Genomic DNA, 60,948 nt, shown 5'->3' on the forward strand with positions numbered 1-60,948 from the left:
TCGAATTGAACTCTTAATAAAAACAAATATAAACAAAAGGACAGTGAGTGAGTAGACATAAAATAAAATTAAAAGAGTACGACAACTTTATTTGACCGGTCTCTCACATGAACACCTTTAAAAAACAGAAACACCACATGCTCCACAAACCTAGCTTGGGAACAGCAAACTTTTCACGTTACATTAAAGTGGTGTACAGTCCTTCAAAAACACATATATACAAATACTGACGCTAAAACAAAAATAACACCGTTTGTTACCGTCGACATACACGTTTAAACCCATAATTTTAATATTAACGCATTTTTTTTTTTAACGTAATAACGGGAACACACGCATAAACTCACCTGTCCTCAGCGAGGCCCCTAGCCGACGCTACAGGAAGTGACATCACTGACAGGTCAGAGGTCATGTGAAGAAAACAAATTTAGAAAACAAATTCAGAAAAAAAAAAATTCCTCAAAATATGTGAAGAAACAAACAACATAGTTCAAACACAATGGATGGATACTTGGTGAAATATAAAATGCTGACATCAAATGGATTTTTGATTCTTTACACTACTGAGTACCTTCTGCATCAGTTTGATTTTATTTTTTTGTTTTTATCATGATTTATGTAAATATGATTTAAACAGTTTTTAACTGTAACAGAATTTATTTGGCTGCATCAAAACAAAGTTCATAGTAAACTATCAATAAGAAGAGCTGTCATTAAATGTGAAGGTATATGGGCAAACAAAATCAGTGCCAGCATTGTTCTTTCTGTTTGCACCAATGAGAGATGAAAAAACAAGAGAGGGATAGAAAGACACAGTGAACAGATTTGCTGGTGAAAGAGAATAGCAAATATCTCGCCACCCATTTGCTGATATATTTGTCGACTCAGTTCCCCTCCTTCAACCCCTCTTTCTCCTCCCCTCTGTTTATATCCCGCTCTACTCAACACAGAGCCCCACAGTCAAAGTTAGGTCCCCTGAGTGTAATCCACAGCCACACAAACAAACCCACAAGTTGAAAACCAGATCAACACACTGAACTGAGGTTCTTCTGTAGATTCACAGAGTTTAATGAAGCACAGTCAGACGACTAAATCAGTTACACGGAGACTAACACACATTCACATAAACTTTATTTTAACTTTATATTCTTTGTGTTTAACAGTGTTAAATCACATCCAATTTAGGAGCCATTCAAATTAGCATTCTGTACCAACTGTGATATGGCTGAGGGGGTGCAACAGACAGGGTGTAATGTTGACTAATATTTCTAACATGCAGACTTTCCATCAGTGAGTAAGCATGTTCGGTTCAGTGCTGCTTATGCCCAAGGACACTTCAACAGGAGTTTCACTGAAATGACTGGCACTGAACCTGGGACATTGGAGTTATGCAAACACAAAGTCACTGAATCATCTCTACATTCTGTTTATAATGGCATTATGTTTCTGTTACTTCAACCAGAGTAAAAGAACACAAAGTCCGCTCTTTTCTTTGTGAAGTGACATGTGAAAATGAACGATTATGAAGTCCTAAGTAAACTTGTTATTAACTAATCAATGCAACATGTAATTTCAGTAATTGTGTTCTGCTCATCAGCCGCCTACTTGTTACTGTGTGAAAGAGGCCATCAGCCGCACGCTATTGTGTTTCACAGGGCAATTCAAAAACATTCAATAACCATCGCTAAAGGTTTTCTTTGTAGGTCTGACAGACTGAATTGAACGTGACTGAATTTTTGAACATCTCTGAAAGAGAGGAATCTGATTACTTTTCCAGACGCAAAATAAATTCTCTTGCTATTCGTGCGGGAGGTGGGAAGGCAGTTATTGCTTGAGTCGGCCTGAACACAATGAAGAGCCATTTTCACAATAGATGCTGCGAACCTCTTTGGCGCTGGAGCGAATAGAGATGATAGAAGCTGATAAATACCCAATGGAAAAATCAGCTAACCTTGAAGGCACCGCGAGGTGACGGCTTCCCTCCACCCCTTCAGTCCTCATCTCACACTTTTTAATGTCCTGTTAATGTCCTGACGTCTGAGTTTAATATTGATGCAGCTCACTCAGAGCTACAGAAAGCTATAGTAATAGTCATAATTAATGCAAGGATCCATTAGGGTCAGCATAAAGTACATTATGACAGCCCGCAGATACCTTATATTTGGTCCCACTAAAGGTGAGGCAGATTGAAATGGGACACTCTCTGTCCTTCCAACCGATTATAAATCCTAAACCCAGATAAAACCGACGTCAGACTCTCTAACAACTGCTCAGTTCAGTTCCAGCCCACGTCTGTCAGTCATTCATTCCACTGACCACTGTTTCCCCCTCTTAACACATCAGACCACTCACAACCAATTATATCTCCAGTAGAAAATGTGACATTCTGCCAACCGAGGCCCTTTACTGTTGTTTAAAAGGCGTTTTTGGCACAAACCACCCCCTTGTCTTCTACACCGTGTCTCAAATAAGTTCTCTTTTTCAAAGTGACAACGCCTGCGGGGAGCTGTGTTCAGACATATTTGCGTTTGTAGCATTTGAATTAGCCCCTTTGAAGAGAGTGCATGAATGCAAAGTGATGCAAAGTTTTCTGCCGCACACGTTCTCTGTGTGTCCTCACATCCAGTTTGGAGGGTTAGAGGGCTTCAGGGGTCTTTTTCCATTAGGGATCCCATTCGTTTCAGTCTTTTGTAACGTCTTTCCTTGGAGCTACCGACCGACTTCAAAGGTGTTGGTGGAAACATTCTTAACAGGGTTTTTTTCTTGGGCCTCCATCCTTTAAAGTGCTGTCTCAGCATGTTGTCTCTTACCCTTTTTCTAAATTATGAAATTGGCTTAAAGTCTTTATGTGACAAGGAGAACTTTCACTAGCGCATGTTCACAGTGACAATGGTAAAATGCTGATGTTAAGCAGCAGCAGTCGTTTTTACCCTTTCATTTTAGGGGTTACCATGGTAATGTTTGTTAATTAGCATAAAACACAAAGGATATGTGTGCCATCCTTCATTCATTCATTCATTCATTTATTCTAATGAACGTGTCAGTTGAATTACCTCTCCTGTTGTTTCAGACCCTGCCACTCCCATCTGATCAGAGATCTCTAAAGCTATTACACGAACATAAACGTAGACATGTTCAGTAATAATGGCAATGCACCAAACAAATATTCAAACGTTTTGCTCTGAACCATAAATGAAATAAAATGAAACAATGAATGTCTGCGTCTTAAAATTGTACTAGTTTTGTCAAATGTCTTTTGTTTTGTCCCTGTAAATATGCTCTTTAATCAGAGGCACGTTTAAGAGCTGTATATCGGAGAAATACTAAAGAAGGATTATGAGATGAGAATAACATCATTAGTCTTTGTACTTGTTTTCGCTCTCTCTCTCTCTCTCTCTCTCTTTAATGTTTGTTCTTGTCTAATATACTTTACTAACTTATGAATATGACATGTATTGGTTTCATGTGCTGTCTGAGGGTGTGTAGACTGGGATTGGAAATGCTTTAGTGGGAGAAGGGAGTAAATGAAAACCTGAATTCACTGAGGAAATACTCTTTATGTGTCTTATTTTATATCCATGTATAAAAAAAGCTGAAAACAAAGCAACAAAGATTAGCCATATATCACTTGCATCTGCCAGTAAGCACTTTCTGTTTCAGCTATTCAGCATCACTTTACTGTCTGAAAAAGACCTAAATCATCACAGCCACTGAACCTCTGCTGAGCTGGTGTTGCACTCACAAGAGTTCATGTTTATGTGTTCGTGAAACATTGTCACTTTAATTCTAGGTCTGTATGCAAATGTCTGCATATGTGCAAGTGCGTTTGTGTATTTAACGTTGCTAGTTTCTCCATCCCTGGATGTTCTGTAGCTGTGACAGTGCGTTTTAAAAATGTCACTGAACAAACTGCTGCACTCCTGCGTTGTTCTGTCACACGTCGAACAGATTTCACGTTCCTTTTCAGGAAAAAAGCAAAGCTCGGGGAGCATCAACTCCCTTACATGGCATAGAGGAGTTAGCTGCATGATTTTAAGTCCGTGCACCCATGCATGCTACTGTATGCATGCAAGCAAGAGCATCAAGTCTGCATGATACGTGAGTGAGTGTGCATGCCGATTTCTTCATTAACTCAGGGTTACTCTGTGTATACAGTGTCAGTGGCTCTGAGGTTTGTTTGGAACTGAATTATTCAGATGTGCTTTCCCTCTTAGTTCCAACCCAGTGGTACATGTTAATGTGAAATTAGTCCCACTTTACCCTGCTCATCTTTATGTGCACATGCTGTTATTGCACATCACAATAAACCAGCCCCTGCGACCAGATCTCTGAGTAAAGCAGCGTTGAATCAAGTCAAATTGTGCAAGTCTTCGAGAGCTGACTTTTTCTCTGGGAGTTTGTTTGGAACAATTTGCACTGATTGTGCTGGCGATGCTGCATTGGCAATGTTTACACACACACACACACACACACACACACACACACACACAAACACACACACACACACACACACAGTGAAGTATGGCAACAAATGCTCTACTTCATGATTGAAATTACCTTTAAAAAAAACACCAAGAAATGTTGAGTTCATTAAAGTAAAGTGCACTGCATTCTGTATGTTTCTTTTTTATTTGACTATGATGAAACTCTTCTGTGTGCTGAAGTACAGTACGCTCACAGTCACACTGACAGAGAGCTTTTTAATATAAATCTGGTTTGAACTCAGGGTGGTAAGGCTCAGTGTGAGCACTATCCAAACCATTAAACACACTGAACATATGCTATGTATATATCTATAGTCCACTGCTGGTAATTTATTCTTTCATTTACTTAGACCAGTAAGACCATTACTAATAATGCTAGCATGACACTAATTGGTTTATAGGTGCTTAATACATTTTGGATTTGAATTGCTAATTCATTAGATATTAAAAAAACACTACAACCAGCACTGACAGTGCTGTTTGCCAATGCCCAGGCATGGGTTGACACAGTGGCACCAAAAAATAATATATCTAGAATAGATCTCTCTCTATCTCTAATGTGGGTTCAAATAAAGGACAAAGATCAAAGTGGTGACACAACCATTGGACCATGACGTTACCTATTAAGGAACAAGGACGTTGCTTTTAAAATCCCTTCCTCCCCTGCGTCTCTGAGCAGTTCAGGCTCTTGGCGTGGGCAATGCAATCATACATACAACCTGCTGCATGTTTCTCCACAGTTCAGAACAACCCCGAAGGCAGCAAAGCATGAAGGCAGATAGAAAGGTCTCAGATGTGAAACACAGTTTGACCTTGTGCATATGGACCGAAAGCAAAGAAGTTGGAGTCCAAGTTCAGCTTTCAATTTGTGACCTGAGCTACCATCTCAGCTTCCACATCAAGTCTTCTTTTTATAGAAGAGAAAATGATCTTTCTTCCACATGAATAAAGCCGTTGAATAAAGGTTGAGTAGGGAGTTTTTGTACTTGAGTCCCTCTGTGTTGAGTAAACTGAAAATGTGCTGGCCCCCGCCTTAGCAGGACACTCTTGTTGAATCATGTTTGATGTTCTGCGTTCATCTCAAAGCGGGGCAGAGAGGCGGTGCCGTGCCCGTGTTTAGAGACCGCAGACGCGAGCAGGAGCCTGGGCTGTACAGTACTGAGAATAAGAACAAAGCCGCACAATGACACAGAGGAAGGAATAACAATGAGTGCTGTGCCGCAGTGTTGTGTGTTTCTTCTGTGAACAAAGACGCTGAGTGCGGCACAGGGGGTTGGGTGTGTGCAAACGTGTGTGCGCACGCCCAACACACATGGTGGGGATTATTATCAGACTACGAGGAGCATGTACTGTATATATCATTTCACTAATTACCATTCCATGCTCTAATTACAATGCAGCAGGGACACATTCAACTCTCAGATCATTGCTCACGTAAAATCTCTATACCGCTTCCGTTGTCAATCACACGCATACACAGACACAGAAAAAAGGCTTGTTTCTTCTTCTTCCTGTCTTCCTTTTGAAAATCCGATCGGCTCCCTGTGCTCTCCATACAGCTGTCACTCCTTCTTTCTTCATCCTTTGTCAGCCTTGCCTCCCCTCATCCTCACTAAAATGTCTGGAAAGCTACATTGGAAAATGAGACAAGCGCACTGTGTTGAAACAGCATCAAAATGGTAATTATTTGGCTGAGTTAGGATACAGGTGGAAACGCAAACTCGTTTATGATCACCACAAAAGAGGATTTAGTCAAGATGCAAAGGAGATGGTCTACTACAGTTGTTAGAGGATAAATGGGAAACCATGCAGCAAGCATGGACAGGACAGTGACGGCCAGACAGACATGCTACTTACAAACGTCCCAAAACACGGGGAAGCTTTTCTCTTTCTCTTTTTTATTAGCTACTAAATTGGACTAATAATTTTGGAAGCATAAAAATGTTAGTTTATATGCACATAACTTAAAATGTGCATGGTGTCTAAAAGGCAGCAATGTACTACAAGAAAATGTTTGCCTATAATAACCGCAAGTACAGAAGTCAGCGTAATTCAGTTTTTATTACTGCAGCTCAGATTTATATGCTACTTTATCAAGCTATTAAAGAGTTTCATTGTATCCTACAACTGGCCAATAGTGTGATTGTTACAGAGCATCAACCAGTCTAAAGATGGCAACTCTCCAAGGTATTTGTCCACTATGTCCACTCACCCGAAATCTAGGTACATACCCATCAGCTGGGGTCAAGAACTGCGCCGTGGTTCCCTTTAGTCCAGTGGTTTCCAAGCTCTGTGGTGAAATATCACATCATTTCATACGGCTTGGCTCCTTTCTACTGTATGTGTCGGATGGTGTGCTGATGTTTTCGTCTTTTATGTGTTTGTGTTCATAGTGTAAAGGTAAAGTCTTGTTCTTCAAATACGTCGTCACTATTAGGTAATATATTTCCTTTTGTGAACCAAAGTCTACTATTGCACACTTGTTGGTTCCTCTGATGTTTCTTCCATATTATTATGAGAAAAAAAGAAATCTGATCAAATTTCATTATCTATACATTAGTAGTAATAGTTGCCACATTAATGTATAATACAAAAAACTAATTTTCCCCACTGAAATGTAATGAAGTAGAAGTATATAGTACTACGATATTGAATTCCACCACTGACCTTAATACCCAAGAATAACCACAAAGCAAACCACTAAATCTATCTGAAGCTATGTTATTGCTGGATCATCAATCCACATCTCACCTAAAATCGTACGATTTATGGAGTGAAAGAAAAATTTTGATACTTTTACACAATGAGGTGAGAGGCTCAGCAAATTGAGGATTACTACAGAGTCGGTCGCAGCATCAAAGGGGTCAGCTGAAGTTTCAGCATATTGAAGCTGTCCTAAACATGCCTCATTCTGCTGTCACATCAGCCAAGCACTACTGAGGATATCCAGGAGGACTGAAATGACTTTTCCTACCTTGGCATGAGTCAGGACGAGCTGCAGCAAACTGATGGGAAGAGGACATCTGGTGGATGCAGGGCATGCTTACTCTAAATATCCAACTTCTATCCAATCAACTTATGATGTGTCCTGAGCTATTCAGTATTTGATCTGCCATTAAGCCATGAAGTGATTGTGATGCGGGTCCCACTGAGGGGTTTGGACTTTTGCATCAGAGGAGAAAACACTGCAGCTCACTGCTCATCACCACACATTCAGGTTTGTCTGTCTTGTGGCAAAGTCTGTGTCAATTGTGACTTCTATTCTGAATCAATGGTCTGAAAACAAAACTCTTGTGGCATCTAGTGGCTGAAGGCTGACTTACACAATGACCTAATCCACAGACATGATCACTGGAGGGCAGCATTTGTTTCCTAAACAGCTCTACTGTCAGTTTAGCTTGGTTTCAGCTCTTTTAACATGTTTTTACACATTTATTAAATACCAAAACCTTCAGACCCTCCATTTAGCTCTTTTGGCAACATCTACAGCTTTGATCAAGTCCCAACTAGATTTTCACCTTCACATGGAAAGTTTATTCATTTAAAATTAAATTACCAACAAAGTGTAGATAAGGAGAAGGAGTCCAAATACTTTCCAAATTATATGTGATGTGGGGCAATAGTGAAAACTTTCTAAATGAAGGTGGAAAATGTCCTTACATAAATATGAGCTTTGCACATTCTAAGTCATTTCAGGACATCTTTGCTAAAGCATCGTTACCACAAAATAAGTAAATAAATAAATACAAAATAAGTTTTAAATAAATAAATTTTAAATATCCTGTGCATTAAAAAATGATACCAAACACAAACAATAAAATGACTGAATATTCTTTATCGTGATAAAGAAGAGAAAGTGACACAGCAGTATCAACAAAACGTTTACAGTCATCTGATGAGGTTGAGTCTTTCATACCCAACATTTTAATTTCAAGTCCGTCTTTCGCTGATCTGTGAGGATCTTTGGCAGAACTGCCCACTCAACGAAACTCAGCAACACGCAGAAGTTCCCGGGACAGCACAAATCAGTGTCTCAAGATGTGCTATGATACATTTGGCTATGACACCTAAAAAGGGTTCCATTGATTCTTGACCAGTTATAGTGTTATATACTAGACACACACACACACACACACACAATTTAATTTCAGTTCAATTTTATTTGTGTAGTGCTAAATCACAACAGAAGTAATCTCAAGGCACTTTACAGTGTTTACGATTTAAGACCTTATAAAATATAACTGTATACTGAATTATATAGAAAACCCAACAACCCCCCACAAACACGACCAGAAACTTAGAGGACACATGTTAAAATAATCTCAGATTTATCGTATTGTAGTGTCATTAATTATATCAATTAATATTTCAAGCTACACTAGATCTAAATAATGTATATTCACATACCGTACTGTACATGGCTTTATGTATGGTACAACAGTTACCTTCTTTATTTACACCACAGAACAAAAGAAAATACTTAAATCTTCAGTGTGCAATGTTAGTGTGAGTGGTGGGATGAATTTAGCCGAATGCATAAGGCAGTTCTCCAGAGCAGCAACCACAATATAAAATCAGACCATGCTTCCTACACTACTGAGGGTAAAACGTGTCTCCAGCAAATAACATCTGGCATTATGTGAGTCTATTCTCTCAACCTCCAACAACAGTTTCACTGCCTATATGTGCTCATGTTGCTCTGTACAGGTGTACTCAGGTGTAAAAACCGGTTCACTCAGATGTGCATTTGGAGTAGCAGAGTCAGTGGAGTATTCGGTGGAGGTATCTCTCTGGATTGTTCTCTCCTCCTCTCCTCAGTCCTGATCCACCTCTAAATGGTCTATCTGCGGTCCCTGCAGGGCTCTGGCTTTCACTTAGTACCACCGTGGCCCCTTTACTTCTTCCTGTTGTTCCTGCAGAGGTGTGCTGGTGTGGCTCCGGACCGCTGTGTGCTGCAGCCTCAGTAGCATTCTCCTCTCCTGCATCCTTCCCCTGGTGGCTTGGTGAGCTCTCTCCAATTCTGAATAGAAAATATTGTCTTACTGAAACAATGTGAAGTGACAACAAAGTGTCATCGCAACCAGAGATATTTGATTGTAACTTTAGGACGATGTTATTGCTACCTCAGGTGATTGAAGGCTCGGAGCCAGTGTGATCCCAGAGCATCTCTCCCTTTAATCCTCAGTCCTCTCTGGTGACTTCGGGCCCTCAGTCCAATTAGGGCCTGAGCCAGTTCGGCCTCATCTCTGTGGCCCCAAACCAGCTGCGCCCTCTGCTCTGCGTCCTGGTCCCCTGCTGCCCTGAACAGTCTCTGGAGCTGCCACAGATCCACATTGCTGAAAATGTTGCCTGAGCCAGCCTTCCTACTCCTCCTCTCAGCAAGCCGCCACAGCGACGAAGGGCCAGCCACCATGGCGGAAGGAGGGGAGGTGGGTCCGGTGTCCATCCAGAGGAAGACAGGAAATGGCAGCATACACTGCTTCTACCTTAGAGAAGGAAGTAACACTTTCATCTCATTATGATGCATTTGTAAAATGAAAGATGCTTAAGATTTGTGATTGATATTCACCAACATAAGAAGTGCATCACAGTAAACACCTACAGTCTGTAGGAGCCAGTCAGCTGTGAGACTCCTGCTCTGATTCTTTAATCCTACTGGTGAGTGAGTGACAAGCTGCGCTTTTAAGCCCATTAAACTGCAGATGGTAACTGCATCTCTCTTTACTCACATATGCTTTTAATTAGGACACTAACAGATGTTAATCGAGTGACCGAGATCAGCAGCATTCATACTGAAACAACCTCCTTTTGTTTTGACCACATAACCTGAAGTTCACGCAGAATTCAGTTTAACTGCAGCTCCTCATTTCATATGTGAGTCCTACATGCTCCTAGTTCATTGTGGAGACATTTCTGACGTACATAATAAACATGAACTCTTAAAAGTGTATTTAAAGGACTCCTTTGTGAATCTTTCTTATGGGATTAGAAGGAGGTCACCATCCACCAGACGTCACTGGTTTCTCATCCTGACAGCCTGTTTCTGACACTGTTAACGCTCACGGCTGCAGAGACACTGAGCACCTTGTAAAACTAAGTACAAGGAAGTGTAAGTCATCTTTGCAATTATCTTCTGCCATAAATAGTGCGATGCAGTGACTGAACAGCTTACTGCACCGCCTTAACCACGCCGGGTCCTTCTTATTCTGTGGATTTAAAAAGTGGTAAACAGACATCCCATGAGAGTCATGTGAAAAATGAACGGACGCCTGCTTACCCGGGGATCAGCTGCTGTATCCGGAGCCCTTCACTCCTGGCGCATGTCCCTCCGCAGCTCCTTCTCGACCAACTCAACGAGGACAGGCCCTGTGGCTGACACGCAGGAAGCCAGTCCGCCGTCCGAGCTCATCTGCAATCAATTTCGCTCTTTGGAACCGGCTGTCGATCATAAATCCATGTCACACAACGACCAATGAGAAATGGAGCTATGCGCTGTTACCTTCAGGTCGACCAATCAGCGGGATGGGGGAGGGGACAAAGGTGTTCCGCCCCACCTCCTCACCGCTCAGGGTGTGCGCTCTGAAATCCATTGACGTCAATGAGCCAGGCTGGCACAGAAAAGCATCTGTCACTTCATGCGTGTGTGTGTGTGTGTGTGTGTGTGTGTGTGACAGAGATAGAGGACGTGTAACCATCGTGCGCAGAAAGACGCACACAGGATGACGTGTTCGGCTGTGTTGTGATCACAGACTGACGGCGCGTCTGTTCTGTTGTATTAGGAGTTGTTTGTGTGGTTTGTTAATGCGACTTAATGTGTTTTGCCCACATGTTTGTGTTGTTGCCTCTGCACCGTTTTATATTTTGTGAAACTTCCTTTTCCTTCCAAAACCACTTCCTTCAGAGAAGGCAGGAGGTGTCTCACACACACACACACACACACACACACACACACACACCAGGGGAAATGACACCATCAGGGAACACAGCAGATGAGTGGACATGGACGCAGCTCTCCAACAGAGGAGGAGCAGGCTTTGAATTACAGGCCGCCCCCTCTCCATCTCCCAGACACCCCCCCAACACAGACGCTACATTCAACAGAGGAAACGGAAAAGACGAAACATAAAAAAAGGGCTTTTCATTTCAAAACCCCGGGGCTGTGGAAAGAACAGAGAGTTCCCTTTTTATACACAAATCCAAGCGCGCTTGGGTTCATTGTTGGAGCAGCAGCCCGGCGGCCTCCAGCCCGTGTCTTTTCCACTTTTTTGTCCATCTCTTCTCCAGCTGTTTGCAGCTGGCAGACAGCACCCGCCCTGTTTGGGAAAGAGGGACCGAGAGTGACCGGAGGAGGAGAGAGATGCCACCCCAACCTTCCCAGTCGCAGGTGAGGAAGAACATCCTGAAGTTCCTCAAGAGTGTTTTGGGAATCACCCGGATCCTGCAGATAGTGTTTGGAGCCGGGCTGTGGGTCACCATCGCCGCAAACAAGTACGAAGGATCCATCCACTTCGTCCTGTTCGTCGCTGTCCTCTTCTGGCTCCTCACCCTCGCACTTTTCTTCCTCACCCTCCTGGACAAGCAAGACCTCGTCCCGCTGCTGGGAGGGGAGCGCTGGTTGGCCACCAACCTGGCGCACGACGTGGCCGCCGCCGTGCTCTACCTGCCGGCCATAGGTGTCATGATCTACAAGACGGATCGGAACTCTTACTGCAACCTGGAGCTGTACAAGCACTCCTGTCTGTACAAGGCCTACATGACAGCCGCCGCGTTTGCCTGCCTGTGCTGCCTGGCTTATATCCTGTCGGTTATTTATGGAGGGTGCAGAAAGTGTCGAGGGGAGCAAACTGTCATCTGATGAGACTAGTAGAGGGGGTGATGGCAAAAAGGAGGATGGTATGGGTCTTGGAGGGGGGGGGGGGGGTTATACACAGCAAGATGATGAATAGTTAACTTCACTGTAATTGAACTCAACAGCTACACTAATCAGGGGTTTCTATATTTTATTTGTCCAAACCAAAAGTTTTGCCCTAGTGGTGATGGCAGTGTATTTGATGCTTGCTGACCTGAAAACTTCCCAGCAGCTCCTGGTACAGAGGAGCTGCTGGGAAGAGGCCAATCAGGATGTGGAGTCAGGTTAGGAGAGTAAAATATTCTATCTCTTTATTAAGGAAGTGCCAAATATTTGCATCCTACTTGTAGTTAAGGCCCTGTCATCAGCTGGTAATTGTTTTTCCTCCAATCATTTATTCTAATTTTCCCTACAAAGAATAATAATCCTGCTGGGACTTAGTGGATATACAGTAAGTTTACACTCAAATGGCCTTAACATGGGTTTTGTAGATTTGTGTTACTGCCCATTGACATGTTTTTTTTTTTTTTTAATTTGCCAATATGTTCTTATATTATATATTTTTATGTGATTACATGTTTTTGTACTACAGCAAGCTATACTGACGTGTGACTTAAACACTTACAGATATCCTTTTGGTTTTCATTTTTCTGACTCAGATGTTGCATACGGTCTTATCAGTGCCTTTTGTCAGAATGCTGTATACTCAACAAGGTTGTGACAACAAAAGCAACCTAAAAAACATGGATGTGATCGGTGCTATAGTGTGTATGCTGAGCAAAAATACTTTCTAAGTGTTCATTATGTAAAATCCAACGAGCAAATAGAGCAAGAATAAAGAATAGTAAGTGAGAGTCAGTGAGTTGTTTCTTTTGGTTATGAGCGTGTATTTGTGCGGAGAAGTGTTTAGACAAGCTGCCTGAGAAAAAAAAAAAATGTTTGTAAAATGCTTTGTACATTTTGTTTGACTACTTTGAGTTAAAATTAGAGATGAAGGCCGCGTGCAGAAACTGTGCTTATGGTGGCTTTTTGGAAATGAAACACATATTTAGAGACACTAGTGCCGGAAGCCCCCAGAATCTTCCTGTTGGAGGATGAAAGCCTCGGCCAATCAGCAGGGATCATTTACAGGCAATGCCACTTAACCCCACGAAAGATCCTTAAACAGTTAGAGAGTGACTCACACATCCACATATGCGTACGCATGTACTTCCATATAGAGACACAGTGTACGCCGCAGGAGTTATCCTACAGTTAGGAACGTAACGAGTACATGTGTGCGTGTGCTGCATGTGTAATAATCTGGGAAGAGGCTTGTTCTTACCAGAAAAGTCTGTTGGGGTTCTGGAGGTGGGCTAACGTTTAGCCAATGAAAATGGAGCCAAGCAGAGGAAGATGATTCAACTTCTCATTTCTTCCAGCCAATATGTACTTCTTAGGAATAGGTTGCAGACAAGTATCTACTGTAAAACCACAATGTGGCAACTCTGTACAAGAAAGTACCTTCGCTATATGTGAATTGCTGAGTTACTCTCTGACAAATTTAAATTTAAACTTATTTATACTTTGCACACTTGTTGCTGGACAAGGCATCGCTGTGTCCTCTCGTTCGCTCACAGTTGAATGTGAGTGAGTTATTCTTGGAAAGGAGAATTGCGCATAAGACTTTGAGTTGTCACCTCTCCACATTCACATTCAAGAATCAAAACGAAGGCAACAAAAATGCAGAGATAAGAGTATTAGACAGTATAAAAGTAACGGCAATGAGAAGAGCGCTGCGTGTTTGTGTGTGTCGAGCACAAGGTGACATCTGTTGAGTGGAAGGGTTAACGTTAACCAGCTGTGGCCCAGGGATACAATATAAATCTGGCACTTCTAAAGGAGATACGAAGCCCTTTCATGCTCCCATCTACGCTCTCCTTCTCTGAGACTTCCCCAGAAGTGTTCCACGTGTCGGCGCCTGTGGACACACACTGCTGTATACAGCCAAATAGAGACAGTAGAAACAAGCCTGTGTGCTGTATAAACAAAGCACCAAATCCAGGGTTCAGTTTGATATCGAATGTAACCATGGTGAATCATTTAGGTTTTGGATGACTCGCAACTGACAATTAGGACCAGAAAAGGATTCTCCAGACCCTGAAAGCCCTTCTGAGCTTGTCAAATGAACAGGCTCCTTCTTATTACACTGACTGCAGTTTATTGGTGCCAGGTCTGTTCACATGTGGCAGTTTGGGGATTTAATCCTTAAACATCACATCTATATCCAAACAAGAACCTCTCCTAGAAGGGTGTGGGCACCACAAGAGTGAGGTAGTTGTATTTTTTTTTTTTTTTTTTTTTTTTTTGCAGCCACACAAACATAGAAGTCAACCCAGACAACAGGGTATAAAGAAATATAGAGCCAGGCGCTTCTCTGTTGTGCCTACTGCATGATATTTACTTTAACTATTCATCCAAAGAGACATTTCCTGTACGTGCTCTCCCAGTCGTGTACAAGATACCAATCCTCCAGCAGTCATTATAACCCCTCCAAATGGTTTTTCTGGCCCTCCTCGCAAGCACAGCATCACACACGCTATTGCCATGGACTGATGTCAATTTTCTGGAAATACAGATACACAGTTTTCTGCCAGAACATCTAAAAGTGCGCTCTGGAGTCTGAAATGCATAACAATGACATGACTCATGGCTATGATTAAATCACTGGCAAGATGATCACAGAGATATGGCAAGAATGTCTTCAGTCCTTCTTTAGAAAAAAATCCTGAAGTCCAGTGAAAAAAACAACGTGAGCTGCAGATCAGTGTCAATGGAGCTGGAGGGGAAGTCATGTTTTGTTGAGATGTATTTCACCAGGCCACATGGTTGCCATCAAAGGGATTCACTTCAGTTCTTGTCACTAAAATAAAACATGTAATCATACACCGTTCTGCTGTTTCAAGCTTTAGTATGACTCTGATTTTACTGTGACAAGAATTCCTTCTTAGATACAAATCTGCCCAAATACTCACAAAGGCCCCTGATCTTAAATCACCCTTTTCAAGGTTTGTACTTTTCAAGTGCATTTGAAACCAATAGGGACATGTATACTGGAACAGTCTTTGATCCTGTCCACGCAGACTGTGAAACAAAATCCACGGTCCTTAATTGTAGAAAAGCTTTTTGAAGTTCAGCAAGAATCTAATCGGAGCTTAAGCAGTCTGAGGTAGATTTTAAAAATTGGACTGGAGGAATAACAGTTTTTAAGATACATCCGGTTTTGTCAGCATTTTGTGAAGACAGTATATGCCATATTTTCTATTTTGTGCTTGCTCAGCATTATTTAAAAGGAAATCCTAATGTTAAAAAAAAAAACATTGGATTTTTTTGGTTGGTTAGAACCCACACAGCAGCAGTCCGTGGCTGGTAGACCCCTGTTATTCTTAGCATAGAGCACCTCCAAAGTAAGTAAGTATTGTATCTAATCTGAGACTCTTTTTTTTTTTTTTCTTGCTGGCATTCCTTTTGTCCTGTCTCGGCTGGGAGGTTACATGAAGCACGTGAAACAAGAAAACACAGACACATGCCCACAGCAGCACCCTGTTAACCACACTTTCATCACATCCTGCTGAAACGCACATTCCACTGCAGAGCAGAGGGGCTGGGAAAACAGATGAAGGCTGACCGAACAAGTGAACGCAAGTGCAGAAAGTGGGCAATGAAAAGAGAAAGTGTGCAAACTGTCTTGAATAAAGATCCAAAGAGGACTTTGAGATTGACATTTTCTGTCTGCGTATGTTCTGTCCTGCCTGCATAAATCGACACAGTGTTCCAGACAGGCATTCCTTGTAGTTCGTCAATGACACTTGCTGGTTTATAGTTTCCCAACATGGTAACTACAATTACTGATTCCACATCTGTTACGGCAGCTTTTGCCCAGACTATCGTTGTGAATAGGAACAGTGTTCATGTGCTGCATGAGGGAAATGGCAGCCAGTGGTGGGAAATGATGATAGCTATTTATGGAGCTTTGAAAATACCACTGCTTCCTTCAGTCTTGCTTAGTGAAAAGCTGAGAATGTGTTATAGAGTAAATGAGTCTGTGAAAGAGAGAGAGGAGGGAGTGAATGTTGTTATTTCAATGGGTGGATGAATTCACTTTTTTTCTGTCTGACATTTAATGATTCTTGGCTTAACTTACGTTAGCAAGTTACCTGCGTCATCACCTATAATTTCTATAGATGGAATTAGAAGTGATGAAAAATTTCCTCATGACTAAAATCCAAAGCAGCACATTTTTAAAGGGGAAATGTCTTTTACACTGCATCTTTAGTGCAGTGGTAACAGACACACACTGTGACCTAGAACAAACATTCCTTCCATGTGTGGACCATGGCGCTCCTGATAAAAGGCCTGAACTGTTTTGCAGCAGTGCTTTTCCCATGGCTTTTGCACACAGAAGCCCAAGTTTCCCCCTGTTACAACACACTGCTTTTGCAAGAAAGAACAGCACATTTAAAAAAAACAGTTTCTCTTCTAATAAAAAACAAAAAACAAAACTCAATTTATTGCAGTCATAAAGTAAAAAATTACCATCATTATGATCTATTGCTATTTAATAGCAACAGTTTAGTTGTAAGACGAAGTCTGTTTAGTCCTGAAATATGAAAATAAACATAAAAAACAAACAAACTTGTATCTGCAGGTAAAGTCAGAGCTTCACATTGACTTCCTGACTCTCTGCATACATCTAGTTCATATTTGGCAAATATCCAAATAAACATTCATTTGTGCTCCAGTATATGTTATTCCCAATTGCTTAAAATTGCAAGCAATAATTGAATGTATCCACTAAGAGGTGCAATAGGGCTTCACATAAAACAATGACTGTTTCCAGTTAACTCACTTATGTAACAGAAAGTTGCTTAAAGTTTCTCTTATTTTTATAACGTGCGTATCAACAACTGTTTCTACTCAAACATTACCAAATGTGTGAGTAGAATTTAGATAATCAGTCTCTGACAAACAAGTGATTTAGCTTGCAACATCAGAATGCCAGGAGTTCACATCGAGGCTAAATGAGACTTTTTTTTGTAATTCATTTTTAATTTTTCAATTTTTTTCCCTCAAAGTCAAGATCATCATAAATCACAAATGTGCCTCAGCTGACTTTACAGTCTGTACCATATACTTTACCTTCTGTCTTTACATATTCAAACAGGAAAAAGAAAAGTTTACATGGAGAAATATTGGCAAGTTAACATCACTGTAGTATAGTATATAGCAGTTATTATAATTACAAAGCAATTTTAAGAGCTTCTACTCTATGTTTCCTCATATTTTAAGCACAACTATTGTAATTTGCTTTGAAAGCTCAGAAAAATGGTTTTAAATGATTATTTTAGTTTATCACAGTGTTATCGCAGTATGATTTCTACACTAAAGAATAACTGTTTATGCACAATCTCCGTTTTCAATGTGTGTACCTGCTTCCTCAGTATCTATGGATACAGCATGGAAACACTGCCTTCTGCAAACTCCAGGCAGGAGGGTTGTGGAAACAGTGTTGCAACTGCTGGAACCTGGTTCATGTTCAGGTTTTGAAATATTTTTATAGCAGCAACATACAGATGATTCAGTACTCTGAATTCAAACTGAAAATGTGAAGCTGAACTGTCATTGGACAAGCATGGGTGTAAACAAGCAAACGTGTTAGGGTCCTGGCAAAGTTCATTCTTGTGATGGAAATATGAAATAATTTAAATAGTCTACTGAAAATGTTTTAAACAATGTTTAAATTCAGTTTAAGTGTCCTCACTAGGTTCATGTGCTCTTGTATATATTTGTTTTTTCTGAGATTTCTATTTACAGATGCATGTGAATACTGTATCCATAAATCTCAAAAGAAAGCCTGTTTTTGTTTAACATTCTGGGTAAGAAAAATAGAGGTTTGTTGGATAAACCTGACCTATAACAACATATCTATCCTTCTTGTGAAATGGCTGGAGACAGGAGATGGGATAAATTAAGTATTCCTCCTCTCTATAATACAACAAATACAGTATATTGTCCATGCAGACTGACAAATCTTTTATGTGATGTTTCCTAATATGCAATATGGAAATGCTGATGCACACTGCAATAAAAGTTCTTCTGCAGACAACCAAAATGCATCAAAAAGACTACTGCTCTTTCCTTTTTGTCACTGCTGTCTGTTTATGAACATGTTCCTTTATCACTTTGTAATATTTTGTTCAACATATTGCATCTCAGCCCACTTTTCTTATCCCAACTCTTGAATTATATTGCATCTCCATAAAGACCTATTACATGGCTTGTTAAACTAGTGTCACAGCTGCTCCGGGCCGTGTGTTTGTTTTAGTTACAGGGCTATAGCAACTTTCAGAGTTATAGTTAAGTGTCCAAGTTCGCCACCTAGAGATGAAAAAGTAGACAAGTAAGAGCTGGATCAAGACACAAAAAAGGAAATAAATGCATTTGTCCTAAGACAAGGTCTGCAAGGATGCAAACCATTTGTGTAACAAATTAGATAGATAGATAGATAGATAGATAGATAGATAGATAGATAGATAGATAGATAGATAGATAGATAGATAGATAGGAACAATGAATGAAGTACAACGTAGAGCTTGAAGGTCAGCAGCTGTTCCCGTAACTGACGCCCAGCGCTGTCATTGGTTGAGAAAGAAAAAGAAGCTGCCCTTTAGCGACATCTCATTGGATGAACAAAACAGGAAGTAGGGGAGTAACCAATCGGCAGAATAAAAGTCCTCACTGATTTTACAGCAGGTAGTGGACCTGACTGCTGGAGTGAGCGATTTAACACCAGTTTTCAAACCTTGTTTATTTAGCTCATTTATTCATTTAAGCGATCGACTGTGGGGTTTTCCATCAGTCATGGCTGCCTACAAATTAGTGCTGATTCGTCACGGAGAGAGCAACTGGAACCAGGAGAATCGGTTCTGCGGTTGGTTCGATGCAGATTTGAGTGAAACCGGAGAAAAGGAGGCGAAGAGAGGTGGACAGGCCCTGAAAGGTGAGAAGGAACTTATTCATTCATTTTCTCTCAACATCCACTGTTTCTCCTATGCTGCTGTCCAATGCACGGCGATGATTACATAATCGCCTCTGCATCAGCCCACAGACGGCGACCGTGTCAGGAATGTGTAGAGGATGTGCAGACGTGCAGAGGTGATGCCTTTATGTGGCTGCACTGGTGCGCAAGTCATCACCGCTTTGTAGGCTGCACAGAGGAAGAGTTGAAAAATGTAGTAGTGTAATAAACTAGTTGTTGGAGCCAAGAACAGTCTGCAAAAGTGGAGGAAAAAAGCAAATCAACATACAGGGTTACTGGGTCTGTTTTGTAAAATGTTATCATTTTTCAGTAGGAGCACAGGAAGAAATCCCAGCAGATACACAGTGTATTTGGATATTAACGTATACACTGAGAACAACATCAGTTGCAGTGAGGGAAACAACTTCAGTTATCTTCTATTGATTTCAGTTCAAATCTAACCCTCACAGATGCCAGCTTTGAGTTTGACATCTGCTACACCTCTGTGCTGAAACGCGCCATCAGGACACTGTGGCTGGTCCTGGACAGTATTGACCAGATGTGGGTACCAGTGCATAGGACCTGGCGACTCAATGAGCGCCACTATGGGGGCCTCACAGGGCTTAACAAGGCAGAGACTGCTGCCAAGCATGGGGAGGCTCAGGTGAAAATCTGGAGGCGCTCGTTTGACATCCCTCCTCCCCAGATGGGCCCAGATCATGATTACTACACTATCATCAGCAAGGTAAGATATGATATCTATAGTAAATACACACAACCAATAAGATTTGTTGGTCTGTGAGGAAAGAAATTCTTGGTACATATTGACTAAAGTCAAGTCCACACAGACATGACGGGACAAAGCAGAGGCGTGACGACAACTGATCTCTGCAGCCAGCCGCTAAACCAACTATGTCAAAATGAATGAAGTGAAATCAGCAGAAATGAAAGGGGACAGTGGACTGTGTCTGCAGCACAGTCATCTTAAATATACAGTGCAAATGAAGTCTGACAGCCACACTGAAGATTAGTCCTTTACTATTTGATATCCCTAATATTACCCAATAGTATGTCAGAGGAGAGTTAATATATGACTGACAAGGAGTTCAAAGATCAAAGGTTCAGTCAAGTTGAACACAAACGGATCATGTCTGTCTGAGTTTGTGCAACGTGTTAATAGTGTGAAAAAAGAATGACACTAAAGTAGCTGTATCTTTAATGCCAATAAACACACAAGCAAAGTGTTTAAAGAAGCCTCATAGACAGCTTTACCCTGCACTTAGTCAAATACATACAGTGTCATATTAGATCATTTTTTCAGATGACTCTGACATGACACAGTACTGCTAGCTTGCATGTAGGTCCTCTCTATTTCCAATTGTTTTATAAGGAATAAAAAATTAATTATATCCAAAGATGTCCAAAATCTTTTTTACACATTGTGTGTCTTTCCTGTAGGATCGTCGCTATGCAGATCTGACTGACGATCAGCTCCCTTCCTGCGAGAGCCTTAAAGACACCATTGCACGAGCGCTGCCCTTTTGGAATGAGGAGATTGCGCCTCAGATCAAACAGGGGAAGAGGGTGCTTATCGCTGCCCATGGAAACAGTCTCAGGGGCATTGTCAAGCATCTGGAGGGTGGGCATACACTGTTGGAAATAAAACACTAGAGCAGGACTGCTATTACATTTTACAAACACAAATGTGTGATTTGGTCTAATGTATAGAATTGTTTTTTTATGTGCTTCCTCCTGCAGGAATGTCAGATGAGGCCATCATGGAACTGAACCTGCCAACAGGAATCCCCATCCTCTACGAGCTTGACAAGAACCTGAAACCTGTGAAGCCGATGCAGTTCCTGGGAGACGAGGAGACTGTACGCAAAGCAATGGAAGCCGTGGCTGCTCAGGGAAAAGCTAAGAAGTAAAACAACTGGAAAGTCTTCTCTGTGTATGATGGTATAGGTTGACCCTGTCAACTGGGATTAACTGAGATTAGAGTTTTCCTGAACCCTAATTTATTTTTAGATGGTAATACATGAGGAGTATACTGTATATTGTTGTCAAAGACAACTGTGCTGTACTTGCACAGTGCCAGGATATTATATGGTGAATAACGCAGATATATTAGGGACTGGAGAGCTGCTATGTGTGTCTGAATTACTTCATATTTACCTGCCAAGAACACCACTTACATTTTTCAGTTGTCTGTGTGTGTCTCTCTGTGAATGGTGTTTGTGCAGTGTCTGTGTAATGTTGTTGCTGTCTGTATTGTGTCTGTCAGTTTGTGTGTTTTTTTTTTCTTTTCTGCAAAACACCATTGAACTGTATACATTAGAAATCCATTACTTGGATTGTGGTCTCCCAATTTTCTATTACCACTGTGAGGCAGTAACCTGAACATAATAGGTCTCAATGTAACCCATATTATTGTTACTCTGTTCGACCACCGTGGGTCTGACTTTATCTCTTTTGTCATAGTTGGTCTTTCTTTACATCTTGTGTCATTCCTATGTTAAATTCCTACAACTTGTCGGACAGCTTTGTGAAGCAGCAGGGGTAAGTTTTAAGGTGACTGTCTGTGAATACAAAATCTAAATCTTTAATAAACGTATGTCCCTGTGTGTTGGTTAGGCTGTATCTGACAAAAAATAAATGTATAATTATGTGAAAATTGAAGGCTTTGGATCTGATTGTCTTGTCTGGATGAGTTTTACGTTTTACTTTGTCAATTATTAGACTCCTTTTTTACTATATAGAATACATATATTAAAAGCATAGCATGATATTGTAATTGTGAGTGTATGGTCATCATAATTTTAGTGGCCCGCTTGTTCCAACAAATGAAGAAATCTTGCCAAAAAGGTGTTGAGTGACCAACCACTGGCATTAAAACACAATCATATACCTGAAGGCGACAGGAGGAAGGTTATCAAGTGTAGAATGAATCATCTTTGTGCATGTAAGTGGGACATCCCTTTTGACTCCAAGTCCCATGATTCCCTTCGTGCTGAGATGCCGCTGTAGGCGGGAGCGGATTCCAGATGAAGAGAGCTTAACATTGAGGCTCTGAGTTTGTTATTGTTGCTGTCTGTGGTTATGGACTGTTTACCCAATTCTGAAAATGAGAAAAGCAACAGAAAATCAAGGAAACACTCGGTAAGAAAGCGTGCTGACTTTGTGCTCCACTGATAAGTTGTAAACGTGTTAGCCGGTTAGCTTAACAGTGTACTTCCTGAAACAGCGACTTGCTAATAGCCAATTTTATTTTAAGTTAGCCAGGCTCTGTGAATAAACTCTGTTACTTGCGAGATGTAGAGACGTAACAGCTACTGTTTATACGGCTGTTCGTGTTTATTGGGAAAGTGACTTACACGATTGAAAGAGTTAACATTAATTAATACCATTGTCATGTTAAATCAATGTAAACACGTTTGCTTTCTAGCGTTAGCTAGCTAAGTCTTCTGTTTGCTAGCAAACTTAGTTATGGTTGTATTACTGTGACTGTTATCAGCTAGCGTTTTAAGTAGTAACGTACTGCAAAAAAATAACTACTATAATATTTAAAAAACATATAAATCAAAGTAAATCTTCTCAAGCTTAGAAATATCAGATGTTGGACTCGTGATATCACTTAACCTAGCGGGCGATGATTAGGAGGAAGCACATTCATCAGCAGGTGTCTGCTCCTGAGGGCTCTCTGACACTTTGCTTCTTTATCTTCTAATTTGAAAACCGCACTGCCAAATTGCATTATTGTCGTCTTGGTAACAAAAACAAATTTCATAATGAAAACGTAATCAGTTTCCCCTCTTTGTCTGACTTTCTTGCAGGACACGTACAGAGCACTTCTCCCCGAAGTGTAAAGGTGGGTCACAGAGTCATGTTCCGCATCTTTAAGTGCTAATGTGTCGAGAAATAACAGCGAAAGACAACTACGGTAGATAAGATGAGCACGTATGTAGAGTTAGCTAATGAGGGCGGCATGGGGGGTTGTGTTTGTTGTATTTATTAACACGTCTAAAATAATAACTTCCAAAAAAAAAAAAAAAACACTTCCTTTTTGAATGTTAATAAGTGTAACGTTAACTGGCTAGTAGTTGTATTGTAGTTTTGGAGGCAGTAAGTTGTGCTACTTTTGAAATGAGCTGTGTTATAATGAGATAGGTTTTTAAAGTTGTGTCCATCCTATTTATATTGACATACTGTAGACACATGATTGATATGATTAGCATCATACTCCTTGACTGGTTGATGATACCTGGTTCAAACTTAATCAGTGTATTTGATAGCATTCAAGTGACTTAGGAGCATAATTTGTGTTTTATCCTCTGTGATTTAGGGAAGGAACTCGCATTCCAGCAGCACATCCAACCCAATTTCATATCTTCTCATCAGGAGACTCCAATGAAACCCTCTCAAGTCCCTAACCGGCTTTCTCAACCACCACCCAGGAGAATTTTGCCTATGCAAAGCCCTGAGCTGTGTCCCAGGGACAGACTAGGCTCACCTTGGCACCCTTCTCATACCCTGGGACCATTCCAGCCATCAGGGATTGTTCCAAGCAGTCCAACGAGCATTGGCAGGCCCCATCCCACACCAAGGGACAGACAGGGCCCTCCACAGCATTCTGCTCAGCTACAGTCTGTTCCTGTCATCCCAACTAAAATTGATACTTCAGCTAATAGGCCACAGCACCCACCTCCCCATATGTTTCACCACACGTCCCCTCAATACCACACACCATCTTCCCACATCAAGAGAGATCAAGTAACAGAATCCAAGGTTGTTGTGTCTTACTCGGGAACTAAAACTGTAACAACAAAGAGTAAAGACTCAAACAAGGTATTGCTTTGTCTTTTTTGTATGAACATTGATAAAACTTAGTTTTGTTGAAAGTGCGGTACTAAAGCAGTAATGTGATGCTGAATTGTAACATTTACTCTGATAGGCTCAATCCAGTGATGCAAAGAGTTCCATACCTACTGTCCAGCTGCACAGGTCCCCCCTGACTCCATCACTAAACAGCCAAGCAGCTCAACACCTTTGCGCGAGAACCCAAGATTCAGAGCAGTGGAGTCCTGGTACCATCCAGTGGCCCTCACAGGGCTATGAGCTTCCTCCTACCACCCAGTCTTCTGACACAAGTATTGGTTCTAGTTTACTCAACATGCAGTGCCCGGTAGCCTCTGACCAGGTATGTTTCACATTAAGTTAATTTAGTTTTGGTAGATTTTGAGGTCTCTATTTTGTCTTCTCATGTCCTATGAGGCAGTGTAATGCTCACTAAGGGAGAGCATGGTGTGTGGTTCTCAGCCTTGGTAATAGGGTTTTAAAAGATGCAGGTGGATCAAATTGAATTGCCATTCTATTCAATTTGGGCATCAATATAAAGTTAGTGATCAGTCAAAACAGAAGCTGCTCTTGTTACCATTCTTTCTAGCTCCTTGACAGAAAGATGATGTTATGATTTTGAACCCTGCTTTTCCAACTTGGAATTGACTACTCTTAATGTCAATATCTAACTGGTTAGTTATAAACTAGCAAGTCAAGATAAGTAAAAAAAAAACATTTGCAAGTGTTTAGTTAAATCAATTTACTGATGCTTTTATTGTCATTTTTTTTTAAACATGTCAGTGTAAACTGACAGCAAGTTATTTTTAAGTGATTTTAGCAAATGACCCAGGTGTTGCTTGAATTGCGATGCTGTTGAATTCATAGTAACACTGTTACTGCTGTTTAAAATTATCTAAATGAAGACTGCTCCTTAAGAAGTCCCTTTCTTTCCTTTTATAGGACCAACAACATAAACCAACCCCTTCGAGTAAAACGCAAATTCCAGGTAACTTTTTCAAAGAAAATCACTCATCCACTTTATTTAAATTACATTTCTTCAATAGTTATTAGAAGAACACACACATAATTCAAAAAAGATACCTATGGATCATTACACATGACTTTATAAATGTTTTCTTTGTTATTCCTATTAAGTGGAAAGTGTTGATTAATGTTAATTAATAAATTTCCTACAGCCCAATATGATTTGCCAGACCCAACAGTCCCAACCTAAAAGGGTTGATGTATTAAGTTACAGGATACTGAAAAGCCTAGCTCATTTAATACTTAGACACAATAAATGTTTATTTGATATTATTTTTAACAAATTGATTATCATAATAGATGTTGATTAATTTTCTGATTGTTGCAACTCTATTACCTGTTGCTCTTGGTAAAAGCTTACATTATTTGAATAAAACATTAAATGTTCACATTGTAGCAAAGTTTATTCTTATCAGCACTGACACTGATTAACGCAGAATATTTGTAAGATAAAATCTTATATTTAATACCTCTTCCCATCACCAGTGGTCGACTTGAATAGCTTATCTCAGAAGAGGCGGAGGGATTTTGAGCACTCTGATGACACTGCCAAGAAACTGTGTGTTCAGGGTCCAAGCAAAGCACAGACACCAAAACCCACAGTTGGCACCACACTCAGCACTTCCCAAGCACTGCCATCAAGACCTTCTCCAGTCTTGGAGCTGTCACCCAGAACAGATGGCAATGCAGAACCATTTGACCCGTCAACATGTGTGGAACCATCAGCCACACATTCATCCTGTGCATCACTGTCACCGAAAATTTCTCTAAAGAGGCATCCACCAACAGGGGCAAAGCAGGTTCTTCTGAATTCCTGTCAAAATCATATTGTGAAGTTAAGATCACCTTTAAATTTCAGTCAAGACAATTTAAAGAAAAGTGAGGAAAACAACGAACAGGATAAGTCAAGCACTTTGCTATCCCCTGAGATTCCCCAAAAAGACACTGGTAGCTCAGCTCATGTTCTGTTAGGCAGCCACCAGTCTGGTCATATTCACTGTAGTAAGCCAGTCGAACCAGTCAAGACCCCGAGTAGAAGTAAACAGGTGGAGGAGAGCCGAAAACATGAGGGTTGCATTCCCAAAACAACCTCAAAACCAAAATCAGCTTCTCTGAGCTGTCATAGAATAAAACATAATAAAACTGCCCATCAACGGAGACATGCAGTAATACCCAATGATGTAGATGAACTCTTTACCCCTGATCCCATGACTTATGTAGTCAGCCCCACACAAAAGACGGTAAAGCCCATGATCGATGGCGGTACAGTCAAATCACCTACCTCTGAGAAAAATTGTTCATTTGTTACTGCGTCTAGCTCACTGTCCCCAGTTACTGTCACATCATGTCAACAAAACTGTTCTTCTAATGCAGTGGACGCCAGAGTTTCTTCCTCAGAACATAACCCACAAGTCTGTTTGCCAACTGTAGTTTTAGTGCGCGTAAAACCTGCACTGAAAAACACAGAACAAGTCCATCCTAAAAAAGAAGACCTCAAAAACAGCTCTATCACTTCCTCAGGAAGGCAGCTTAGAGAAAAGGGTGTTAAATCTGATGAGAAATGCACATCTCTCATTCTCGACAATGTGAGCTCACACACTTCAAGAAATGACATCAGTGCCTCCAAGCAAACTGTTACATCCTCTCAGTCTCCTCCACTGGAGAGGCAGGCTAGTGGTATGGGTGGAAAGCAGGTGAATGAAGACGATCCCATAGATGTTGAGCTGGGGCTGAGCTTTGCATTAGATTTAGACATAACCCAAAGCTCGCACAGCAGTGAGGAGGAGCAGCTGCTTTCCTTGCAGGAAATGATGGAGCGTGTTACCAAGCCGCCAGATACACCGGAGAAGGGAGCGTTTTCAGAGCCAAGCACGCCTGGACATCGCAGCTGTCAGTTAAAAGTTGTAAGTTCCACATTGTCTTTATCATTCATGAAGTTGTGAATGTATGCTAATTTTTTCACAGAGTGAAAGTAAAAGTTAAGTAAAATCTGTTGTTTTCCACAGCAGCCGTTGCAGTCCACCACTAACTCAGGCATCTACAAGAACAGCCTCGATCAGATGCTGAAGGAAATAAATACAAATAAAAAGTATATTACTCAGAACAATTCAACCATGCCACCTTTTCATTTTAGTTAGAGTAGCTGAGATGATGTAATCTTCTTCACATTATTTTTACCCAACAGAGCCAAAGAGATTGAGGCACAGCTTCTAACTGCATGTAAAGAGGATCTGTTGAGAATAGCTGAATATGAGGAGGCTGAGGAGAACCAAGAGGAGGGCATCTCCACTGAACAACAGTATGCCATGCAAAAGCACATCTTCACATTATATCTTCTTGTCACTGGGACAAGTAGTTACAGTAGTTTACTATTTGATCTGTGGTATTTTGTTTCCCAGGGAGTTCCTGCAGCGTTACTCATTGATGTCCAGTGCAATAAGAGAAGTGCCTCCAGGAGAAGTGGTGTTCAATCTGGAGAAATTCGGCCAGATCTTCGATCAGGATACACTGCAGCTTAGACAGTGCAAGGTCAATCCACAGGGCACAGCTCAGAAAACACTTCTTTGGTAAGATTTAGAGTAACTTATTGTTTATCTGGCTCTCCCATACAGGAAACTAAGCTGATTGATCAAAAATAAGAATTAGGCAGATATGAAGGATTAATCTAGATATTAATTGCCTTCTTCTAGAAGTCTGTTATAATAGACTGATTTTACAGAAAATGATCAACACACTTAAGTTAACCATAGTTTACGTTTAGTTACAATTGTTGTAGTTGCTGTAAACAATTAAGCTAGTATAAACATGATAATTATGAATTTGCTGCAACATTTAATTTTTTAGTCTAGGACATTTGTGTATTGACTTACTCATACACAATCTCTAATTTAACATCAAGGAGAGGCAATGGACAGCTCTCAATTTTGACTTTCAAAAGAGACACAGGTAATGTAGTATTTGAATAAATCTTCATTAAAAATCACAATAGACCTGTTTTGCTTCAGAATAGGCCTGTCATTATCCTGCTTTTTTCCTCTCTGGGCTGGTTCTGGTTTGTTTATTTGATTCAGTAAAGTGTTACTCCGGCTTTCATTTCTTTGGAGGTCTGCTGGGCCTCCTGAGTTTTACTAATGTAAACTTGTCTGTGTTTGGATTTAACAATCAATGCTTGATTTTATACATGTACATTTTGCCTTGTCAACTGAATGATGGATAGCCTTGAAATGTAATATAGATAAACATAATTCTCAGAACTTGATTGTTGATCCTTTTGTTGACCCTATGGTGGTTTTTGTAAATCTTGCAAAGCGCAACAGTTTTGTCTTAGTGAATTTAACTTGAATACAAATTCTAATAAATTACACTGTTCATTTAGCAAAATAGTCAATTTCTCTAATGTTCCTCTTCCCTTATATTTCCCTACTTTCTATTAGGTCCAGCCCTGCTCAGCTAAGGTTGCATGTGACTATTGGTTTGTTTCAGGAAGCTTATGACTGCTGCTCACCCTGTCCAACACAGGTTACTCGTTTTCTATTCAAGGTGGGCCCTGCAAACACTTGTAGCATGTTAGTAATGAGTTTTGTCAGAATTTCAGAGGTTTGGGAGTAATTCTTTGTTGATCTTGTCAGATGATGTCCGTCCATAGTGAGAGGTTGGTGTCGGAAATGATGCTACAGGCCCTTTGTGATATTGCCTGCACTGCTGCTTTTCAAAGAGGTTACTTTTTCTTCTCTACAGAACAATTTTGTATTTCTTAACTATAAGCAGTTTAGACATGTTAACACATGCTCTTTTCTGTTTGCCTGTCAGTGAAAAATGGAAACCAGCAATTTAAAGTGTGGGTCCCTAGTTTGGCTGATGTTACACTGGTCCTGATGAATATGGGAGTTGCCTTTGTTACTCTCTTTCCTTTTGAGAATCTGCAGCCCTCATTTACAGAGGGAGATTTGCTGTAAGTAGCATTCCCATGTGACTTTTTATTAATAATTTTGTCTTTTATTTAAAAAATAATTTTTTTGTCTGTTTACTTTAATGTATTTGAAATTGTCGATGTTTGTGTAGAGAGGATGAGCATATCAAGATTGAGAGTCCCTCCAGTAACAAGGAACCAAGTCCTTTCCCTGAACACAACTGCAACAACATCTTAAAGGTCAGATGCAATAGAAAACAGATATTCGATAGGAAGAGCTTGTTATGTGTCTGTGACAGTTTAGGAGACCTCACTATTCAGATTATTCATTACTTGGTTGTGGGTCTTGTCTGCAGTACCTGTCTTATTGCATGGGCCTCTGTCCACGGGCATACAGCGACGATGAGCTGCTCCTGCTGCTGACTGTGGTGGGAAGGATCGGCTTGGACACGAGGCTTATTCTCCACTCCAGTGTGGAACTGTACCCTCTACAATATAAAATTGTTAACAACATCAGGAACTGGGACACGATGGTCAGTGCATGCATGCATCTGATTTTTTGAATGCAGAAATTTTAGTGGGATAGTCTGCTGAGATTATATTAGTCTTTAATGTTTAATGTTTAATTTGAGTTTTAATCAATGTCATTATTGATTTTAAAAAAAAAAGGTTAATTTGATTAATATGTTTATTTTAATTTGTTTAAAATGTCTTTAGCTGCCAAGAATATGTCAAGCTCTTACTGATCTGACAGATGACCACCACAACATGTGCTTGCTAGTTCAAATGCTGCCTGACAACACCCGTGGAAAGTAGGTTTTACTGCGTGTGTTTTTTTTTTGTTTGTTTTTTTTTCCCCTCTTTTCAGTCTGCTTATTTCCTTTAATTATTTAGTAAAACATTAAAAGTATTCATCCATGTTTTTATAGGCAACTGCGCCGACATCTGAGCCTGTCCATGATCTCTAAACTGTTAGATGGAAATTGCACTTACAGATCTACAGAAAAAGAGTTTCAGGTAGTCTTTTTCAGTGTGACCTAACCAGGGGTAATTCCTTGCAAATGCCAACATTTTAAATATGCACAGTTATCTTGAACAGTTTTTAATAATTAAATGACTATCACAATGTAATAATTGTTTTTGGTAATCTGTATTCTATTTTTCTGCGCTGTCTTTAGCTTTCTAATCTCAGGCCTTACTTGCCCCGTATGCAACCCTCCACCATTCTCCGTGCCATGCTGAGCAACTCTAGCAAGAGTCAGAAGGATAAAGAAGAAGACATGGCTATCCTAGACCAACAGGTCAGCATATGGTTAATGGTTTGATCTTCTAGCCTATAGTCCATTTTACAACTTTTCATATCTAATCTTCAGAATATGTATACATTTAAAAAACGTACACAGCATTTTAACAAAACTGTGCAACTTAATTAAACATGATTTTCTGCCTTTTGTCTGATGTAAGTTTCTTTCTATTTAATATGTGTTCCAGGCCTACTACCTCTGCTATAGCCTTTTGACGTTGGCAAATGAAGCTTCAAATTTTCAGTTCTTCCCAGCTCAACAGAAGGTGCAGTATAACTATTTATTTATTTTCTAGTCTCTGGTGTTGGGGTATGCTGAAATGTTCTTAGGTTTCAGGAGTGGTGCTATACATTTCCCTATGAGAGGTGTGTTAATGTTTGTGTTACTTTGTTCTCTGGCTTTCAGAAGCAGCTGCTGTCTCTGTGTTCTGAGTTGGAAACCCATGTAAAGTGTGACATCAGAGAGAGTGAGAAATGCCTGTACCGGAGCAAGGTGAGTATAATTTCAAAAGGAACATCAAGTATTAAAAAACCTTTTCTACAGAACATTTTAAAAAAGTAATGCAGGCTTAATAAAATTTAAACTTCAGCTTTTTTATCTCAAAGAAAATTTGGTATGCAGCAGCCTAAAAAACTAAAAATCTATGATTGCAGAACAAAATGAAGTGCAGGGAAGAGATATCCATCACAAGCTCATCTACATTAGAGTATTTGTTTCTCTGTTATTGCACGAAAATAATGTTAATTGTCAGTAAAAGCCGGTTAAGTGGATTGGCTGCTGCTTGTCTGAAGTAACACCATGGTGATTAACAAATCATATTTTCCTCTAGAAGATGCATGTTAAATGAATCTTTTGACCCCTTCTTTTAGGTAAAGGACCTGGTGGCGAGGATCTACACCAAGTGGCAGATGCTTCTTCAGCGAACCAGGCCTCTACATGTACAGTATTCATACATTTTATAAAAATATTTATAAAAGTATGCACAATACCTAATTGAACAAGTTTCTTCAAGATTCTTATCTATATTGCTAAATGTCGCTCCTGTAGGGTAAGCTGTATGATTATTGGGAGCCTCTTTCTTCGGATGCATTCATCGGCAGCCAAGCACAGCAGGCGTCGAACAACAGTGATGAGGAAGAGCCTGAAATGGATGGAACCAATGGATCCGAAACAAACGAGGTTGTAATGGTTGATGAAGATGAGGTGCAGAAAGATGAGGAGCAGAAAGAAGAGGAGAGGCTGGAGGGACAAGAGGACATGAAAATGAATGAAAAGCTTAAAATGGGAAGAGCTAGTCCAGTGAATGACCTGTGTGAAACTGAAGATGCAGTAGATCTGGTTCCTGGGGAGTTGAGCCAAGCGATGCTAGAGGGGGAGCCTGAAGTACAGAGAGAGTCTAAAGCAATGGACGAGCAAACATGTGCTGGTAACACAGAACATGTTAAGGTGCAGGCAGAAAATGTGGTTGATAAAATAATTGTCACTTCTCACCAAAACCAGGTTGCAGCATGTGATTTAGTGTCATAGAGATTTTTAATTTGTTTCCAGGACCCCCATTTCCTCTCTATTCAGCTCAATTTGCACTATTTTCCAGTACTTTACAGTCTTTAACCCTCATGCTCCATTATTAATACAAATGTTAAAATAAATGTTAATTGTCTATTTATGAATAAAACCATTTTAGTAGAGATAACAAGCCTTATCCCTTTTATGGTTGGTGCAGCACAAGAAATAAAGTCTACTTTTGATTTATGTATTTTAGAAAAATAATTTAATGTGAGAATTGTATGCAAATGACTTGTTGCTGTATTACTGCTTTCAATTATTTGGTTGTGTGCAATATGACAAATGTGTACAAATGTGAGAAGTGCCTTAAACAACCTGTGGTTATTTCTTGTTTTCTTCCATTTATGTTTGCAAAAATGTAGTCTCAAATGTTCCTCAGAGTTAAAAAGAAATTCTAATTTATTAGTGTTGACTGTATGTATCATATTTTATTTTACAGCAAAGAGGTTTTTTATCATTCACTTTTGTCATCTACAGCAATTATTAGCAGTAGGCTTTATCGAAATTAGAGTGGTCATAGTAGTAGCAGAAGGATTACTAATAATATTAACAATGGCTCCGTGGCCCAGTAAGACAGTAACAGCGAGGCACTGTGTGCGACATCAGGATACTGATGGAGAATTCAGCCAATGTTAATTTTATTTACATCTATCTTCCTACTGTGACATGTCAGAAGAGATTCAGTGAAAAGGGCTCATAAAATGTAAATCATCTCCAGATACACATGATCCTGTTTGTTGATGTTATAAGTTTGTTTTTTTTTTATTATTGTTGAATACATATGTCTTGTTAAATGTTCTTTTTGGGAAACTATTTTTTCAACACATTAAATCCTTTTTTTAGCTGTTGCTTAAAGATTGACTCCTTTTTTACCATGTGTTTGTCACATGGGTTACACATGTGGCCTGTTCAAACCTGATAGATGTTATACAGGCTGAAGCAGAGGTTTAAAGGTCCAGAAGGTTTTCTGTTACAACCAAATACTCATTGGTTTGTTCTGGCCATTTGTATTTTCCATGTAGAGATTGCTTTAAATTAACATAGGCATGTGTTCCTATATATATATACAAACACACAACAGCAGTGGTTGGACTACTGATCTTTATAGGAGCATAGATAAGCATACATAAATAAATATAACTATTGCTAGGCAATAATAAAGTTTCTGCGTCATTTTTCGTGGTTGGTTGTTGGTTATTACTGATCCTTTCATTTTTAATGACAGTCTGTCAAATTGATCTGAGGCAGTGAACGAGTAAGTGGACATATTGATTTTGCACATAGGCAAATGACATGCAGACCTTAATGTTAATATAAATGTACATGTGTCGGGCCCAGATAGATCGTTTTGAGTGACAGTCATAGATGATAAAAGGCTAAGGTTGAACTAAAGTTTGCTCCTCACCTCCTCGGCTGCAGCAGCTCTTCTCCTCTTCCGCTGTCGGTTTGCTCCACTCCGCCCCACTTTCTCTGGGTTGCTAGGCAACGGTAGTCAGGTGACTGTCTGCAGACAGAACATGGCTGACCTGTCAGAAGACCAGTGAGGGAAAGGCCACATTTAGCATAATCGATCTTTGTTTTTACGTCGTTTATGACCGTAGTTGACCGCCGTGGACAGCACTTCACCACAGATATTCAATGTAAGCACGCAAGCTCTTAAATATGGGTTGATAAATTATTCCGCTTTACTTAGAACAGCTGAAGCTAACGATAGTGTTGGCTAGCTATGTTGAGCTAGCTGCTAACCAAACAGCACCCCGCTTTCTTTTCCTGAAGTAAATCTATTTGATTGTGAAAGTTCGTAAGAGGAAATATTTTTTGGGCAACTTTATACGAACGCAACAGGTTGTCTTCCGCAAATTTGTAACGCCATTGCTAAACCAAGGCTAGCTTGCTGTGTCGCAAGTGTTACAGTAATACTAAGCCACATTAGTTAGTGAAAGGAAGGTAATGTTGCAAGTTTAAAAGAACATGTAGCATGCTAAAGCCACTATTTAGCATGCAGACAGACAGACAGCCTTCTTCTCATGAGCAAGAGCTCAGATGATTAAAACGTATTGTGCCAGCTATTTATTTGTGGTCTTCTCTGTTAGCATTGAATCTGACCGTGAACTCAGAAGCTATACCCACGATAACCTGTGCAATGTATTGCTGCTTTTATCACAGATCGAAATGCTCATCCAAAAGTATGAGTACTGACAAACACAGTAACGTAGCATGGACAACAGGAACACATCCTATAAGTTATATAAATACAAGTGGTGCGTTGTTCAACCATCTACCAGAGGCAAGTGGTTCAGTAGTTGCTTGGTTGGTTTATTTGGTGGGAGGCATCATGTGTGGTATACCTGGCCTTGTTGATGTTTTACAGAGAAATGCCATGTCCTCTCATATTTAGTTTAATTTCAGCTATTGTATCTAAGTTTAACTTGAACCACTGAACCAATAAAATTTTTACTGTAACAACTGTAATTGCGCCTTAGGAGTTGTTACAAACTTCGGTGTCTGTATTATTATTATACGGTATTATCACTCCACTTTTTGCTTTGGGCTTTGGAAATAATGCAACCAATCTGACCTCTCGTTGCAGCCATACAAAGTTGCTAAAAACAGATTTTACATTCAAACTATCTCTGGAAGACTGGTTGAACTTTGCAAATCAAAGCAGATATCTGAGCAGCTTTTTTAATGACAAATGTTTAAAAGCTCTTCTGAATTATTCATTATTTGGTGATCTAATTGCAGATGAGTGCGATGCCGGAGGGAATGCCAAATGGACTCAGTAGGAGTGAACAGTCAGAGAAAGGAGCTCCGATTTGGGAGCGACCTTGGACACTTGAAGAGATGCGTCAGAACAGTGCCAGCTGGTCCTTGGCAGCTGACTCGGGGGTAATTCAGAAATGTCACTGATCCTCATATTTTTCTCAGACTGTCAGAGAAATGCTGCAGAAAAGCAGCAGATATCTGAACAGTGTGAGTATATGTTCTACTTTGGTTTAGTGAAAGTAACGCTGCGACTCCTCTCTCTCCATAGCTCTTTCTGTTTCTCCAAGACTTCTCCCAGAGGATGCTGTCAAAAACACATGAGATTGAAAAGCAGTTGGATAGTCTAATCCGGGACACCAAGGCCACAGACAGCTGCTTGCATTCTGTCTTTAACGATTTTCTCATGCTCTCCAATACACAGTTTATAGAAAATGTAATGTATACATTGATTGTTTTCTTGTGTTTTAGTATTACTTGTTATATCATAGATTTGTATAGCCAGATAAGCACGATGATCATGAGGACTTAAAGGTTTATCTGAGCTGAAATCTAAATCCAAACTAGAGTAGCAAATTGTGACTGAATGATTTGTAATTCCAGTTTGAATCATTAAGATATGTTATTTACTCTGAGAAAAATATCTCATCTGGTATCTTGCACTTATCAGCTGAACATCTTGTGGTTTGTCTTGTTGCTGTTGCAGAGAGTATATGATGAAGATGTAGAAGAAACTGTAACTAAGACTGATGCTTTGGAGAAGCAGCATGAGCAGGTACAGTACATATAATTCATCAAACGCCAACTAGTATAAAACTGAAAAATGTTATTTCCAGGATAATGTGGCTATATTACTCACACGCAATCCTTGCAATTTCATTTGACTGTCTTTTCCCCTTAAGGAGAAGACTCGAGAGCAGAAAGAGGCAGAGTTGATCCCTAAAATGCAGGAAGCCGTGAATTATGGGTTGAGGGTCCTGGAGTCTGCGTTTGAGCACCTGGACATCAAAGCAGGAAACTCAGACTCAGAGGACGAGGAGATCACTGATAGAGTGGAGGCCATCCTAGAGCCCAAGGTGTGCTTTTAATCTTAAATCATAGAAATGCATGTGCTAATGTGTCTTCTCATGATTGACTCTATCCTGTGTGTCTGTTTGTTGCTTGTTTTTAGGATCTTTATGTGGACAGACCGCTTCCATATCTGATTGGTTCCCAGCCCTTCATGGAACAAGAGGATGTTGGACTTGGTGACCTCTCTAGTGATGGTATTAAACACACAGCTGCTTCTTGAGGAATCACATCACAGCTCTTGTACATTATAGTGTTTTTTGATTTGAATGTATGTGTATGATTCTCTTGCAGAAATGTCAGTTGATAGTGACAGAGACAGTGTAATTGAGAGCGAAGATGGCAAAGAAGCAGACGTAAGACCCTTCCTCTTTCACAGTTTTCTTTGTATGTTAGACAAGAAAACCCAAAGTTGCATTGCATTTATTTATTTGTTACAGCATTCAGATGATGACTTTAATACGGAGGAGAATGAAGCTCACACCAATATTAAGAAGGTAAGCTAGATATCTGTTTGCCCAGAATATCAAAGATTATACTTTATGGTTTATAATTTTGGATTCTCCTTGCAAACTCGCCTAGAAATCATCCATGATGAGCTATGATGATGATGAAGAGGAGGATGAGGATTCTGACATATTTGGAGAGTCAGACAAGGATGATGATGATGATGATGATGATGATGATGATGAAGACTCAAAGGTATATTTGTGCTCATGCAAAAACTATAACTGACTAGTGTGGAGGCATTTTTTAAGTGAATTAATTTTAATTCTAATTTGAAATCATTCAGATACAAAAAAAAAAAAAAAAAAAACAGATATAAAAACTGCCGTTGCTTTTATGTCACATTTAGAATACAGGCCCTTCATCTTTTGCTGATGAGCTGGCAGCCCGAATCAAAGGTGAACCAGTTAGCAAGCCAGAGGGAGATCACGCATGTAAGTTCTCAGAGTCAATCATTATCACATTAATTATCAGTCACTTTGAAATTTCAGTTTGTTCTTCGAATATACTCTTCATATTTAATTTTAGTAAAATCATCAACGTTTGCATTTGAGTGAGTGCCATCACTGCATGTGCATGCTTATGGGTTTTTTCTTTCTACTCTTGCTATCATGTCATTTTTTGAAGCATTGACATCTAAGAAGAAAAGTAAAAGCAGGAAAGCATCAAAAGCTGCAAAGCCACAGGGTAGGAACTTGATGAACTTTCATTCATGATCAGTGTAATCCATGCTTTTTTGGTTTGTTTAGTTCTTTCCAAAGCAGGCTCACTGTTCCCAATATTTAGCTCATTGCTGTTTGTGTATATTGTAACAGCAGCTGACGAGGATAGTGATGACATGTTTAAACCCCCAAAGATGGAGGATGACGACTTCTCCACGTTTGGAGGGAAAGGTGGCCTCTTTAGTGGTGGGAAAGGCCTGTTTGATGATGATGATGATGAGGTACGTGTAACTAAATGATGATGATGTCAGTGCTCCCTAAGTCTCAGACTGCTGTTAGATTTAATTTGTGCTTTATTGTACTCAGGGCGATCTTTTCTCTGAGGCATCAAAACGCCCGGAGTCTGAAGAGAAAAAAACACTACATGAAAGCACAAGAAGCACAGCTCAAACTGCAGGTAAGATAGAGGTATAGATTAAATGTGCATAGATAAAATGCGGACTAGCAGATATTTATACATAACTTTACTTTTGTGTCCAAGAAACTGGAAAACCTGGAAAGAAGATTTCACCAGGTGGAATTTCAATATTCCCAGGTAGTAGCAGTTACTTTAATGACATGTAATATCACGTCTTTATCTGCTTCAACATCCTCAAACAAACTGAATAACTTTCTCTCCACAGATAACAACCTATTTAGTTCAGGAAACGACCCTGCGTCAGTTGAGACTAAAGAGAATGGAACTCCAGCTCCCAAGACCAGTGCGGCCTCCAAACAGGTTTCTACAGGAGCTGGTGTTGGCGCAGGAGGAGGTGGGCTGTTTGATGATGATGAGGATGAAGACTTTTTTAGTGGTAAAACTCTGAAAACATCTGACTCTGGTAAGTGTGTGAGAATGCCCACTTCACTGCTACAGTCCTTGTTCACGTGGGATCCTCACTCTTGAATTGTGTGTTGGGTGTTTTGATTTCTTTTTCAGCTAAAGATAAACCTAAACCCAAGAAAGTTGTTGACCTATTTGATGAAGATGATGATGACGGTGACATATTCAGTGAAAAGTTCAGTGCGCCACCTCCAGCTCAGAGCAAAAAGGAGGTAGTGGAAGAGCAAGGCAAACCGCCCGACAAAAAGGTAATGTAAAGATCAACATGTGCGCCTCACAATGTTAACAGCTGTATGAATTACATGTTTTGTTTGGTATATCTATATAATGTTTTGTGGCATGTTGAAGAATTCATAATTGGTGATTTGTTGTTTTTAGATGCCGGCAGGTGCCATCTCCATGTTTGGCCCTGGCACTAAAACCTTGCTTAGTGAAGGCCTGAAAAAGCGGCAACCATCTACGAGCGAGGAATCGGAGAAATCTGAGGAGGTCTGAATAAATCAGTCTATTATTTTCACAGACAAAATGGCAGATTTTAAACCAAAAACAGCTTGCATAGGGCAAATCCCCTTCAAGCGGTTGTAGGCCACATTGTATTTTCAGTTATGAACAGGTTTTAGTGTAGCTTTATATTTCCTATTTGTTTTGAGGTCACTTGGCTCTGTAATGATTAACAACCCCATTTGTGAGGCATAGGTGCCAATAAATGAAGAGACAAAGTTCCAGTCAGTAAATTGATCTTTGCCCGGTGTGTAATATTTTGTTTGGAGTATACTGCTGGCCTGCTTTCCTGTTGACAGATGCTTTTCTCTGCATCAGTATTTTATATTCTTTTTTCACATCTGTGTTCAAGAATGGGCCTGCTCCAGATACAGAAAAACCTGGCACCTGGCAAACTCCACAGAAACCACAGACCAGAAGTCTCTTTTCTGATGATGAAGATACACAAGTTAGTTCTCTGGATTGGTAAAAATGAATAACAATGATATAAAATATATACATTTATTTTAATTGTACATGTATTTGCCTTCCACAGGTATTTCCAACCATCCCCAAGAGTCAGTCTAAACCTGAACCTACAAGTCTTAGCAAAACTAGCAAGGCTTTGTCGTTATTTGATGATGAGGAAGAAGAGGTGGGAAAAAAAGATATCTTACTTGCAACTGAATTAGGATAGGCTTGTTTTTACTGTGAATTACAATAATCTTTATCTAATTGTTCTGTATATTTCAGGATCTGTTTGCATCTGCTGCTAAATCTAAAGCAAAACCTCATCAAGGTAAAGCCACCACACCACAACCAAGTAAGGGTGTGTCCAGCTCCCTCTTCAGTGATGATGAGGTAAGGTCTTTTAAAGGGTTCTTCTTTTCTTCTTGGTAACAGTATTTAACTGAACGTACAACATGATGTGTTGACTGAACTGTTGAATAACAGGACCAGTGGCTAAGTCCCCAAACTAGTGCAACAAAGCCAGAGACCAAGACAGGAGGGATGAAGGCCAGTGCCAGTGCCCCCTCCAGTCTCCCCAGTGCCAAAACCTCTCAAAAGAGCAGCCTCTTTAACGACGATGATGATGACCTGTTCGCTCCAACAAAAGAGTCAAGGTATTTTTCTCGATGGTGGAACACTGCAAACATATGCCTGCTTACTGCAAAAATACATTTAAACAATTTTCATCATACTGTACTGAATAAAGTACACTTTTGAGATATTGTAGCTCCAGAACTTCATATTTGTCCTCTTGTTCTGTCACTTTTTATATAGTGAGAAAAAGCCTCAGAGAGTTGCTCTGTTGTTCGAAGATGAGGATGAGGATGATGATAAAGGGGCTCTCTTTGGCATCAAAGCTGCTGTCAACAAACCCGCCCCAGCTGTTAAAGTGAGTGCTTCACAGTTCTCATGAAAACACAGTCATGTTTTGAAGCTTGCTGCCAGTGCCCTTACTAATTTTCCTGGCCCCTAAGATGAGCTGTTGATCTAATTAGATATTTCCTCTTCAATTAAAGAGAAAATATCAAATTGAAACTCAAGTCGGCTTCAAGGGTTTGTCAACAACAGCGACATTTAAAACTGGAGTCCACAATAGACAGTTTTATTAAGCCATTTGATTTGCGTTATCTCCCACAATGAGATTATGAACCTGTATTCCTCAGACACCTGCTGTTGCCTCTCATTTGCCCTCGCCGTCAGAAAAATCGGAAGAGGTAGCAGTTTCTAGATCAGCAGCAGAGGGCAAACCTTCAGAGCAAGAGAAGCTATCAGCTAAGACCCCTGAGACGCTCCCAGCATCATCGTCATCTCCAGAGAAAAGTGAAAATAAAAAGAAGCCCGTTGGAGCTGTCAGTCTCTTCGGAGGCATTGATGTTCTTGCCAACAAGCTGACAAAGAGCCCATTGGATGAAGACGACAATGATGACAGCTTGCTTTCCAAGGACAGCACACCACCAAATGTTAAGAAGGTGGAGAAGAAGGAAGAGAAAGTCAAAACAAACGCTGTTAGCCTGTTTGACAACGTGGAGGAAGATGAATCAGGTTGGAATGATCCAATATTCACACCCAGCAAATCCACAGCCAAAAAGGTGTGTATGGCTTACAGGAAATCTGTGAATAATGTGAAGAATTGACTTGGTGTCATTGTTTCCCCTGCAGTTATATTAAAATGCATCTCTGTTTATTTTTGCAGGCCTCAGAGGATCGGCCACAAACGAAAAGCACCGGTGTGTTCCAAGACGAGGAACTACTGTTCAGTCAGACACAACAGAAAGACAATGACCCAGATGTTGACCTCTTTGCCACCTCAGGGAAAGCTGCGGTCAGTATATTAGATATAGTCACACATTTGCTTTTATAAGTGACATGTTTTACTCAACCAGATGCTAAGGATACATGACTATGTTTATTTTTTAGAGCTCCAAGCTCAGCTCAGTGAAGCCAACAACACAAAGTCTGTTTGCAGATGATGATGAGGATGACCTCTTCAGCTCTACCAAGCCAAAGGCTCCTCCTCCGGTAGCTAATAGATTGGACTGGATTACTCTTTCATTATTTTTGTGTATTAAACAGAAACTTAAATTTGAAAAGTTAAATGTAAAACTTAGAACTTAAGTTAGTTTTATATCCGCAGGGTAAATTTAATCTCTCTTGCTTTTTCTCGTATATTTTTCTCTTTAGAAAGTTGCAGAGAAGCCCAGTAAATCTAGTGAAAGAGCACCACTAGCAAGTCCAGAGCCTGTTTCAGAGATTCAGGTGAGCCTACTAAAAGTATAAACGGCAACTTTATTTATCACTGTTTGGAGGCAATAGCGGTTTTTTATGCTTTTTTTTTTTTTTTTTTTTTTTTTTTTTGTATTACCCGTTTTAAAAACAGTGTTGTTGCTATCAGATATGATAGAACAATAAATGTCTTAATGGGATACAATTCTGATCCTGCTGTAATCTGACCATACAGAAACCTGCACCAAGCCCTGTTAAACCTAAAGATTCCTCATCAAGGATTGGGAAACTTCAAGTAATTTTTTTTGTTTGTATTTACTTAATCAGAAATCTTCATTCCTTGCATTTCTGTCTGACTTTTCTATTCCCACTTACATACTTTCGTGCTTAAGGTTTCTTTTATCTGGATTTTTTCGATTCCAACTTGAAAACCTTACTGAAATACAGTAGCATAAGTATCAAAGTGAACATCTCGTTCAGTTTTGATTTGACTTTATCAAACAGGAAGAAGTAGCTTTCTCTTACTTTTAGTTTCACTAGATGTTACTCCTGCATCCCCTCTCGCCTCATTTTCATCCACAGTTTTGGTTTCTCATTTTCTTCTAAATAATCTATTGCTTGGAAACATACTGTCAAATAGAAGTTAGCGCTCACAATCCATGATATTTTTTTCATCTTGATAAATGTTACATTGGTCCATTTGTTCTTTTTACATTCAGGCAAATCTGATGATCAACCCTGCTGCGTTGCTTCCTGGCGCTGCCCCCAGCATGGTTCCAAGTTCTTCTTCTGGGGTGTCCAGCTCCAGTCTGAGTCCCAGCCCTGCCACAACTCCAATTGGAACCCAGACAGATAGTGAGGGAGGAGTGAGTTTTGACACCCCAGTCCAAATTTCGATACTGCAGAGTGTACACAAGGTGGGTTTTTTGCACCTGGGTGTTTTTATTTTAGTTACTTTTCCATTGCTTTTATTTCTGGCGTGTTTTGTGAGCAAATCTTTTGTCATGCAGAGTCGTGCCAAAGGTTCTGCACATCGGAGACCCCAGTCCAGAGCTGCAAGGCAGCAAGCTGCCCAAAGATCTGTGGAAGATAAAGAAGAGACGCTTGGTAGAGATGATCCTGGGCCAAATCCCAGTCTGTCTGGTTTAGTTTTACCTTCACCAGTCAAGTCCAAACAAATGCAACCCAGTCCCACACTACTAAACTCGGCTGAACCCACAGCCTTGCCTTCGTCTTCACCTTCTCAACCTTCACCTTCAGAAATCTCCTTCAGGCCCTCTGTATTGACACTTCCAGTTTCCACGGACACTGAAAAAAGAGACTCTAGTAAGGACAACGTCACTACCAAGGTGCTGCCATCTTCTGATGAAGACGACCTATTTGGCTCTGATAGTCTGTTTGCCACCTCAGTCACTAACAGACCGTCCACCACACAGACTACCAAGACTGCAAAACCTCAGGCCAGTAGCGGGGTGGGACTGAAGAAAGATGAAGACAAAAGCACACTCCCATCCATTTTTGATGACAACACTGATGATCTTTTCCAAAAGGTCAAGCCAAGGTCAACTACTAAAAAAGCCAAGGCACCGACCTTTTTGGAAGAAGAAGAAGATGATGAAGACATCTTTGGAGTGAGCAACAGCTCCACTCCCTCATCCACAAGTAGTAAAGAAATTAAGAACAGCAGTAGTTTTTCAAAGCAGGACATCTTCCAGGTATTTTTATTTTATATTGATTGTTGCAGCACAATGTTTAATCTAAGACATGATATGAATATGTTTTATCTCTGTGTTCGCAGGATGAAGTAGCCACTGTGCCTAAAGCTCACAAGAAGCAAAAAGAGAAGACCATTGATTCCAGTTTGTTTGACGACGACATAGACATTTTCACTGACTTGACAGACACTATAAAACCCAAACAAAAATCTAAGACAAAAGGAGAGACCAAGTCTATATTTGATGATGACATGGGTAAGCACCAATAAAATGCATGAAGACAGACATGTTTAAAATGCACACTTTTGATACAGTTTGTCTGTGGACTTAACTTGTTTATATGATTATTTGTTTGAATAATGTGTCTACCTCTCCGTTTTTTAAAGATGACATCTTCTCACCAAGCACAGTAAAACCGGTGACAAAGGCTCCCCAAAAATCAAAGAAACCGCCACCCCCGCAGGGGACCAGTACAGCAGCAGATTCAAACAACATATTTGATGACCCACTTAATGCTCTTGGTGGGAACTGAACTGTTGTTTTTGAGTAGACAGATTTGTACAATTGTGGATTAATTCTTTTGTCATTTGAATCGTGAAAACATAGTTTGGATGCATTGTTGATGGAGTATTTATTCATATAAATTCATATAAATACTGTGGCTTATTTTTTGGCCGAGAAAGACTCAAATTACAATGATTCCAATCATCTTCTCACAGCATTTCCAAAATCATCTTGGCATCAGATCATATTATGTAACAGTGATTATATGCTGTTAATCTTTATTATACATGATAGCACTTTATAAGCATATCATATGCTTAGCCTCAAAGCCTGCAGAAATTATTATTTTTTGTTTTTGTTTGTTTTTTTTAACATGTTTATCTCTTGGCTTTGCCCTGTTGAGATTCCATGTCTTTAGGTTTGTGCCATATCATGGTTTTGAGAAATCAGTGTTTACTTACTGTCTTAGGCATTTTCATAATGTTTTTATTAAAATGAAATTCATCCATTTCTTAACTATGGCTGTGATAAAAAAAAAAAGAAATTCATTTTTAATAACTAAAAAGACATATTTTATGCTATCTGAAATGTGCGTGATTATTTGTTATTTGTTTTGTCTTTTTTCCCATCATGCGTCTACTTAAATGTTGATCGGGATCTGAAATGAGTAATAATACTATTCCAAAGATATTTAACTTCACAACTGTGTTTATTAACACAGTTTTTTATTTCAGTTTTCAGTATTTCAGTAATGAAGACTCAGTGTTTTTACTATTATACTACTATTGTATTATTGAAGTAAGAAAAAAGACCAATGGAAGCTGCTCACGTAGTAGTGAGAACCCACTGGTCTGCTAAAAAGTCTCTCTGCTTCCACGTTATGAAGTAAGATAATGCTCCAAAAACTAAAAAAGCAGAGATGGTAGACCATAGGGTGTAGTCATTGTCATGAAAAGCCCTCATTGTGCCGTTTGAAAACAGACATTTGGAAAAAGATACTGAATTTTTCTAACATTCCCATGTGACATAAGACTAATTCTGCAACCAAATATAAAAAATAAAAATAATTATTATTATTTTAGCCCACGATAATCGCACATATAAAGATTTCTAGATATGATCTTATTGTTTTTGTTCTGGGCCCAGCTCATGTAAAGAGCAGTGACGACCTTTGACCCAAGGCTCTGACAAAACGTGTTGCCCCGCCCACTTTTGTCAGTAACGGTGATTGGTTCTTTTGTCTGTCGATCAAGCGGAGTCACAAAGGTGTCGTTCAGGCGCCTTTGACAGGTGCGATGATGTCGCCAGCAGAAGACCACGGCGACCGCCATCAGCGGACACTCCAGTTTGTTCTGTGTATAGCTTTTAGGGTTTAACTTGATGAAATGTTGCTTCGTTTTGCAACGTAAGGTTTCCCTCGACAGCTACACCGGACGGGACAGGACTGAAACCCACGGATGTAGCCTAGCTGCCTGCTAGCCAAGCACCAAGAAAGGTAGCCATTGTTTGAGTTGTTGGCTAACATGGCAACGAAAGCTAACGCTAGCAGCGTCGGCTAGACGGGGTTCACTACCGTATTAATGCACTTAATACGGGTGAGCAGGTTTTACCAATACGATAGCAGCCTTATGCAATGGTTATAAACTGCTATGTTAAAAATGGTAGGTGACGTTTTAACTTAACTAAACACTGTTTGTGTGACCTTTCTCTGCTAACGTTAGGCGCTGGGATTGTATTGCCATCTCCATTCATCCCCGCTGTTTAGGCAGCTAGTTAGCTGATGGAGCTCGTCTGTTTTTTGCCGACCTGAGCGGATGTTTTAATGTGCTGGTGCAGTCAACCAGATCTAAGTTGTCAAGGTTAGATATAGTAAGGGACAATCTGCACATAGAGTGGCGTGTAACTTGACAACCAAACCGTTTTCTTTAGAGAATGGCCTGTTTTGACAACCCTTAACGTTAAGTGTCTGTCTGACTGGGTAACGTTACACCTCAGGCCTCTAACACTAACTATTAACAATAGAGGGCCAATTATTGGGCAGACGGTTCGTGTTCAGTGTTATTTGTCTCGTTTGTGTGCTTGAGAGGTTACTTGAGCTCCAGGCATGGCCCAGTAACTTCTCCTGTAAGCTGGAAAAATACAATTCAAAGGGCTAGTGCGTTATAAGTGTCCTGTGTGGCAATATTTGGACAACTATACTCCAAAATACATAGACTATATGTAATAGACATATGTAAAATAATTCAAAACTGGAATATAGACTTGTTTCCTGGGACAGAAACAATTACCTGCACAAATCAGCTGCAACATTAATAAAACATGATGGTTTTAATATTGTGGTGGACAGGATCAGCATTTGCTTTTTGACAAGTCTGCAAATATTGCTGTCATTCATGGTCAACATTAAATGTTTTCTATACTGATCCATGTCCACCAAAACATCAAAACCACCAGGTGTTAATTATACTTTACATTTGGGATGTCGAATTGTATTACTTCTTCTGAATAAATAAATCATTATCTAACTAAACTGTCTATGATGTAGATTACAGTAGCAGGAAAAAGTATCTCAACCTTTTGGAATCTCATGATTTTCTGCATTAATATGTCATAAAATGTGAGGTGATCTTCATCTTAGTCAAGAGTATTAACAAATATAATGTGGCGAATTTAATAACACAAAACAACTTCAGATCTTTTATGTCTTTATTGAGAACAACCATAAAAACCCCACATAAAAACACCACTAAAAGGAACATTGCTCCACACCTGCAGTTTGCCAAAGAGCACATGAGTATTGGCAAAATGTTTTGTGTGTCAAGTCTCAAAGGTGTCAAAAAGATTTTCAGGATAATGTGAGAATGTATGTCGGCTGAAACTCTGTAGAAGTTGGGTGGTGCAACAGGACAATGACCCAAAACACAACAGAATGGCTTCAGAAAAACGAAATCCGCCTTTTGGATCTTAACCCAATAGAGATGCTATGGAACGAAGCAGTTGTGCTTCGAAGAATGGCCTAAAATTCTTCCTAAACAATATGCAGATCTGATCCACAGCTGAGATGCTTAGATGAAGATCAGATCACAATTTATGCCAAATTAATGCAGAAAACCATAAAATTTAAAAAGATTCACATACTTTTTATTGCCACTGTATGTTTTGTAAAAAGTGACATGAGTGATCTGTCAAATATTGTGATAAGGAATAGGATCTCGTGTGACTGGTGGCCTTGTGCAACACCTAATCTTCTTGATTTTTGGCTTGGGACTTAAACGCTGTACTGAATATTTCATGAGAAGGTTGCATGTGCCTGGTGCCATTGATACATGTGCTTCAAAAAACATTGTTCCTCAAATTAAAACATACTAAATATAAGTTTCTCTCTTAAGGACATTTTTTTCTATGCATATATAATTTTATGTTTGTTACTATTGGTCCATTTTGTCTGTTATATAAAAAACTACTTTATCAGGTGTTTGTTATCTTAGTCAATACATGAATATCCCCCAGTGTTATGTGGTGTTTCCTATTAGTTAGAATTTTTGTAGCCTAAAAAAAGGCCTGTGCATGCCAAACAATCTGCATAAAAATACATGTGAATTCATGTGTATATTGAAATGGTGCATTCATGTGCAATCTGAAGTGACTTTCTATCAGATGTTAGCTTGTAGATACAGATCCATCACTGAATGCCAAATGCTTGTGTATCAACAATTGTTGACCTTTTGGGAAGCACATATATTTAAGACGCCTGGTTCAAGCTACTAATGTAACTTTCTAAAAAGTTGACATAATTATTCAGTGCTTTTGTTTCTACTCACAGCTGTTGTCGTTCTACATGATGTGTGATGGTCGTGAGGCAAGTGAGCAGTGTCTGTTCCTCTCTCCCTCATCTTGGGCCAGCCTCCCCATTTCACGATCTCCCTGAAGTGTGTCTTCCAACCTGCCAAGATGACCGACAGGAAGGAGCCACCCTTCTTTAATGACGACAGTGTGGGAGCTTTTCACTACAAGCTCCCTTTCTATGACACTATGGAGCTCTTCATAGAGACCCTGACTGGGACCTGTTTTGAGCTTCGCGTTTTGCCATTTGAGGCTGTCATTTCAGTCAAGGCAAAGATCCAGAGACTGGAAGGTATAAAGCTCACTTATGTATAGCAACACTGTACATATTTTATTAGCCACTCATTAAGCCACTAAGCTGTATCAGTTTTTGGAATGATTTATAAGAGTTATAAGAGTGCTTCTATTGAATACTGTGTATTTGCATCCTGTTATTTGGTGCATCCAGAAAGTATTCACAGCACTTAACTTTTGTCCATATTTTGTCATCTTGCAGCCTAATTCCAAAATGGATTAAAGATGTCATTTTCCTCAAAGTATTCCCTCAAAATTGACAGTAACTTGTGGAGAAGTGGTCTGCACTTGTATAGCGCTTTTCTACCTTACTGGCACACAATGTAATTTATACCGCTTCTCATTCACCTATTCGCATTCTTGCTATATTTATCAAATTCTATAACAAATTTATTTCAAAAGTTTGACAAGTAAAAAAAACAAGCAACTTTTTGGCCAAAGAATGGAGAAGTGTTCTGACCAGTGACAGTCAGAAAAAGGCATGAATGAGCTATAAATGTGCCCATATGATAAATGATAGATTGTTTATCTGGCTAAATTGAATCTCTATAATTTTTATTAAACTTGACCATTTAACTTTTGTGAAATTATACAGACTACAAATGGGAGTTAATTTTTGTGTTTGAATTTAGTCTATTCATGATACTTCAGTTTGTACAAAACAGTTGAAAACGCTGGATTACACTCAAGTTTCAGGCACCGCCACAGTACATCTTAGTGTTGAGAAGGACTGAGAGTGCATTTGCATTAAATCTGAACTATTTTCTGCAGGAATTGAATGTTTCATCTTCAACAGTGTAATGTGAGCGTGTGTAACGTCACTCTGATCCATTGCATGCATGTCTGTTGTTGTTCTTCTTGAGGATACAACATAGAGATAACCAGTGGGCCATGCTGTATCACAACACAAAACTATATTAGAGCTACTGTGTGAATGCACTTATAAAATTGTAGAAAGAAGTAACAGTGGTGCTGAATATACCTAAAATGGTACCACAGCAAATATGTGGATTCATCTGTCAGCTTGTCTCCCAAATGAGTCAGTGGAGGTACCCTAAATTAACATTTAATTTGTTTAGTGTTAGGATATGTGGTTTGTGGTGAAATTAAATTAATTGAATGTGTTTGTTATTTATTCAAGCAGTTTAAAATTAGCTGTGCTCAAAGATTGGTTTGTTGTAGATTATGATGACCTTCAGGTATCTATATTTGCAATTGTTTTCAGCCTTGTTCAGAAAGGGCCCTCTGTACTCTGAGGGAGGAGGTGTTCCAACTAAGTCTTATGTATTTGCGATGGAGCATACCACTCTGCATGCTCACTCACAAACAGTGACTCGCCTCCAGAACCCAGTCAGCGGGTTCACTCACTGTGGGCACACGGAGAGAGAGAGAGAGTCTTATTGTTTCAGTTTCATCTGCAGTAAAATGAGATAAAATATCGATGTACAGTATAGTAGCCCAGCTAACCTTACATTTTTGTATTTATATGGTACCCAGATAACTTTATTTAGGATACCATAAAGTTGTCTTTTGACAATGCATTTTTTCTGTGGTTTGCCCTTTAAGCAGTTACGTAGTTCTGTCTTTAGAGGGCACACATGAATCATCTTTAGTGATGTGTAGATGCTTCTGCTGGTTGCATACCTATCTCGCCCATGTCGCCTTCACATTAGTGAACTTAGTCTGTGAAATATGAACAGGTCCTTGTCAACTTTGGTTTTCTCATCTACCCTCTCTCTGTCTGTAAAGGTATCCCTGTTACCCAGCAACACCTTATCTGGAACAATCTGGAGCTGGATGATGAACATTGTCTACATGACTATGGGTAAATCTATTCCTCCCAAACCTTTCTGCTCTGACAACAAGGCAAAATCACTCGGATAACAAGTTTGAGCAGTTACTAGCAAGGTGTTTTGAAAACATGCTGTGTACATTTAGAATCATTTGTATGTGCACTTTAAAAGCATTTCCTGCTGTGGCAGTGACTCATTCTTAATTTAATTCAGGACATTGTAAATGAGCCAGAGATGTACAGCTGGAGAAAAGTGACATACTGGTCATATTTACAGTGCTTGCTCCTCCACTCTTGTCAGTTTATGAGATGCAGACCTCACCCTCCAGTGCTCTGCTGGCTGCAGATGGTGGTATTGTTATGAATGCTTGTCACTTAATTTTCCACATGAACAGCCTCTGGTGAGATCTTGCCAGGCTCGCCTATCAGACTGCAGCATGCTTTTGAAGTTTGAGTAACAGAGGGTTAGTATTTGCAATGAAACATCTGCTCATATGAAACAAATGTTCCAATGGAATTCCCAGTTGTGCATTTAAGTTCATCTGGAAAACATCCTGACCTTTGCAGTGTTGTTTATTTTCAATCAGGGCTTCTATTCTCAGCCTTAAAAGTTAAGCAAACCTACTGTGATGCCCTTCTTTCCCAATAGACGTATATGCACCAGGGAATAGGGTAAAATACTCTTCACTTATTCTGCTGTATTGATCATCAGTTTGTGTTTGCAGCATTGCAGAGGGCTGCACTCTGAAACTGGTCTTAGCTATGAGGGGAGGTCCAATTAACACTAGGAGAGGTAAGAAAAGATAGATGAATGGCAAAGTCACATGATAGCTGGGTATTGGTAGTTTCACATTATATAAATATATTTCTTCTGGTTTAAAACACAGAAACCTCTGACTTCTTTTTCCAGTAACCATGGAAGATCCTATCAAAGAGGTTGCTGACTTGATGGAGAGCACAAAGGACGAGGGTTGGGAGAAAAGCCTGGCCCACAAGCAGGTCACGTTTGTGGTCTATCGCGAGGGTGATCAGCTAAATTTCTTTCGAGTGGTCGACAGAGGAGATGGCACCCTGACCCCTCTGTCTGAATCTCTCAGGTTAGGATATTACCATAATATCTGCGTTGTTTTTAGCGAAATTATTGTATTATCTACTATCCATGCTCTAACAGTCCACACTGACCATATTGTGATATAAACATCAGAAACATAAACCAAGATCATTGCATTACGTTCTAAGTGTTAAGAATAATAATGAACCAGCTGGATAAAGACGCTTGTTAATTTAAAAATATATATTATTGATTATTCAGTGATGGTTGTGAACTGATTCTTTTCTAATAGACCAAGCTGCAGCATGTTTGTTTGGCTTTGCCTTTTTTGTTTGTTTGTTTATTTGTTTGTTTTTAAGACAGCATTCTTAGATTACTAATAGGAAAACTGTTTCTACCTCTTGTATTTTCCAGTGGGGGCTCACTGTACAGTGTGTACGCAGAGGAAGAGGATGGAGAGAGTTCTGCAGCTGCACAGCAGAGCCTTGAGAACTCTATCACCATGAACAAAATGAAGCTGCTTAAAGCAAAGATGGAGGACATGAATCTTAACAAAAAGGTAGAAAACTACTGGAATTATAAAACCCTATTAACATTTTTCTACCAACAGAGTGAAAATGTGGCCTTCACACAATATAAATTTTCTCACCATTGAAATGTTGACATGCTTTTAAAAATAGACATTTTCCTCTGTCCTCCAGCCGAAGAAGTCTGCAAAGATAAAACCACGGCCCCCTATCAGCCCACATCCCTGTGGTGGCTCGCTAGGACCCTCCAACACACGGCACTATCATCGCCTGCTTCGTACACTGCCCCAGGTCAACCACCCTAGGCCACCTAATACACAACTACCTCCAATCGTTGACCATGAATCAGTTCATCCCTCTGTGCCCTCGACTGCAACATCTGCCCACTTGTCCATCCCTAGACGACCCTCTCCCTCTTTCTCCTCCACTTCTTGTTACATGCTTCAGGAGGAGGATACATGGGAGACATGCCCACCGTTTGCAAAAATACGGCCTCCTCCCAAAGTTTCGCGCTTGGACATTGGTAGCACCAGGTTAATGAGGGACTGTTTGTACCCTCAGCTTCCTCCACTGTGCACCAGTTGCCCATCTGAAGCCACCTTTGACCCAGTTGATCCTGCAGGGGAAGCAGTAGGACTGGGTTTGTTAGAGGAATCCACTGGGTTGGTGGCACCAACACAACCTGGAGGTCCATTTGGGGAGCTGTCCCAACCTTTGGGTGTGGACGTGCCCACCCATCCGGAAGGTGGTTGTCGGCCCCTCGAGGTTGGGGCTCAGCACCAGCTGCCACTCTCCCCTTCTCCACTCAGTACTTGGACACATGGGGCTAGTGATAATCTCACCAGCAGAGTCAATAGGACACAGATTGGCACATCATTTCATATCAGCCCTCCGCCTATATTACCTTCCACCTCGCCATCCACTTCTGCCAGACCATTGCTTCAGCCTTTTGATTCCACTCTCTCATGTTTACAGTCCAGCTTTCAAGCACAATCCTCAACACAAGTAAAGCCAGACAGCACATCCCCACACCCCTGCACTTCATCAACTCCACCTCGCCTTCATGGTGTTAAAGTGGAGTCACCTGGCAAGAGGCCAGAGCTTATCTCCAAGAGAGAAGCAAGAGGCATCACTAAGATGGCTAACCAAGCCTGTAAGGAGCCACTGGGGTCTCTGAAAAATTCTGCACTTTTGGCATCTCTCTCCACAAGGGCTCCAGACACCAGCAGTAGGGACAACCTTGGAGAGAGTCTAGGGCTCGCCACAGGACAGGGCAGCCTCGTCTCCAGGCTTCCATCCATCCCGACTAACAGGCTATTTGATGATGATATTAAACACAGACAAAAGTCACCATTGCACCGAACAGCAGCCTCCTACATGGTGAGCACATAGACCATTGGTAGCTACTAAAATTATACTGTGACTAATATTAAATGAACAGAATGTAATGAAATGTTATGACGTAGATTTTACAGTTAATATATCAAAAGTGATTGTATTGGCAGTACCCTTACACAAACCTGGTTTTTGCTTAAAATTTAAACCAGTCAGTGCCTTTTAAAGCTGGATACAAGAAGTTGTGTATAAAGTAACATGATGTATGTTAGGCATTTTCTTTCTCTTAAACCATAGAATTGTTATGCATTTCAAACGACCAGTTTATCCTGCTGCATACAGGTCTTACTTTATGTAACTCGGTGCATATTTTGTATATTTCACTTTTATGATATAGAGTTAATTCTTAATATAGAGTCACTGCTTTTCTTAACTTGACTTTTGTTCATTTTCCTTACATAATATTTCATGTTGCTGTTTTCACAGGCCACAAGCACTCTTGCATCACCTGGGGGAGTTATGACTTCATTTGGAAGAATGGGTAAGAGAGACACACAAACCCTTTCATGTTAACTACTACTATATTAGGAAATTGTTGCATTACAGAGGATTGATTGGATTGGATTATTTCAGGTGCGGACTTCACAGCCTTATGTAGCATTACATTTTTAAAGTGCTGTTAACTGCAATAGTGCACCAATGGTAGCCAAACAGTTCTGAACTATGACTATTGGAAGGTGCAGTTACATACAGAGCGGAGATTGCTATTTGAAAGCCTTCAGTGCATTTTGTATGAGTCCTACAACAAAGCACCACAAGGGTTTCAAAAATGTATTATTTGTACAACTGCAGCAGTATCACAAACAACAGAAGGTGGTGTTTAATAACAGGTGTATAATAAATACATTAAATCTTAAGGTTTTTGAACTGGCTTCCAAAATACAGTGGTACTTAAAGTTTGTGAACGCTTTTTGTCTTATTTGTTTAATTGGTTTCCTTTAATTTTCTTTTAGGACTTTAATTCTTAAAATCTGTCCAAGTTTTAGGTCATATTTATACAGAAATAGAGAAGTATCTAAAAGCTTTCAAGCTCCTCTATAAACTACATCTCTCCGACACTGGTATTCACACATCCATGACCTATTAAAAAAGTGATAACACTTGTTCTTTTGTTTATGATTAAACCGATAGCTTCTGTTTATTAAAAACGAAATCTGGAGTTTCTTATTTACTCCATATCTTATTTGGACTTTTTCAACCAATGTGGCAGTAATTACTGCTTTTGATCTTTTTGGGTTTGGCTCTGCAGGTTTTTCTCATTCTGTGTAGATGCCTGTAAACTTGGTCAGTGTACAGTATATGGGGATCCTTGGTAGACTCTTTATATTTTCAGTGGGATTCAAGCCAGACTTGAATCCATTCTGTTATTAGCTTTTTCTATCTGCCTGATGTTGTGGTGCTGAAAAGTGAGTCATCCACTATGAGATTGTCTGCTTTTGACTATTTTTGTTCGAGTCTGTCTGCATTCAGCGTCATTCATGTTTCCTTCTACCAGGACACTTCATTCTAATATGAAACGTTATAGCGCAATCCTTTACCCCCATGTCTTCATGTTTATAAGAATGGGAGGGATATAATAGCATGTAGCATTTAGATTAAAGAATTCTAGACCAGGGAATCTTTTTCTATAATAGTTTGAGCAAAATGCATAACAATTGAATGCATATACGTATAGATTTTATTTTTTTTGGGTGATGTTTTTGGTTCTGTTTATTTGCTTTTTTATTTTATTTTTCATTTGCCTTATTTTCTCCTTGTTATTATTGGATAATGTGGAGGTAAATTAGGGAAATCCCAAACGTCTCTGCAAAGTCTGAATCTGAATTTTTTGGTACCACTTTATTTTATAAGTCTGTGATTTCCTTATAATTTCCCAGACATTTCCTGAGTTCAGTGGAATACAGTTACCAATAATAAATTAATGTTAAATTATTATTTAGTTGAATTAAAATGGAGCTCTTTCAATGAAAACCTGTTTAGCCTATAATTACTACCTCTAAGTGGTTTCCAGGAAATATTCTTGGAAACTCTGAGGAAACCACACTGTCCTAAAGTAAACCACATTTTAGCTGGTCTGTAATTGAGATGTGTTGTTGTACAGGTACAGCCAAATTCACAAAAATCGCCTTCTCCTATAAAATCCTGGAACCTTTTTCCTCTGACACCACTGACCAATTGAAGAGACCAACACCAAGAGCAAGTCAGACAAGCTGAAATACTTAAAATTATAACACCTATATCTGTGCACCACCTATTGTACTGCTGCGTGAGCAGAAATACATATTAGATTGTCTGTAGTTACTGAATGTGATGAGTATTAGCAGTCAATAACACAAGTTCAACAACCATCCATTATATAAAATCTAATTGAAGTTAGGTCTGCTACACAAAAGAAAAAATGTGAATCGGTCCAAAAATGTCTGAACCCACTGTATATCTGTATAGTAGCAGATTAAGGTGCACAAAACAAATAAAAATCCAATCCCACACCTAGCTGCCTGACAGTGAGCTTCCTGTACCTTCATCACAGAGCTGTCAGTTTTATCAGTATGTTCTTGTATCCCTGCAGCTCACAAACCTAGTCAGAGTGCATGCTGCCACCGACATGATTATCATGGGTACAAGCTGACATAAACTGATGTTTCCTACCTTAGGAAATGAACAGTGTATTTCCTGACATTTTCTAAAATTACCAAAGAGCAATGGTTCAAGTGGTAAAGCTATTTCCCAAAAGCTGCTTCAGTGATTGACAGCTATTTGGACCATTTCAAGAACAAACTTATTACACTTTGATGTAGTCTAATTGCTTGCAAGTGTTTTAGAAATCACGCTTTATTATAAACCAAGCTTTAAATTAACTGTCAGGGTTAACAAAGAAATCCTAGATAAGAAGACATGAATATGACGTGTTTCAACTCTGTGTTTTTGAGGGATTATTTTAAAGAATGCTTTTCTTGTGGGTACCGGGTGGCAGACATAATGCACACACATTGCATAAAAAACACTGTCCTTGTGCTCAGTGAAATAAAATATTAACTTAGGCAAAGTAACATCGGGAAGGCTGGCAGGTTTCAGAGAAGTGCAATGAAACTTAAAAGCAGATTGCATTTCTGGCTCCAGTTTGCAGTGTCACAACAGGTGTTTTGGTTTTTAACACATAGTGAAAATGGCTGCTTTCACATCACTGTTGAGGTATGGTTTGGTGTACATAACTGTAAGACATATGATTCTGGGCCTACCAAACCTTTTATGACTTTGTGATTACTGTGATGGATCTAGCTCGAGTCAGTAGAATGTTAAATAAGCACAAATTAAAGCAAAGAGCTTCGTCCGAAAGAACTGATAGAAAATGAGAACTGTTTCCTATATGTTCTGTTGTGCTGTGTGCAGACATCGGCAATTGTTGTTTAATACTTTGAAGTGAGCCAAGTTACCATAGTGTACATGACTGACTGTGGAGATTCATTCTAGGCAATGGTAGAAATCTTTTTCAGTAGACAATCGGTTCACACTGGCTCCTGTAAAGCAAATAAAAATGTTTCCACTGCTCTCAGGCACTCCAGCATACCACCTACCTCCAGTGAAGGCTCCCACAGGCAGCAAGAAGAAGAGCTCAAAGCACTGCTTCCACTGTGGAAAGAAGACAGGCCTGGCCACCAGCTACGAGTGCAGGTACAAGCACTCACTCTTTTGATGTTTGACTCTAAATCAAATGTCTCCCTGTTTGTCAGTATTGACCTTGAAGCACCCCTTTGAGAGGAAAGTGGTCTTTTTGTAGTTAGTCATTTTGTCTCTCCGCCATCCCTCCAGTGAAAACATATCTGTTCACTGCTTGTTCTGCCACAAGTTATTAGCTCTATCAAAGGTTCACCCCAAAACGTAGCTGTGGATCATTTCTCTCTCTCGGGTCTTGTCCAGGGCACACACGTTGATTCTGACGCAACAGTTTGTAACTCTAATCTCTTAACACTGGCCACTTGTAGATGTTGAGTCACTTAAAGGGTAGAGCACTGTGTTCTGCGTTCAAAAAGACTTAAGTGATGGCAGTTCTGTGAATAAATGAGAAACGCTAGTGCTCATAAATTAAATGTCTATAAAAAAGGATCTCTAATAGAGTGGCTTTTTTACTAATAGACTGATTAAAGCACATTGAGGTGGATTTTAGTAAAAAAAAAAAAATGTCACTGCAGAGTAAAAGAAGTGAGAAATGTGACTCTGTGCTGACAGTCCGCAGAAAAGCCTCACAATCCTCAGCCTCATCAAACAGATGCTACTTGCTGATGTAGAAACTATATATTTTTATTTTCTGACTGTTCGGTCTAAAGAGGAATATACGATAAATAATATTTCTAGAACATGTTTGTTGTTTGTTTGTTTTGCATATATGCTGAAGTATATTTGCTTCAATCTTTTAGGTGTGGTCACAACTTCTGCGCCACCCACCGCTATGCAGAGACACATGACTGCACATATGATTACAAGAGTGTTGGACGGCGATTTCTGCAGGAGACCAACCCCCTTATCAGTGCTCCTAAGCTGCCTAAGATCTAGACCCTAAGACCTCCACCTCCCACAAAGGACGACCTAAAAAAAAGACAGGTTAAACTGACTGAATGGAAGAGATTCTACATTCTTTTCTAGCAGAAAGAAGGAACTTATTCACCATTTTGTGCTTTTCTTTTTTTTAAGTCAAGTATGCTTAAAATTTAAATAAAATATTCTGTAAAGCTGAGTGAGAAAAAGCAAGAGTAGACTGACTGGCTCAGAACTAATGATCACCACTCGACAATGTGAAAATGTGTATCCTGTGTTCTGTTATCTTTGTCTTTTGCATAAAAACAAACAACAACAAAAAAAAACTGTGCATGTATGTAGGTAGTTTTTGCTAAATTTATCTGCTGCACGTTCAGACATATGTTTTTTTTTTTTTTTTTTCTTTTTTAATGTAAAACCGCTGATGACTTTTCAATTGACAAGTCTTTTGACAGATGCACTTTAAAACTATACATTACTTTACTTATTGTTTGGGGAAAGGATACTTAAATTGCTCTCTTTGTCTTATGAAGAATTTATGTTGTTATCAAGATTTTTATATTCTACACCCTAACACACGTTTCTTACAAAAGCACATATGCCGACATCACTAATAAAACATTTCTTATAAGAGAACAATACGTCCACCTATTGATGAAATACATAATATTTATTAATGAATAGTACTTATTTAAATTCAAGGTTGGTTTTGAAATAGCAAGTATGCAATGTGTGTAGGTGTGAATGTCAGCTGTAATCTTATTTGCCTTTTGACTAAATTGTATTAGGATTGGGTTCGGGAGGGGGTATGGTATTTATGATATGTCTACAGTGTGGTAGTTGCCATAAAAAATCTTTTGTAAGTCATTTTTTATTGCTCAGCTGTTGCAAAAACCTTAAATACTGGTATAGTCTCTACAGGCATTTGATCTAATAAAGTTTCTTTCCGTACACAGTGATTCATGTGTAAGTAATCACATCCAACACTCCTACCAACACTTTATTTCCAGTTGAGGGTTTTTTGAATTTATAGGGAAACTGAGCTGACCCTCTTACAGTTAGTCCTGCTCTAATTTCCTCTCATTTATTTGCAATGTACGGTAGTTTTGCTGTTCGGTTCCTCATTATTTGCACGTTGACCTTTACTGTCACTCACCCTTAATACTTCTCATCATGTCACTGTTCCTTAGCAACAAGGACTTTTTTTTTCTAACCTGTTGAACATTAAACTTACCCACTCTCCACCTTCTAACTAAAGGTAAAGCCATTGTCGATGAGGATGACATCTTTTATGGCTTTCTTCATTAGCATTGTATTAAGGTTTCAAGGTGCACTTGTGATCTTCTCATTAGACTGCCTGCTAATTTGTTACTTCACTGGCATGTGTGCATCACAAGTGACAGGCAAACGTGTGAACTGCTAATCTGCTCGTACAAACAATAAATGCTAATTATGATTTATGGTAAACAAAAACACGCTTATATCACATTTTTCCCCCACATAGACTGAAGCTCAGTTTCATCACATACTGTAGAAGATCCTGTTCTAAATTGATCCCACTGGGCCGTACGTCACTGGTTCACATTTTCAAATGTGATGTCTCTACATTGTTAGTTGTCTGAGGGAGCCCACTTAAAAGCTCTAGTTTGTGCACATGCATCCAAAATACAAACTAATCCTAAAGAGTGGAGAGCAGATACAGGTGCATCTCAATGTATTAGAATAGCATCGATTAGCATTTTTTTTCAGTAATTCAGTTAAAATATTATATAGCTTCTTTTCACACAGTCATATATTCCAGCCGTTTATTTTATTTAATGTTGATGATTATGGCTCACAGCTAATAAAAACCCAAACCTCACTATCTCAGAAAATTAGAATGAATCAATTTAAAAAAGGTTTTTAATACAGAAGTGTTGTCCCTGTACAGTATAGGCACTCAATACTTGGTCTTGAGGATGCTTTGATAGCGGCGTTCAGCTCGTCTGCATTGTTGGGTCTAGTGTCGCTCGTCTTCCTCTTGTTTAGGTCAGACGAGGTGGCTGGCCATGCAAGCACTGTGGAAACATGAAGTCCTTTTTCTTCTTAGCCCAGACAAGACGCTTCTGATGTTGTCTCTGGTTCAGGAGTGGCTTGACACAAGGGATGCCACAGTTGTAGCCCGTCTCCTGGATACGTCTGTGTGTGCTGGCTCTTGAAGCACTGACTCCAGCTGCAGTCCACTCCTTGTGAATCTCCCCCAAATTAATGAATGGCCTTTGCTTCACAATCCTCTCAGGACTGCGGTCAGAGCTGTTGCTTGGGAACAGCCAGCTTCTTTGGCAATGGCCTTTTGTGGCTTACCCTGCTTGTGGAGGGTGTCGGTGACTGTCCTCAGAACAACTGTCAAGTCAGCAGTCTTCCCCATGATTGTGAAGCCTCCTGAACCAGACTGAGAGACCATTTAACGGCTCAGGAAACCTTTGCAGTCATTTTAAGTTAATAAGCTGATTTAGAGTGTGACACCATGAGTCTACAACATTGAACTTTTCAACTCAACATTTTCTGAGATAGTGAATTTAGGTTTTTTATTAGCTGTAAGCCATAATCATCAAAATTAAAAGAAATAAACGATTTTCATTTCATGAATCTATATAATATACACTTTTTCAATTAAACGACTAAAAATTAAATAAATGTTTTGATGACATTCAAATTTATTGAGATGCACCTGTAATGTTCCAGTCAGTGAATATGAGAACACTTCGGGTAATCACTTGAATCTCTTTCTTTTGCTAGTGAGTCACTGTGCAGAAGCTTGAAATGAAAACTCTGGGGCACCGTTTATTATTTACTTTTCTTTCACTTAGGGCGCTGTTCTGTGCAACAGACAAACTCTGACCCGAGTCACGTCTCAGTGTTTTTATCTTTAGTTTTCTCCTTCATGTTGTCTGGCTTTGATCCAAGATAATTGGGCAGTGCTGCATATACCACTGAAATACTGCTTAGTTTCTCTTGGCAGATAAATGCACCTCAACGTGGAGAAGGGCAGAGTCCACTGGAATCTAAAGATGAATTTTATAGAAGTACTTTGTTGTGATTTTATTTCAAACTTCTCAGTGCAGCAGGAACGATCTGCTTTGTTAAATTGGAATTTCTGTCAGCATGTTTTTGACAGCGTTTATCTTGTAACCTATTGAAACTGGTGAATACAATGTTCAAAAAAGACTTCTCGCTTTAAAAAATAAACATGATACATGTGATTTTAGCAGTTATTGGAAGTGGTACTTAGCCCTGTGATAGACTGGCGACCTGTCCAGTGTGCACCCAAAGACAGCTGGGATTGGCTCCAGCATAATAAATGACCGGATGTGTGGAAGTGTTATTCTGTGGACGCTGCTACCATTGCAGGAGGCTTGGTCACACACCGACGCGTGTTCGGTTCATGCTAACACACTAAACTAAAAGGGTAAATACCAGCATGTTTGTGCAGCACTGCTGTTTGCGCTGACATTGTTAACAGGGGTTATCACAAAGCATTGCTGTTCCTAAATACAGCAGCACCACGGCACTGGACTGGCTGTGGAGTGTTTTCTTCCCCTAACCCTCGCCAACTTTAATGACAATGCCAACCATTGTCTGCCTATGTGAGTGAGTGACCCAAAACAGTGAGCACTCAGGCCTGTGGTGCCTAAGATGCAAATTTCGGTGTCGCCCTGCTAACACTATGGAAGAATGGTAGAATCCAGTGGGTGTTAGCTCGACTCACAGTAGGGAGTTAAACTCAGAGCAACTCCCCATGAAGATGCAGCACTTAATCACTGGAGGTCAGTGTCAAAAGTGCATTCTTTTTTTTTTTTTAACCCAGTTTATGTTTTGGGATATGTAGAGGTTAGAGTATTTGATTTGGTTTCCTTCCTCAGTTGCTGTGCAGTGTATCACAAAAACACAGCAGCCTATTTTCTGTTTCACTATTATTCAGCTTTCCTCTTGCAACTCTGCCAAGTGCCGCAAGTCTATATTTTGCACAGTCTGAACAACAATGCCTTCTCTTTCTTTTTATAACATTGTTTTTTCTTTTTTTTTTTTTTTTATACGAAATCCATCTCAGCGAGGGTGGCAGTGGACACAATGTGAAAGGATTGTTTTAAAATATTAAGGATGAGTGT

The 60,948-nt window shown here is 39.8% G+C and overlaps 6 protein-coding genes and 1 long non-coding RNA gene across 12 annotated transcripts; 5 read left to right on the plus strand and 2 right to left on the minus strand.

Moving 5' to 3' along the window:
* Positions 1-8,641: 8,641 nt before the first annotated feature.
* Positions 8,642-10,922, minus strand: LOC113158863 (arginine vasopressin-induced protein 1). 2 transcript variants are annotated; one of them, XM_026355158.1, is made up of 3 exons: positions 10,762-10,922; positions 9,608-9,966; positions 8,642-9,504 (listed from the first exon to the last, which is right to left on the minus strand). In XM_026355158.1, the coding sequence occupies exons 2-3, from the start codon at positions 9,955-9,957 to the stop codon at positions 9,246-9,248; spliced, it is 609 nt and encodes a 202-aa protein (XP_026210943.1). In that variant the 5' UTR covers positions 9,958-9,966; positions 10,762-10,922; the 3' UTR covers positions 8,642-9,245. The 2 variants fall into 2 exon arrangements, with proteins under 2 accessions (XP_026210943.1, XP_026210942.1); XM_026355157.1 differs by having other exon boundaries at positions 9,608-9,970.
* Positions 10,923-11,099: 177 nt separating this feature from the next.
* On the plus strand, positions 11,100-13,191 carry marveld1 (MARVEL domain containing 1). The gene has a single exon (XM_026355159.1). It carries the CDS (start codon positions 11,842-11,844, stop codon positions 12,337-12,339), a length of 498 nt encoding a protein of 165 aa, XP_026210944.1. The 5' UTR covers positions 11,100-11,841; the 3' UTR covers positions 12,340-13,191.
* A 5,780-nt stretch (positions 13,192-18,971) lies between these two features.
* On the plus strand, positions 18,972-22,027 carry LOC113158862 (phosphoglycerate mutase 1-like). The gene is made up of 4 exons (XM_026355156.1): positions 18,972-19,372; positions 19,861-20,135; positions 20,849-21,029; positions 21,149-22,027. The coding sequence occupies exons 1-4, from the start codon at positions 19,234-19,236 to the stop codon at positions 21,316-21,318; spliced, it is 765 nt and encodes a 254-aa protein (XP_026210941.1). The 5' UTR covers positions 18,972-19,233; the 3' UTR covers positions 21,319-22,027.
* Positions 19,379-33,536, minus strand: LOC113158866. The gene is made up of 4 exons (XR_003298589.1): positions 33,456-33,536; positions 29,540-29,668; positions 22,299-22,508; positions 19,379-19,644 (listed from the first exon to the last, which is right to left on the minus strand). It is a non-coding gene; the product is annotated as an uncharacterized LOC113158866 (long non-coding RNA).
* slf2 (SMC5-SMC6 complex localization factor 2) lies at positions 22,423-33,057 on the plus strand. Of its 2 annotated transcripts, none has more exons than XM_026355155.1 (21): positions 22,423-22,549; positions 23,224-23,258; positions 23,733-24,235; positions 24,342-24,587; positions 25,187-25,232; positions 25,757-27,174; positions 27,280-27,359; positions 27,456-27,569; positions 27,670-27,837; positions 28,705-28,810; positions 28,900-28,987; positions 29,081-29,222; positions 29,333-29,420; positions 29,537-29,713; positions 29,898-29,992; positions 30,110-30,197; positions 30,359-30,481; positions 30,672-30,749; positions 30,890-30,976; positions 31,354-31,422; positions 31,532-33,057. In XM_026355155.1, exons 1-21 carry the CDS (start codon positions 22,515-22,517, stop codon positions 32,009-32,011), a joined length of 4,266 nt encoding a protein of 1,421 aa, XP_026210940.1. In that variant the 5' UTR covers positions 22,423-22,514; the 3' UTR covers positions 32,012-33,057. The 2 variants fall into 2 exon arrangements, with proteins under 2 accessions (XP_026210940.1, XP_026210939.1); XM_026355154.1 differs by having other exon boundaries at positions 27,277-27,359; positions 31,532-33,056.
* Positions 33,537-33,553: 17 nt separating the features above from the next.
* Positions 33,554-43,881, plus strand: washc2c (WASH complex subunit 2C). Of its 4 annotated transcripts, none has more exons than XM_026355149.1 (31): positions 33,554-33,690; positions 34,796-34,939; positions 35,085-35,249; positions 35,520-35,588; positions 35,716-35,889; positions 35,985-36,078; positions 36,176-36,237; positions 36,322-36,378; positions 36,464-36,583; positions 36,738-36,822; positions 37,016-37,075; positions 37,204-37,331; positions 37,417-37,507; positions 37,592-37,645; positions 37,734-37,931; positions 38,030-38,181; positions 38,312-38,422; positions 38,787-38,882; positions 38,970-39,068; positions 39,167-39,274; positions 39,368-39,537; positions 39,698-39,812; positions 40,087-40,512; positions 40,617-40,745; positions 40,841-40,942; positions 41,105-41,179; positions 41,382-41,441; positions 41,866-42,063; positions 42,157-42,861; positions 42,945-43,116; positions 43,248-43,881. In XM_026355149.1, exons 2-31 carry the CDS (start codon positions 34,796-34,798, stop codon positions 43,391-43,393), a joined length of 4,365 nt encoding a protein of 1,454 aa, XP_026210934.1. In that variant the 5' UTR covers positions 33,554-33,690; the 3' UTR covers positions 43,394-43,881. The 4 variants fall into 4 exon arrangements, with proteins under 4 accessions (XP_026210934.1, XP_026210935.1, XP_026210937.1 ...); XM_026355150.1 differs by having other exon boundaries at positions 37,204-37,326; positions 37,415-37,507; XM_026355152.1 differs by having other exon boundaries at positions 37,207-37,331.
* A 749-nt stretch (positions 43,882-44,630) lies between these two features.
* zfand4 (zinc finger, AN1-type domain 4) lies at positions 44,631-56,847 on the plus strand. The gene is made up of 10 exons (XM_026356148.1): positions 44,631-44,860; positions 47,189-47,500; positions 49,252-49,327; positions 50,020-50,087; positions 50,205-50,391; positions 50,760-50,904; positions 51,047-52,252; positions 52,694-52,748; positions 55,822-55,939; positions 56,683-56,847. The coding sequence occupies exons 2-10, from the start codon at positions 47,317-47,319 to the stop codon at positions 56,816-56,818; spliced, it is 2,175 nt and encodes a 724-aa protein (XP_026211933.1). The 5' UTR covers positions 44,631-44,860; positions 47,189-47,316; the 3' UTR covers positions 56,819-56,847.
* Positions 56,848-60,948: the final 4,101 nt, after the last annotated feature.

Source organism: Anabas testudineus, chromosome 15 (genome assembly GCF_900324465.2).
Source record: "Anabas testudineus chromosome 15, fAnaTes1.2, whole genome shotgun sequence".
NCBI classification, from domain to species: domain Eukaryota; kingdom Metazoa; phylum Chordata; class Actinopteri; order Anabantiformes; family Anabantidae; genus Anabas; species Anabas testudineus.

What these genes read in the sequence shown, in the direction of transcription:
- LOC113158863 (XM_026355158.1), bottom strand. Translation starts at nt 9,957, where the DNA reads ATGCTGCCATTTCCTGTCTTCCTCTGGATGGACACCGGACCCACCTCC. An exon ending in CGAGCCTTCAATCACCTGAG is followed by an intron (nt 9,505 to 9,607) that starts GTAGCAATAACA and finishes TTTTCTATTCAG; the next exon opens with AATTGGAGAGAGCTCACCAA.
- marveld1 (XM_026355159.1), top strand. Translation starts at nt 11,842, where the DNA reads ATGCCACCCCAACCTTCCCAGTCGCAGGTGAGGAAGAACATCCTGAAG.
- LOC113158862 (XM_026355156.1), top strand. Translation starts at nt 19,234, where the DNA reads ATGGCTGCCTACAAATTAGTGCTGATTCGTCACGGAGAGAGCAACTGG. An exon ending in ACTACACTATCATCAGCAAG is followed by an intron (nt 20,136 to 20,848) that starts GTAAGATATGAT and finishes TCTTTCCTGTAG; the next exon opens with GATCGTCGCTATGCAGATCT. An exon ending in CATTGTCAAGCATCTGGAGG is followed by an intron (nt 21,030 to 21,148) that starts GTGGGCATACAC and finishes TTCCTCCTGCAG; the next exon opens with GAATGTCAGATGAGGCCATC.
- slf2 (XM_026355154.1), top strand. Translation starts at nt 22,515, where the DNA reads ATGAGAAAAGCAACAGAAAATCAAGGAAACACTCG. An exon ending in AGAGTAAAGACTCAAACAAG is followed by an intron (nt 24,236 to 24,341) that starts GTATTGCTTTGT and finishes TTACTCTGATAG; the next exon opens with GCTCAATCCAGTGATGCAAA. An exon ending in GAGTAAAACGCAAATTCCAG is followed by an intron (nt 25,233 to 25,756) that starts GTAACTTTTTCA and finishes TCCCATCACCAG; the next exon opens with TGGTCGACTTGAATAGCTTA.
- washc2c (XM_026355149.1), top strand. Translation starts at nt 34,796, where the DNA reads ATGAGTGCGATGCCGGAGGGAATGCCAAATGGACTCAGTAGGAGTGAA. An exon ending in ATACACAGTTTATAGAAAAT is followed by an intron (nt 35,250 to 35,519) that starts GTAATGTATACA and finishes TTGCTGTTGCAG; the next exon opens with AGAGTATATGATGAAGATGT. An exon ending in TGGTGACCTCTCTAGTGATG is followed by an intron (nt 36,079 to 36,175) that starts GTATTAAACACA and finishes ATTCTCTTGCAG; the next exon opens with AAATGTCAGTTGATAGTGAC.
- zfand4 (XM_026356148.1), top strand. Translation starts at nt 47,317, where the DNA reads ATGACCGACAGGAAGGAGCCACCCTTCTTTAATGACGACAGTGTGGGA. An exon ending in ACATGAATCTTAACAAAAAG is followed by an intron (nt 50,905 to 51,046) that starts GTAGAAAACTAC and finishes TCTGTCCTCCAG; the next exon opens with CCGAAGAAGTCTGCAAAGAT. An exon ending in GAACAGCAGCCTCCTACATG is followed by an intron (nt 52,253 to 52,693) that starts GTGAGCACATAG and finishes CTGTTTTCACAG; the next exon opens with GCCACAAGCACTCTTGCATC.